Here is a 60948-nt window from a genome sequence, read left to right on the forward strand (position 1 = left end):
ATATATATATATATATATATATATATATATATATATATATATATGTGTGTGTGTGTGTGTGTGTGTGTGTGTGTGTGTGTGTGTGTATATATATATATACACACAGAGAGAGAACGAGAGAGGGAGAGAGGGAGAGAAAGAGAGCATGCACAGGTGTGAGTAAATTGTGAAGAGATTACATATCTTTTTTAAAAAATCATATTAATGGGGGAGAGCAGAATGTACTGGGAGAAAGGGAAAGGGAGAGATAAAATAAATTATCTTACATAAATAGGTTTAAAAAAACCCAATCATTTACCAATTGATAAATGATTAAAAGTTATGAATAGTTTTCAAATGAAGTCATCAAAGGTACCTAAAACCATATAAAAAATGCTCTCACTACTGAATGGGAAAATGCAAATTTTTAAAATTCTGAGGTACAATCTCATACCTATCATATTGACTACTAGGATAGAAACAGAAAATCACAAATGCTGGAGGGAATGTGAGGAAGATGAGATAATAATGCATTGTTATTGGAGTTGTGAACTGATTTAACCAGTCTGTAGAGCAATTTGGAACTATGTCCAAAGGGTTACAAAATCATGTGTGCCCTTTGACCTAGCAATATGATTACTAGGTCTATATCCCAAAAGAGATTTTTTTTTAAAGGAAAAGGCCATATATCTGTGAAAACATTTATAGCAATTCTTTTCTGGGTACAAATAATTGAAAATTGGAAGGATGTCCAACAATTGGGGAATGGATGAACAAATTTAGTGTTTAATTATGAATGAATACTATTGTGCTATAAGAAATCATGAAAATGCTCTTAGAAAAACCTGGAAAGACTTACATGAGGTGATATGTAGTAAAATGTATTATGTTCAAAATAACAGTAATATTGTAAGATGGTCAGTTGTAAATGACTATTTTCAGCAATATAATGATTCAATACAACTCTGAAGGACTTGTGATCAAGAATGCTATCTGTCCCTAAAGAACTGATGGTGTCTGAATCCAGATTGAAGCATTTTTCTTTTTAGATTTTATTTTTCTTGAGGGTTTTTGGTCTCTGTTTTTTTTTTTTTTTTTACAACATGATTATTATGAAAATGTTTTGTGTAACTACATAATGTATAACCTTAAAATGTCAAATTATTAGTTATTATATAATTGCAAATCAAAACAATTCTGAGTTATCACCTCATATCTGTTGGCTAATGCAACAGAAAAGAAAAATAGGAGATGTTGGAGGGATTATGGGAAACTTGGGATACTAAAAGCAGTGTAACTGGAGTTATGAACTGATTCAACCATTCTGGAAAACAATTTGGAATTATGATGAAAAGGTAATTAAACTGCATACTCTTTGATCTGGCAATACCACTACTAAGTCTGTATCCCAAAGAAAAAAAATATAAAAAAGAAAAAGAAAAAGGACCTATATGAACAAAAATATTCATAGCAGTTCTTTTTTGTAGTACAAAGAATTTGAAACTGAATGGATACCCATCAAATGAGGAATGGCTGAAGAAGTTGTGAAATGCAATTATGATGGAATATTATTGTAGCATAAAAAATGATGAGCAAGATGTTATCAAAAAAACCTGGGGACTTCCGGTTAAGATGGCGGAGAGGAGGCTCACAGTTGCATAAGCTCCGCGCTTTCTCTCACTATCCACTTCATTACAAGCCTCTGAATCAATGCTTGACTGAAAAAAACCCACAAATAGTTACCAAGAGAAGCCATCCTTGAGATCCGCCAAGAAAGGTCTGTCTTTACTGGAGGGCTGGGGCGGTTTTAGATCGGGCACAGGCTGAGGGCAGCGGCAGTGAGAACACGGGAGCAGACTGGAGAGGGGGTGGAGAGTGATCGTAGCCGTTTCTGCGGGGAGAGCTTCGCTACAGGTTTGGATAATTTCCTCCGGCAGCAAGTCAGCAGCCCAGCAGAAAAGCTAAAAACACCGGGGCTGAAGAACACAACCGCAAACAGCTGAAGTCTCTCAGGACCTGGCCCCCCCCCCCTTCCCCCCCTTAGTGACTCAGCACGCTCTGGGATCTCAGAGCGCAGGCGCAGCACAGTCCTGCTAGTGCCTCACTGCTGCCACCTGCAGTCTGTAGAGGAAGCTCGATAACACACCCAGCCCCTCCCCCAAAGAAAGACTCCAGTTTTTTTCTGTTTTTCTTTGGTAGTTTATCTCTGATTAATAGACAGAATGAGCAAGAAGCTGAAGAGGACTTTAACCCTTGACAGCTTCTATACAGATAGAGAGCAGACTCTAAATCCTGAGGAGACTAAAAACAGGCAGTCCCCAGGTGATTCCCCAAAGGAGGAGATCGGCTGTTCCTCAGCACAGATGAACCTCATAGAAGTGATTAAAAAGGCTCTCACAAGGGAGCTAGAAGAAAAATGGGAAAAGAGTCTGGAGAAAGTTAAAGAGAGAGTGGATAAAGAAGTAAAATCCTTGAAAAATAGGATTAGTGAACTGGAAACAGAAAACAGCTCTCTAAAAAACAAAATTGGCGAAATGGAAAAAAATTCCACAGAACAAAAGAACTCAATTGGACAATTAGAGAAAGATTTTAAAAAAGTGAGTGAAGAGAATACTTCACTGAAAATCAGAATTGAACAAGTGGAATTGAATGACTCGAGGAGACAAGAAGAATCAGTCAAGCAAATCCAAAAAAATCAAACAATGGAGAAAAATGTGAAATACCTTCTGGGGAAGACAACAGACCTGGAAAACAGATCCAGGAGAGACAATCTGAGAATCATTGGACTCCCAGAAAAACATGATGAAAAAAAGAGCCTGGACACTGTCTTCCAGGAAATTATCAAAGAGAACTGCCCAGAAGTCATAGGAACAGAGGAAAAAATAAACATTGAAAGGATTCATCGATCACCCACTGAAAGGGATCCTAAAATCAAAACACCAAGGAATATAGTGGCCAAATGCCAGAACCCTCAGGTGAAAGAAAAAATATTGCAAGCGGCTAGAAAAACCCAATTCAAGTATCAAGGAGCCACAATAAGGATCACCCAGGATCTGGCAGCATCCACATTAAAAGATCGAAGGGCCTGGAATATGATATTCCGAAAAGCTAAGGAACTTGGTATGCAACCAAAAATAACTTACCCAGCGAGAATGAGCATCTTTTTCCAGGGAAGAAGATGGACATTCAACGAAGTAAGCGAATTTCATCTATTTCTGATGAAAAAACCAGAACTTAACAAAAAGTTTGATCTACAAATATAGAACTCAAGAGAAATCTAAAAAGGTAAAGATTAATCTTGGGAACTATATTTTGACTATATAGATGTATAAAGAATACATGTATACCTTGTTCTAGAAATTGATGTGGAAAGGACATTGTACCAGAAAAAGGGTAAAGTGGGGGTAGTACATCTCATGAAGAGGCATAGGAAACCTATTATATCTGAGAGAAAGAATGGAGGGGGATGAATATAGTGGGTATCTTACTGCCTTCAGAATTGGCTTTAAGTGAAAAATCTTAAGACATATTCAATCTATGGTGAAACTTCTCCCATCTCATTGAAAAGTGAGAAGGGAAAAGTGGAAAGGGAAGGAATAAGCTAAGGGGAAGGGAATACGGGAACTGGGAGGGAAAGGGGTAAGATAGGAGGAGGAACTCTAAGGAGGGGGGAGGGATACTAAAAAGGGAGGGCTGTGAGAAGCAAGGGGTGCTCACAAGCTTAATACCTGGAAGGGGGGGAAAGGGGAAAGAAGGGAGGAAAGCATAAACCGGGGTTAACAAGATGGCAAGTAATACAGAATTGGTCATTCTAACCATAAACGTGAACGGGGTAAACTCCCCCACAAAGAGAAAGCGGTTAGCAGAATGGATTAAAAGCCAGAATCCTACAATATGTTGTTTACAGGAAACACACCTGAAGCGGGGAGATACATGCAGGTTAAAGGTAAAAGGTTGGAGCAAAATCTACTATGCTTCAGGTGAAGTCAAAAAAGCAGGGGTAGCCATCCTGATCTCAGATCAAGCTAAAGCAAAAATTGACCTAATTAAAAGAGATAAGGAAGGACACTATATCTTGCTAAAGGGTAGCATGGATAATGAAGCACTATCTATATTAAACATATATGCACCAAGTGGGGTAGCATCTAAATTCTTAAAAGAGAAACTAAGAGAGCTGCAAGAAGAAATAGACAGTAAAACTATAATAGTGGGAGATCTTAACCTTGCACTCTCAGAATTAGATAAATCAAACCAGAAAATAAATAAGAAAGAAGTCAAAGAGGTAAACAGAATACTAGAAAAGCTAGATATGATAGATCTCTGGAGAAAATGTAATGGAGACAGAAAGGAATACACTTTCTTTTCAGCAGTTCATGGAACCTATACAAAAATTGACCATATATTAGGACATAAAAACCTCAAACTCAAATGTAGTAAGGCAGAAATAGTAAATGCATCCTTTTCAGACCACGATGCAATGAAAATTACATTCAACAAAAAAGCAGGGGAAGTAGACCAAAAAATAATTGGAAACTAAATAATCTCATACTAAAGAATGATTGGGTAAAACAGCAAATCATAGACATAATTAATAACTTCACCCAAGAAAACGATAATAATGAGACATCATACCAAAATGTATGGGATGCAGCCAAAGCGGTAATAAGGGGAAATTTCATATCTCTAGAGGCCTATTTGTATAAAATAGAGAAAGAGAAGGTCAATGAATTGGGTTTGCAATTAAAAATGCTAGAAAAGGAACAAATTAAAAACCCCCAGTCAAACACTAAACTTGAAATTCTAAAAGTAAAAGGTGAGATCAATAAAATTGAAAGTAAAAAAACTATTGAATTGATTAATAAAACTAAGAGTTGGTTCTATGAAAAAACCAACAAAATAGACAAACCCTTAGTAAATCTGATTAAAAAAAGGAAAGAGGAAAATCAAATTGTTAGTCTTAAAAATGAAAAGGGAGAACTCACCACTAACGAAGAGGAAATTAGAGCAATAATTAGGAGTTACTTCGCCCAACTTTATGCCAATAAATTCGACAACTTAAATGAAATAGAAAAATACCTCCAAAAATACAGCTTGCCCAAACTAACAGAGGAAGAAGTAAATATCCTAAACAGTCCCATCTCAGAAAAAGAAATAGAACAAACTATCAATCAACTCCCTAAGAAAAAATCCCCAGGACCAGATGGATTTACATGTGAATTCTACCAAACATTTAAAGAACAATTAACTCCAATGTTATATAAACTATTTGAAAAAATAGGGATTGAAGGAGTCCTACCAAACTCCTTTTATGACACAGATATGGTACTGATACCTAAACCAGGTAGGCTGAAAACAGAGAAAGAAAATTATAGACCAATCTCCCTAATGAATATTGATGCTAAAATCTTAAATAAAATATTAGCAAAAAGATTACAGAAAATTGTCACCAGGATAATACACTATGACCAAGTAGGATTTATACCAGGAATGCAGGGCTGGTTCAATATTAGGAAAACTATTAACATAATTGACTATATCAATAACCAAACAAACAAAAACCACATGATCATCTCAATAGATGCAGAAAAAGCATTTGATAAAATCCAACATCCATTCCTAATAAAAACACTTGAGAGCATAGGAATAAATGGACTTTTCCTTAAAATAGTCAGGAGCATATATTTAAAACCATCAGTAAGCATCATATGCAATGGGGAAAAACTGGAACCTTTCCCAGTAAGATCTGGAGTGAAGCAAGGTTGCCCACTATCACCATTATTATTTAATATCGTATTAGAAACACTAGCCTCGGCAATAAGAGTCGAGAAAGATATAAAAGGAATTAGAGTAGGCAATGAGGAAACCAAACTATCACTCTTTGCAGATGATATGATGGTATACCTAGAGAACCCCAGAGATTCTACCAAAAAGCTATTGGAAATAATTCATAATTTTAGCAAAGTAGCTGGCTACAAAATAAATCCCCATAAATCCTCAGCATTTTTATACATCACCAACAAAACCCAACAGCAAGAGATACAAAGAGAAATTCCATTCAGAATAACTGTTGATACCATAAAATATTTGGGAATCTATCTACCAAAGGAAAGTCAGGAATTATATGAGCAAAATTATAAAAAAGTCTCCACACAAATAAAGTCAGACTTAAATAATTGGAAAAATATTAAGTGCTCTTGGATCGGCCGAGCGAACATAATAAAGATGACAATACTCCCTAAACTAATCTATTTATTTAGTGCTATACCAATCAGACTTCCAAGAAAATATTTTATTGATCTAGAAAAAATAACAACAAAATTCATATGGAACAATAAAAAGTCGAGAATCTCAAGGGAATTAATGAAAAAAAAATCAAATGAAGGTGGCCTAGCTGTACCTGATCTAAAATTATATTATAAAGCAGCAGTCACCAAAACCATTTGGTATTGGCTAAGAAATAGATTAGTGGATCAGTGGAAAAGGCTAGGCTCACAAGACAGAATAGTCAACTATAGCAATCTAGTGTTTGACAAACCCAAAGCCCCTAACTTCTGGAAAAGAATTCATTATTTGATAAAAACTGCTGGGATAATTGGAAATTAGTATGGCAGAAATTAGGCATGGACCCACACTTAACACCATATACCAAGATAAGATCAAAATGGGTCTATGACCTAGGCATAAAGAACGAGACTATAAATAAATTAGAGGAACATAGAATAGTTTATCTCTCAGACTTGTGGAGGAGAAAGAAATTTGTGACCAAAGATGAACTAGAGACCATTACTGATCACAGAATAGAAAATTTCGATTACATCAAATTAAAAAGCCTTTGTACAAATAAAACTAATGCAAACAAGATTAGAAGGGAAGCAACAAACTGGGAAAACATTTTCACAGTTAAAGGTTCTGATAAAGGCCTCATTTCCAAAATATATAGAGAACTGACTCAAATTTATAAGAAATCAAGCCATTCTCCAATTGATAAATGGTCAAAGGATATGAACAGACAATTTTCAGAGGATGAGATTGAAACTATTACCACTCATATGAAAGAGTGTTCCAAATCATTATTGATCAGAGAAATGCAAATTAAGACAACTCTGAGATACCACTACACACCTGTCAGATTGGCTAAGATGACAGGAAAAAATAATGATGAATGTTGGAGGGGATGCGGGAAAACTGGGACACTAATGCATTGTTGGTGGAGTTGTGAACGAATCCAACCATTCTGGAGAGCAATCTGGAATTATGCCCAAAAAATTATCAAAATGTGCATATCCTTTGATCCAGCAGTGTTTCTATTGGGCTTATATCCCAAAGAAATACTAAAGAAGGGAAAGGGACCTGTATGTGCCAAAATGTTTGTAGCAGCCCTGTTTGTAGTGGCTAGAAACTGGAAAATGAATGGATGCCCATCAATTGGAGAATGGCTGGGTAAATTGTGGTATATGAATGTTATGGAATATTATTGTTCTGTAAGAAATGACCAGCAGGATGAATACAGAGAGGCTTGGAGAGACCTACATGAACTGATGCTAAGTGAAATGAGTAGAACCAGGAGATCATTATACACTTCGACAACGATATTGTATGAGGACATATTTTGATGGAAGTGGATTTCTTTGACAAAGAGACCTGAGTTTCAATTGATAAATGACGGACAAAAGCAGCTACACCCAAAGAAAGAACACTGGGAAACGAATGTGAACTATCTGCATTTTTGTTTCTCTTCCCGGATTATTTATACCTTCTGAATCCAATTCTCCCTATGCAACAAGAGAACTGTTCGGTTCTGCAAACATATATTGTATCTAGGATATACTGCAACATATCCAACATATAAAGGACTGCTTGCCATCTAGGGAGGGGGTGGAGGGAGGGAGGGGAAAAAATCGGAACAGAAATGAGTGTAAATATAATGTAATTATTAAATAAAAAAAAAAAAATTAAAAAAAAAAAAAAAAAAAAAAAAAAAAAGAAGGGAAAGGGACCTGTATGTGCAAAAATGTTTGTGACAGCCCTCTTTGTAGTGGCAAGAAATTGGAAATTGAATAATGCCCACCAATTGGAGAATAAGTTGTGGCATATGAATGCTATGGAATATTATTGTTCTGTGAGAAATGACCAGCAGGATGATTTCAGAGAGGTCTCTTCAGAGAGACTTACACGAACTGATGCTGAGTGAAATGAGCAGGACCAAGAGATCATTATACACTTCAACAATACTACATGATGATCAATTCTGATGGATATGGCTCTCTTCAACAATGAGATGAACCAAATCAATTCCATTTGTTCAATAATGAAAAACCAGCTACACCTAATGAAAGAACTCTGGGAAATGAGTGTGAACCACAACATAGCATTTCCAATCCCTCTGTTTTTGTCCACTTGCATTTTTGATTTCCTTCTCAGTTATTTTTACTTTATTTCTAAGTTTGATTTTTCTTGTGCAGCAAAATAACTATATGGATATGTATACATATATTGTATTTAACATATACTTTAACATATTTAAAATGTATTGGTCTACCTGCCATCTAGAGGAGGGAATGGGGGAAAGAGGGGAAAAGTTGGAACAGAAGGTTTTGCAAAGGTCAATGCTGAAAAATTACCCATGCATATATCTTGTAAATAAAAAGTTAAAATAAAAAAAAAAAAAAAAAACCTGGAAATATTTATATGATTTGATGCAAAGTAAAATTATCAAAACCAGAAGATTGTACATAATAACAGCAAATTATTTGATGATCAACTGTGAATATCTTAGCTATTCTCAGCAATACAGTGATCCAAGATAATTCGGAAAGACTTAGAATGAAAAATGTTTTCCACCATAGAAAGAACTGACAGACTCAGAATGCAAATCAAATAATATGTTTTTATTTTATTTTTCTTGGAGGTTTTTTTTAGTCTGTATTTTTCACAGCGTGACTAATATGGGAATGTTTTGCATTATTTTAACATATAACCTTTATCAAATTACTTGCCTTCTCAGTTAGGGGAAAGGAAAGGGAAGGAGGGAGGAAAATTGGAACTCAAAAATGTTTTAAATGAATGATAATTGCTTTTACATGTAATTGGGAAAAATTCAAGTCAGCTAATTAACCCCCCCCAAAAAAAATCATAAATATCAGAGGATCAATGGGGAGAAGGAGGGGAAATTTAGAACACAAAGCTATGCAAGGGTCAATGTTGAAAAACTATCTATGCTTATGTTTGAAAATAAAAAGCTTAAAAATTTTTTTTTAAGCCAAAAAAAAAAAAAAAGAATTTAAATGAGGCAGAGTTACACAAAGTTGTCAACCTGACTCTCTCTTCTAGAATCATCAAAGTCCAGGGGCAAGACAAAATTCAGGACAATTGGTCATGGCAATGACATCTGTGGATGAAATTTAGCATCTTGTGTTAAGGATTATGCCTAAGTATAAAGGGGTGGGTCAGTTCTCCAAAACCTCCCACAACTGTGATTCATAATACACTTGAAGAAATTGCAAATCAATCTTTATTGATGTAGATGTTGCTTGTGAATTGGGAATAAAATAAGTAAGAGGGAAGAGGAGAGAGATCAGTGAATGCAACTGCCTCTTAGTCTCCTTATATTGTTATCATCTCTCACATGAAGGGATCTGTTCTGCTGACAGAATTAGATCCCCAGCAGCTACTAGCAGGTGGCTCCTGTAACAAATGCCCAACATGGGGCACAAAAAAACACAAGAAACAAAGAAGTAGCAGTGTTGGAGAGCTGTTCGTGAGTAGGATCCTCCTAGGAGAGTTCTTTTGGTAACACACAGGGAAGGAAAGGGAGAAGAAACCAAATAAGACTTTTTCATAGTAATTAAAATGGACCAACACATCAAAGGACTGAGCCAAGAGATTTATGAGAGATTTATGAAAAATACCTATTCTGACTACAATCCTACTTCTCCATTGGTCAGAAAGTTTACCTCCATGATGATTATGATGTAAATGTAATTTCACAATTATGATGCAATTGTGAAATTACATTCCACAAGATTTAACAGCTGCTATAGTGTCTCACCCTGCAACTATCCAGAAGAATAGGACAGAAAAGACTCTGATAGTGCTGTTTGCATTCCTCAACATGCAGACTCAGATAATTGCTTCACAATATTGGACAAACTTACTGACCATGCTGAGAATTCCCATAAAACAAAAAATAGCAAAATCTTACCAGGTCTACCTCAAGCTTGTCAGTTACCTTTAAAATCTAGTTTAACCTGTCTGCTTAGCCTTTTTAGGAAGACTTACATAGATTAATGCAGAATAAATGACAAAATATGAAAAACAACTTATATAGTAATGACAGTATAAACAAAAACATCTTTGAAAAACTTAAGCGCTCTGATCAATGTAATTATCACTCAAAATTCCAGATTATTGAAGATGGAGTATTCTATCCACTTCCTGACTTAGAAATTATTGACTGGATGACAAATAATAAGATATATATTTCTGAACATGGCTTATGTGAGAATTTATTTTCCTCATTTGCATACTTATTCATAAAGAGTTTTGTTTGTTTTGTTTTAGATTTATAGGTAGAAGGAACTGGGAAGAAGCAGAGAGGCCAGAAAATGTTTGGGGTTGGGGGGAAAGAAATAAATAAAAAAGTCATAAAGCATTTTCCCTTTAATGAATTCTTTCTACACCTCTGTTTTAGGGAGGACCAAGTCAATGTTTTAGGGCCAGAACCAAGTCTACCATTCTTCATTTCCCTATTGGTTGTGTTTCTGATTCTCTAGACTTTGCTTTTAAAGTACTATGTGGATATCTTCTCCCAAGTCCTTAATAAATGTGTGTTATGTGTTCAAAAAAAAAATTTAGGAATGAAGGTAGAGGAGTATTATCAGATCTTAAATTTATAAAGCAACTCCCAATTTGATTAAAAATTGCTAGAAAAAAATGTAAAGGAATTTAGCAGAAATTAGGTTTATATCAGCATCTTATGCCATATTCCACAATAAATTCTAAGTAAATATCTGACCTGAATATTAAAGACCATACCATAAAAAAATTAAAAGAGAAGCAGATGATATACTTTTCACAGCTATGAGTAGAGGGTACATTCTAAACAAAAGATACAATTACAAATGGTAAAAATAGATAATTTTGATAATGTAAAATTGAAAAGCTTCTGTATAAACAAAATTCACATGTCTATGATAATAAAGGAAGTATTTTGGGGGGATTTTTGCATCAAATTTTTTGAATAAAGTTTGGTACCCAAGATCTGTAGACAGATAATAATTATTAAAGCTTAAAACTACACTTGGGCTTTTGGGATATTCTGAATAAAACTAAAAGTCACTGCCTCAGAAAAATGGTCAAAGGCTAAAAACAACTAATTCTCAAAAGAACTGAAAAGAATTAATAATGATATGAAAGTCTTCTAAATCAGTAATAATAAGAGAAATTTAAGTTAAAACAACTCATGTTTTAACTCATACTCAGCAAATCTGTAAAGATAATAAAAGATGAGAATAATCAATATGCAATTCTGGGAAAATAGACATATCAATATATCTATGAGTTTGTGAATTTGTACAACTATTCTGGATGTAATTTTGTAATTATGCAAATCAATTGACAAAAATGTGTACATTATTTGGCCCAGAGATACCACTAATAAGCTTATACTTTTATCATTGATAAAAATTCTTCATAAAACAAAATAGCACTTTCTGAAGTAGCAAAGAACTGGAAAAAAAAATAGGTGCTCATTAAATAGGTCATGGATAAACAAATTATGATAATATTACTGTGCTATGGAAAAAATAAATATGATAAAATACAGAGAGGCATGCAAAATGGAGTAAAGGCAAGAGAACAACATACCCAATGACAAGAATGTAAATGGAAAACACAACAAGCATTTTAAAAGTTTCAAAGTTACAAACAAGAATGATTCCAAAAAAGAGCTAAGAGCTATTTTATGAAATGTCCAGGCTAGTTCTCTGGAGGGCCTCAGGATCAGTCAAAGTTCTTGGTCTTTAGGAGGAGAAGTGAAGGAGGCAGGCAAGCTGCACGCAGCATGTCAAAGATAGATCCTGGACTCTGAAATCTGGAACCTGAAATCTTCCCTGCTGAGCGCATTGCAGGATAGAGACTCTGACTCTCCCTTCAGCTCTCCAATCCTTCTCTACGATTACTTCACCACAATACATTCAGCAAGCAACAACGGTGAGAAGAGCCATCACCTCTTATATCATCTAAGTATATGTTTATAGAACCATTATCTCACATTGAGTAGGTACTTAACCTTAAGTACTCAGCTGTTCTGTATTCAAATATACCTTTTCAGAGTTTCAGTCCTCTACAATTTTACAGATATATGTCTTCAGGGATGGATTATTGCATATATTTCCAAATTTCTTGGATGTATTTGGTCAGCTTTGTTGACTGCTTTTCTCCTTTTTCTTTAAAATATATATTACAAATATATATACTTACATATGTTTATATATGGAAATGCAGGTTTTATTTGGTATTTTTAAAATTTTAAAGTAAAAAAAAATGATTTTAAAGACTATATATAATCCTGTCCTGGGACAGTTAAGTGAATCAATGGATATAGGGCAGGGCCTAGAGTCAGAAAGATATCTTCCTGAATTCAAATTTGACCTCAAACAGTTACAAATTGTGTGATTCTGGGAAAGTCACTCATTCCTATTCACTTCAGTTTTTTATCAGAAAATTCAGATGCAGAAAGAAATGGTAAACAACTTCAGTATCTCTACCAAGAAAATCCAAATGAGCTCACAAAGGGTTGAACTTGATTGAAACTACTGAATTAAAAAACAATAACAACAAAAAGAACCTTTCTAGTATCATAATTTCCCTTATCTACCTATTCTAGTGTTTAATGATTCTAAAGATAAAGAACAATTCATATTTAACTAATTTCAAAGTCTTAGAACAAAAACAAAAACAAAAAAACCCAACCAACCCTGTACATCATACATTGTATCTATATTAAAATGTTGACTAATTATGGTCTGATAAACTAAATCTGGGTAAACACTGGGACTGACCACTTGAGAACTTGGTATTCTTGATTTACAGGATGTGATGATATTTTTTGAAAGTCTATTTTATTTAGCATTTCCATAGCAATGAAAAGTATCAAATTCTTTGATAAGTAGTCATTTGTTATACTTTGACATTCTGGAGTATCAGGCAAAAAATAATTTGTGTTGTTTTCTTACTTGTGATTGGAAAGCTAAAACAATCATTTATCAGAAAATGTCTACAAAATGCTCAGGTTCTCTAGCAGGGTTTTGATAAATACTAAGTACTATAATTATCTATATAAAGATGAATATTTGAGACTATTCTTGAAATCATTCTGTGTTCTTGTTTCCATCATCATCCAATGCACTTTCGTTTCCCATCCTTAACAAGTACAACAAATTATTTCACTCATTAGCAAAGGAAGAAACTGGGAATTTTTTTTTTAAGGAGAAAAGGTTTTTGGTTTTTTTTGATACATGGTAAAATACAGCCAGGTATAAGAGAATGGGATAGATACTATGTGCATACTATGTTCAAAAGACATTCAATATGCTTCTTTAGAGGACAGAGACTATATATAGAACTTAGCATATTAAAGATCAAACAGGATGGATAAGCAAGGATTTAGCCCTTTTAGAGTAACTGTTAATCTAGAAGTTTCACTTTACTGGAACCTAAATCTAGAGTTCTCTATAAATGGTCATAAATATATCTTTGTACTCTTTCTAAGCACAACCCAATGAGAATAGGGAAACTGGTACTGCCTCTTAGCAAAAGTTAATGGAGCAAACTCTTAGAGGAGAAAATGTAAGAAAAACATTCTATCAGGAAGATGAAAATGAAATTGTCTAACTTGTTCTTTCTAAGTTTACATTCACCTTTTTTCTTCTTCAGAATAGAATGTAGGGTGATTATTCTAAGCCAGAACTTTTAGATACCTCACTCCTAATATTAAATTTAGTTTGGGGCTTGAAATGTATTCTATCTTATATATCCAGGCCATATTGCTCCCAACCAAGTTAATCACCTCACTAATTCCCTCTAATCCATACTGATTGATGTTTTTGCACCTTTGCTGGTACACTTTTGCACCATTCTCTCACCCTGAATGCCCTCCCCACATCTTTAAACTTTCTAAATCATAATTCTTAAATCAAAACCTAATTTAAGTTCTACCTTATCTATCAATCTTTCGTCTGTCAACCACTGGATACTTCTCCCTCCTCTCCCTCTCCCTTCCCCCCCACATGAAACTTGTGTAGCCTGGGTTCCCCTTAAACATCCATCTCTGAATGCTACACCCAGATTCAAGAACCACGTTGGGATAGGAACAATTCAAAACTAAAATTCTCAAGCTCCTATCCAGTGCTTCCTTTTTATCAGAACAAATCAGAGGGCACATAAAAACTGAAGAAAAAAAACCATTTCATTTAACAAGAAAGCAAGGTGAATTGCAAAGAATATAATGTTTCTATCCATATAAGGGTATATTCTCCCACAGATTCCCACCTGAGAGAAAAGGAAATGCATGCATGTAGTTCAGACAACTGATCCTCCTAGAATTGCATGCCACATAGAAAACCTGTGTTCTGTACCTTCAAAGCTGCTACTTGCTATTTACATATAGAATTCCTGATATAATTTTCTGTATTGTATCCTCTATTGTTTCCTGTGTGCTACCATTTGCTGATTTTCTGTTAGAATGCATATAGCTACTATGAAGTTACTAAAAAAAGGTTTTGAAAGAATCCAAGGTCTCAGTGCTATTTCAGCCATTTTGTGAGTCATATCCCCAAATGCACCTACAGCCTAATCCCTCAGGCCAATTCAACATTTTCTTCATTGTTAGAACTCTTTTGCTGCAGTTTCAGGACTAGTCCTGATTCTTTTGGACTAGAGTGAGTAAATTCCTTTCTACTTTCATCTTGCCATTAGCAGCTAGCATTAGAACCATGCAGATTACCCTGGAGCTAAAAAGATTATGTTTCCAAGTCCTCTATGTGAACCTGGAAGGGGAAGATTGTTGTGTAGGTGAAGGGTGAGGGGGAGGGGGGAGGGAGAGACAGAACAGACATCTGTAGTCTTTTTTCACCTCCCCTTTCTCCAAGGGAGACTTTAATTGCTGTCAAGAGAGGCAGAAGGAGGTTGGGGCCAGAAGCCACTCTCTTCTCCTTAGAGAGGAGAATTATATCTATTTGCTCCCTTAAATATTGTTTGCCTACGGAATGTAAGTTTTGGGTTCAATCCATTTTAGTCAGTGTTTATTATTGAGGGGAGTACTCCAAGATCTATATATGAGGCTTGATCCCTTTCTCGGCAGATACCAGTTCCATAATGAACATACATATCAATTATCAAAGAAAACTTATTTATCCAAATTGGTAGTAAAATAAAAACCAGAGAAAGTATACATAAGAGAATACATATCAGAAAATACAGAGTAAAGAATTTCTGCCAATGCACGGAGATAACTATTCAACCAAGTCTTAGATCTCACTTAAGGGAGAGTTTCCTAAAGTCTCTGGGATAGCAAATTGAGGATTAGGGACATGATGAATATTATCATTCCTCTCATATCTTCCTAGTTTTTTCCTTCAGCAACTTGAAGTGGCATTGGCCTTTCACATCTTCCCTATGGAAATGAAAAATTTCCAGAAAACACGCAAAGCAATTGCAGAATCCAAAGTAACTTGAAGCTTGAAGAGAACTATAGAGCTCTGTTCATAGTCATATCAACTGTGCTTTACCCCAGATATAGGCTCAGAGTATGACCTCCACCAATAAGGAGAGAGTTCCATACTAATTGGTTTTAAGACTGGCATTACTATTACTACTACTGCTGCTACCAATAAGTCACTTTAAAGCATGCAAAATGCTTTATATATGTTATCACATTTGATCCTCACAACAATCCTGGAAGTGCGAAGTAGGTGCTATTATTACCTCCATTTTGCAGATGAAGCAACTGAGGCACAAAAAAAACCCTATTAAATGACTTGCCAGCCATTCTGCCAAACTGCCTCTCCAAATAAGGACTTTCCTTTTTCTAGGACTGAATATTTTACTTTGTGGTCTTAATAACAAATTTAGCTGAAGAATATAAACAGAGTGGTAAGCTCCAGGCCTCACACTTATTTCCTTTCTTTCACCATGGCCAGGAATCGAACTTAACATTTCTAGTATCCGGTTCCTTTCCAGGAGATCCCAGATCCATGAGGTCACCTCATTGTACTCTGTTTTGACTTGTGTAAAAATTTTGGGTTATCACCCAGTAAAGACATGGAAGACATTTGAAGCGTGGTCTTAATTCTTAAGTGCTCTTTCCCCGTCTCATACTGACTTTCTAATTAGCCTAGGTTATGTTCCTTGTCCTCTAAAAGGCTCTAGTGGAGCCTCAGGTCACCTCTCTTCCCCTTGCCGATTCTCACACAGCACGGCCACCAGGGGAGAGCTCTCAGCCCGGAAGCAGAAGACATGGACTCTCAGTCTCAACTACAACACTAAGTATGTGTGATTCTGGGGCATTCCTTTGCGACCTCCATCTACAACAATGGAAGAATAATCCTTTCTCCGTCCTCCATATAAATGGTTCGAGGTGAAAAAGAGAGAAGGAAAGTATCCTCAACCTACATTTACTCAGGCCTCTAATTAAGCTCCCTAAAGGGCGAGTCCCTAGAGACTTCAGTCTGGGGATCTGTTTTGTCAGAGTGCAGATGTTTATTAACCGCCCTCTCGGAAGTTCCGGGGGATCTTAAGGAACACCCTGAATTAAAGGAACATAAGATGAATCAATGGGATGGTCTGTCAGTCGGAAGTAGAATCCAGGAACTCACAACACTGAGGAAGGGCAGCATACACCGCGGCCTCCTAGGAATGGAAGCGGCTAAGGTGGTCTCCATGGAAACAAAAAAGAAGAGAGGCAAATCGCCGTCTTCCACTCAGGGACCCGCCCTCAAGATAAATTAACCAATGATTCGAAGGGGCTAGCAACAAGAAAGTATCATTGATGGGGATGAGGAAACCCGGGTCTGTCACTGTCCAATCGCTTTTGAGGTTAGGCCCGCGGCTTTTTCCAGTATTAACCAATAGTGAGGGACGATGAAATAATCTCCCCACCGCCACTGGAGGATGTTAGGAAGGAGGAATGAATTTTTGAGTGGCCGCCTCCGATTAGTGGATTTGGAACGCTATGGCTGAAAGCCCACTTGTGATTCGCTGTCTCTAGAACGAGGCCCCAGTGGGGAAGGGTTTAGACCGGAGTTGGAGGTTGTGTGGAAAAGAGGCGGCCTCAGGATCAGTTCTTGGGGAGAGGGCTAGCCAGGTGAGGGGATTGGGAGGGGAAGTGCTGGGACAGAGGGGAGGAGCAGTGAATTTGAGAAGAGCGGTTCCGAGAAGAAGCGGTTGATGGCGAAGGAAAAGGGGAGATTACAGGAGGTGGGGCCCCGATCCTGCGGCCTTTCCTCACAGCTCCCCTGGTAACTGGTGTCCCCTACAGAAGTGAAACATTTCTTTGGAGCCAGTAAAAGGCTGGGCATTGTAGACAGGCTAGCCTCGGAACCAGGAAGACTCGCCCCTTCGAATCATTGGTTAATTTATCTTGAGGGCGGGTCCCTGAGTGGAAGACGGTTAATAAATATCTGACTCTGACAGAAACATCCCCAGACTGGAGTCTCTAGGGACTCGCCCTTTAGGGAGCTTAATTAGAGGCCTGAGTAAATGTAGGTTGAGGATACTTTCCTTCTCTCTACCCATGCAAGCCAACACTCGGTCTAATAAAGTTGCCTCGAAAATCTAGAGGTTCATTGAAACCCAGTCTTCCTGGTTCCGAGGCTAGCCTGTCTACAATGCCCAGCCTTTTACTGGCTCCAAAGAAATGTTTCAGTTTTGTCCAATACGCACTTGGGAAGAGTGGTATCTTCTAGCCTAGTCCAATGCGTTGTAGGTTTTGTCAAGTGACCTTAAGAAAAGGCTCAATATCCCTTCCCCAAGTGGGCCGGTAACAAATAGAGGGGGTGGTTTTTTTGGTCTCAAAATATATTAGCAACAGAGCTGAAAATAGAAGCTAGGCGTAGTCCAGTCAGCTGTGCTCCTGGTGAGCTAGTGAGTGTAAGCAATGGAGCTGGACAGCTCCTGCTGCAGATTCAAATAAGAATTCGACCTCAAGAGCAGGAAAAGTAGGAAAGGACATGAGACATTACATGACCACCGGTCTGAATCCATAGACCAGAAACAATCCCCTAGACCTTTCCCTTCTGCCTTTTTGTGTACTCAGAGGATTGTCATTTGTGCAGCCTTCCAAAGTTATTTTCTAAAGAAATAATTAAAAAGGAAGTTGGAAGCGAGACTCAACCCCCCAAAGTGTGATCCAGACTAATGGCATGAATATCCTCTTCCTCTTATGCATACTTCATTAAACATTAAATGCCAGGTATAGATACAAAAATAAAACAGCCCCTGATATCATGGTCCTTTAATTGTATTAGGGAAAAAACACTTCCTCAGATAACCCAATGGAAAATATTTATATATTTTTATCTATAATTGATTTCATTAATGGAATTTCACTAATTTTCAGGTTTCAGGGTGAGGAAACTCCCTTTATCAATGCAGATTTGCAACTGTTCTCAATTTATAATCTTAAAATTGCTTAGAGAAATCACAAGTTAAATTACTTGCTCAGTTATACTTAGTATATGTCTAGGGCTGAAATTGAACCCTTGTCTTCCTGACTCTAGACTTCTATCTGTGTACTACACCATTCTGTGTAGTTACAAAGTAAATACAAATACAAGTTTGGGTAAGTGGGGAAAGGAAAGTCAAGAGTAACTGAAGAGATAGGCTTCTTATAAAAGGGGACAGGAAGTAGAGAAATACATAGTAGAATGGGAGACAACCCATTACAAAAGAGACTCAAATTTAAAGTTGTCACCAAAGAAATGTATGAAGAAAAAGATTGACCTTTCCAAGTGATGAGAACAGGAGAAAATAATTGATGGTTGGGCCTACTATTCCATCATGATATTACAGAAAAATGAGGAAAGTCTCCAGGATGCAAGGTGGCAAACTTTAGGAACATCAACAAAAGACAGGTGGGAATGAGTGAGTTATGATCTACATCATTGGACAGAATCCCATCAGTAGGATACATAGATCTACTGGAGTATGAGTTTGTAATTTATTGTTGTATAAAATGATCCAAATTGCTTGGTAAATATCACCTTCTGTGAGTTTTTCCTGATTATACCAGTTACTAATTCTTCTACTCCCAAATTACTAATATATTTCCTTTACATGGAATTTTGTTTTCCTATGTATGTTTTTTTCTCTAGTAGAATATTAGTTCTTTGAAGAATGGACTGTTTGGGTTCTGGTTTTGTATATTCAGTGCCTGGCACATAGCAGGTACTTAATATATACTTATTCAGTTGGATCTACTTAAGGTACTACATTCTAAACATGAGACAGCATGTGAGAAAGCAAAGATAGATGAATTATAATGTGTGAGGATCAGTATATAAGTCAATTTGACTGGTATATAGAGTGGGCATAGGCAAGAAATGAGTAGCCTGGAAAGGCAAGCTGAAACCAGATTTTGAAGGATTTCAAATACTTACAGACAAAGGTGAACCACTGAAATTTCTTGAGCAGGGAACTATGTCAAGGATGAAAGAGGAAAAAGACAATGCACATGTGCTTGCATGTAACGTAATCTATAGCTAAATAGTGCTGCTTCTTGAGTTATGGTTCAGTTTGGAGAATTAGTAGGAAGACAGTCCTAAGATTTGGGCTCCAAAGTTGGAAGGGAACCTAGAAGTCATCTGATCCAACCCCCTCATTTTATAGATAAGGAAATTGGGGCCCAAAGAAAGGCACTATGTTCCAGATCACAGGTGGGAATTAAACCCAGGTTCTGACTCCAAATTCAGTAATCTCTCCATTGGGCATCCCCACCACTTACTACCATATTCTCATATTTATTATTCCCTGTGGCATCATTTGATTTTTTTGGGAAGTTAATTTTTATGTCATCACATAGAATTCCCTGCAAATTTAATCCATCCAGTGAGGTGGTAACATAGCAGCAGTATAAGGTTTATTAGTATTTCTTCACAAAATGCTTTTATACTACTTTGTGTTTCTATGAAGAAAATACTTCATGCTTTCCCACTTAGTAAGGTGAGGCTTAGATAAGTCAAGAAACTTGCCTGTAGTTGCATAGCTAATAATTTTCAAAGTCAGAGTTTGATGCTAGATCTCCTTTCCAAGTATACCACATTGTGGAGTATAGTTAATAACAGACTAATGATGACAACAAACTAATATACATGTGCCAGACTCCAAGTAATAAACATAGAGCAGAAAAAAGTCTTGTGTCCTGAATTTCCAGTGTCTATTAAGACTAGACATTTTTTTTGGAAATTCATAACCTGCTGTGGTTAATTTTCTTCAAATATTAATAAGAAAACTCCCTCTCTCTACCACCACATCCTCCCCCAGTCAATTGGTGCTCAAATTTGGGCTTTCTGTACAAAAATGAATAGCTTAATAAAAACTGGAAATATGAGGAAGGAAGAAGGCAAATGGAGCACACAGGACATTTAATCACGTTCTTGTGGCAGAGCAGTGATGCTGAGCCAAAGCAGCAATGCTGATGTTTTCTTTCTTCTTTAGAATGCCCAGCACTATACTTGGAGTGGGTGCAGAAGTATTCATCTTAGCGCTGCTCTGGGTGTTGATATTGCTGCTGTGTGTGCTGTTATCCAGAGCCTCCAGTCTAGCTAGGTAAGATGTTCTTTCCAGCTGGGAGTCCTAGGTAAAAGCAATTAGAGGTGAAATCGCTGACACTCATTAAACATTTAGAATTCAGGAGATCATTTTTGTAATTACTGGCAGTTTGAATGAGTTGCATTTTAGCCTATCATAAACACTAACTATGTTATTTATGGTCTAAAGGAAAGATTTATTTTTTTAGTTTTTCACTGTGAGGTAGAAAAATATGCCAGAAATATAGAGAAATATTCTTTCTTGCTTTTCACAAAAAAAGTATTTTCAATCATATTTGATTAATTCTTTCTCTGAAATTCTAGGTCTAGGCCCAAAAAAAGTGAAACAGTAATGGATACCCTAAACCAGCAATGATTGTGAAGTTAAGGCCATATATTAACTTCTGAAAAATAGTAATTAAATGTGCTAGCCTATAGATATTCTGCCTGTACTACCAGAGTGAGGAGAAAGGTTATACAAAAAAGCCTGTTTTGACTTGCATTGTTATGGTTATTACAATGTGCCCCTATGGTCAGAGGCAAAAACAAAGACCCCAAACTTGCAACATCAGAAATTTGGGTTCTGTTAGGAATACTTCTGGCTAGTATCTATCTAAAACAGGACCAAGAGACTTTAGAAAAATTTCCGAAATTGATTGAGCCAGGTTGACAATAGGACTTCTGAGCATTGTTTTGGGACTAGACTATAATACTGACTCTGGGCAGCAGTCTAAGCCCACACTTTGGTGGAAAATGTGAATGGTGTTCTTAATACTTGTGTGTTGGTCTTTCAGGTTCTCTTTCAGGTTCTCTGTCATTTTTGTTTTCTTTGCCGCTTCTGATCATCACATTAGTTCTATTGTTTTTCCCTGGGCCACTGAGGTTCCAACCCCAGAGGTAGAAATGAAGGTAAAATTCTGTTTCTTTTTGCCTTTCTAATTATGATTCTTATGTGTTTCCCAAATCTAATGGGATGTTTCCTGATATAGGGTTGATTTGTTATATGATATTAGAAAAGCTATGGTGGCAGAAAAATGAAGGAGAAAGCACAAAGAGAGTTTTTAATTCCCATTCTGCCCATTTTCTAAGAAAAATAATCTACTTCTGAATCTTTGCTGGAACATTATCAGACATTTATGTGCCTGTTACAATATTTTCTCAGACCTCCATCATATCAAATCAACAGTACAGCTTTCAAAGCCAGTTCAGACTTTGTAGTGACTGAAGCTTGCTGAGTGAGATACTTTTCCTCCTCAGTATAAATTTTTCCATCTGTGAAGTAGGGAGAATATTCCTTATTAAGAAAAATTATCAGCAAAAAAGAACATCACTGTTGAAAGGTAAAATGGAGAGAAACTCTTTGGTACAATAGAGGGCCCAACTAGAAGTCAGAAGTCCTAGCTCTAAGAGATTTTAGCTGTCTACAAGATGCTTAACTTGTCTAAACAACACTTTACTCATCAATAAAAAAGGACTGGCTAACTTTATAGGTTTGTGTGAGGAAAATACTTTATAACAAGTAATGTAAATTATAAAAGAATTCCCTAAATGTAATCTTAAGAGCCTTCTTTTCCCTCATTTTCTGCTTGTCTGCCAATAGTTTGTTGTCACTGCCCCAAGATCCTTTTCATTATCATATAAGATTATAGCTATACCACAGAATGATATATCTGGTCTCAGATCCTTGGGCTGTGTTCCTGTACTTTGTCTTCCTCTCTGCTATCAGCCCTTGGTGCTCAAATACTTGTACAAAGTGGTTAGGCTTTTAATTTTGTTGCAAAATTGGTACCTACCTTTATCAGAGGGTGGTTCAACTTCCTGAAATACTCTAAAAATTCTTTACTCTGTACTTCCTTACTAGAACTCCCCTAGACCCCACTCTTCTCAAAGTAGCAGTTAGTTTCTTTATTCCATGCCAGGCCAAGATGAAGAAATCTTAGCCTTTCCCTCTAAGGATTAAGAGCTGTTTCTTTTTAGTCATATCCTAAATTACGATTTCTTTTTTCTTTTTAAATGTTTTATTGATGCTTTTATTTTTTTTTTTACTTCACTGTTACTTCCCATTGACTTTCTTACCCTCCCCAATAAAATAACTTACCCAGCAAATTAGTACAGTAAAGCAAAATCACTCATTGAAGATGTATTAAAATGTAGTCTTCCGCTAAAAGCCCAGCACCTTTCTAACAAGAGAGGAGGAAAGCCAAGTTAAGTTTTTTCTCCTCTGCCTGTAATCCAGTAGAAGTAGCAGGAACTTTCACTGTTGCACAGAATCCCTATAGAAAACTATTCATGGGCTGAAATGGAACTTCTGTGATCTTTGCAACTCATTGGTTATGAAAATTTATGAGAATGTTCTCTATTAACATTTGGACAATTATATCTTTAAATGCCAGAATTTCTGTTAATCTTTCAGAAAATTACTTTGCTGTTACAAGTACCATCTATCTATATGTGAACTGGGGCAAATTTCTACCTCAATTTCCCCATCTCTGAAATGGAGAGAATGTTGGCTGCCTTCCTTTTTGAGCGATTGCAGATATAAATTCTAGAGGGAAAACTTCAGAAAAAGAAGATACTATAAAATCAATCACCCTTTGTCACAGGAGTCTCAGACTCAAGAGAAAAGTGGGGTTTGGACAAAATCTGCTTGTCAGCATGGCCAGCAAAATTGGAGTTCTCATTTGCAGGATTTCCAGAACTGGCCCCAGTAGCAGCCTGGCTCAATACTGTATCAATAATACATGACCTGGGCCTTCTGCAACCAAGGCCTGCTAATTGGCTAATTAAAAAGTGAAACGTGTCGAACGAGCAAACATGTAGCCCGCAAGAGACTTGTTCTGTACTAGAGCCAAGGTCAAACTTATGTTTAAGCTGTTTCATCAAACTGACCTTTGTTGTAAGCTGAGCAATCCCTTGAGTAGCCAGGGTTGTTGCAGCCCTTTTCTTCTTAGGGTCTTTGGATCCCAAGCACACTAGTGCTTGGATTTGACAGGTGCTCTGTGTCTGGATCTCTACTTAAGACATTTGGGATTATATTCCAGGTGTTGTGTTCCAAAACCTTGGAAGCTATGATGTTACTGTTTGGACTTTATTGCTGCCTAGCTATATTGGTAGATTATCACTATGTGAATTTAGGAAGAGTAGAGGTCTGAGACCATTTAATGTGATAAAGGAGCTGAGGGTAAAATCATTATTAACTTTAGGTTTCAATTAGTGCCCAAACCAGAATCTTCTTGTGTGACTGATTGATAGGTATTAATTTCTTTCAGGGATCAGTATATAACTTTGGAGATGGTACTGAAACAAATATTTTAGGAGATGTCACATTTGTTCAAGAAATGTTGGATGTGTGAATATTTATAAAGTATTCACATATCTTTAGATGAATGTTAGAGTATTATTTTAAGGCTTATTTTATCAGGGATTTTCCTGGATTCCCCTGGATTCAGGCTGTGTTGGAATAGAAAAATATCACCCAGGGAATGTAGAATTAATGAGCCTTCTAGAACTCTTCTAGGTGTTTCTAAATCCTTAGCCTGTTAGTTCATTAAAATTCTAATTCATCTCAGCTCTAAGGAGAAATATCTTATCTATAAAGGAAAGCCAGAGTAGAATAGTATCTTAAAGTTATAAACAGGAATTAGTTATCTTTGCTAACTAGAGGTTTTTTACTTTTTATAACAAAAATGTTAAAATGAAAAAACAGCCCCTGTGGGTATCACTTATGATATTGTTTTCCTATATTCTCTAGGTCCTTAACAAGTTCTTCATTGGTCATTATGTTCTACTGGTTTTTTTCAATTTTTTTTTCCTTGGAAGTCTCTTCCTGGTTCTAATTCACTTCAGTCTTGGTAAGGACTATTCAAAGAAATACCAAAAACTACTAATTGAACAGAGCTGCTGTGTGAATTCTATGAATATTGAAACTCATTGAAGGAGCTTATTATTTTGGAATTATTTTGGTGAGTATATATTCTCCTTGAGAAATGGTGTTATCTTCATAATCACTTAATTATTTTGGAGTAGGACTTAAATTAAGCAGGATAAAATGGAATGAATTATACGAAGAAAATATTTCCCAACAGCTGACAGAGGTCAAAAACATATACTTTATGATTATTGGTGATATTACATTGCTTGGAAATGGCACTTAGATCTAAAATGTTACTTTCATGTAGTGGTTAGATATTAACCACTTATGCTAGAGCGGGGTTTCCTTTTTTCTTAATTTTTATTTATTATTTAATTTTTTTCATTTAATAATTTTTTTTTCCAATTACACATAGAAATAGTTTATAACATTATTTTTTGTAAGATAGAGTTCCAAATTTTTCTCCCTCCCTAACCTCTGCCCAAGACAGAAATCTAATATAAATTATAGATGATTTCACATTAAACATAATCATATTAAACATAATTCTACATTAGCCATGATGTGGAAAAAAATCAGAAAAGGGAAATGCCATGAGAAAGAAAAAAAAAGGTGAAAATAATATGCCTCAATCTGCATTCAAATCTCCATTTCTGGATGTGGATGGCATTTTCTATTCCAAGTCTATTGAAATTGACTTGGATCACTATATTGCTAAGAGTTAAGTCTATCATAGTTGATCATCATACAGTGTTGTTAATTGATCATCACATAACGTTGCTGTTACTGTATACAGTTTTTATTCTGCTCACTTCACTCAGCATCAGTTTATGTAAAACTTGCCAGATTTTTCTGAAATCACCTGTAGAACAGGATTTCTTAAACTTTTTCTATTCACAACCCTTTTCTGCCCAAGAAATTTTTACACAATCCCAGTCATATAAATATATAAAATTGGTATACAAATCAAACATTTACTGATAATAAATAATGAAGTTATTTTCATACAATTCTTTGTATATAACTTTATCCATAGCCATAACTTATATACATATAAATATAACTATCATTTATTAAACATGAAAGCCAATTTGCATACTGAGATGAATGTACTTATTTATTTTTACATAAAGAATTAAATTTTGATGGAATATTTGATATCTTTTACTTGCAGCCAAATTTTTCAGAACCCCATAGTTTAAGAAGCTTTGTGCTAGAGAACTCTAACATAGACATTGGTCTCATTTCCTATCTAAGAAAACAGTTAACCCTGTCTTTTGTGTATTCCAAGTTCAATAAAAAGTGACAAAAGAGATAATAGTAGAAGTAATAGTAAATAGTAATAGAATTCTTCATTTTGGTAGTGAATAAATTGAAATGCATTGCATCTTGTACCCTCATTTTCTCTTTCTTGAGCTTTTCTTCAATTATTATTACATGAATTCCAATTTGAAACAATCTTGTATTCTCTTGGTACTATATAATTCCTTTACCAGAACTGTACATTTTTAACTGTAACCAGAACTGTACATCATTAGCTATTCATCATTAGTGTCTGATATGTCCTTTTACCTGTTTGGAATCCCAGATCGAGTGATGTTAATCATGAAATGGGCAAGGACTCTAAATTTTATCAGTTTTCAAAATCACAACAAGACTATTTAATGCTTTTTCTTTTAGCTTGAAATAAGAAACCTGAAAATGAAGGCTACAAGTCAAATAAGCTGAAGTTTCTGAAAATTCGAGATTTTGGTCACTTGGATTGTGAACAGAGAGAAGCCATAATTCCTGTTCAGAAGTATAGGAACTAAATTTTGACAGGGACAAAGCTTAGGGAATAATCAGGCATGGGGATAGGTTGAATCTTCCCCAATTTGTCTTGGGTCCTATTTTATCATCTTCAATTAAGATAGACCCTACAGAATAATATAGTTAGGGCTGAAGCTTTACTACAAAAATAGAGAATGCTTCAGAAAAACTTTTTGTAAGGAGCCTGTTTTGGCACAGACCATATGTAAGGAAACAAAAGGGATAACTGGGACATCATCTAAACAGATTGGAAGGCAAGAGCAGACTAACAGATTTTATATTATTGTACTGTACTCTGGTTCAGAGCAGTTGCATCTGCTGCTCCCAAGGACCCCAGGTGCCTATGAGCTGCAGCACAAAGATGCTGGGCCAATCCAAGCAGAACAATGATTCCTAACAAGCACAGGCTTTTGCTTGTCAGCTTCTCCTGGGAGAGTCCCTGCTGAAAGCAAGTCTGGGAAGATTCCTATGGATAGGTGGGCCGGTCATATATCCATACCCCCCTTTCTACTTTCTCAATAGATGTCTACCTGTCAGATCACTATATTAACAGGAATGAGGCTGTCAATAGTTATTAAAATAGAATTCAAAGGCAAACCAAGTTGGGAACTTTTCATTTTTCCCCAATACCACCATTCATAAACAGCTATTTCAAAAATAGTAGTTACAATCCTGTGGTTGGTAGGGATGGCCTTAAACAAAATTGGCCTGGGAAAAGTATACTTTTACTGTCTTCTAAACTGCTACTTGCTAGACTTAAAGTCAAAATTATGGGCTGAGTCAAAAGAATTTTCTTATTTTGTAGCTTTCTGTCCTAAGCTCTTAGAACCCAGATAGGAAAGACTGGTACTATTATCAGATCTGAATTTTTCTCACAGACATAGTAGGAGAAACTCAAAACAGGTTCACTTTGTCAACTATTACTCATTTTAGCCTTAGAAGTCTTCAAAATGTATTGGATGGTATGGAAAACATGTATTTAGGATGGAGTCTGCCAGCAGAAAACTGACAAGGTAAATGGAGCACATATCATACATTATGAAACATGTATCATAGACTCCCTACCACTTTTAACTTTTGACATTTTGATTTGTTTTATTTCGTTCATATTCAATTAGTATCCTGGTAAATACTCATACTCATAACATGAAGATTGTTTCCCCTTACTACTTTCCTTCTTTTCTGTCAGAGATGTACCTTTCAACTTTGACCATTGGCTATCTCTCAAAGCCAATATCAGCAACTTTGGCAAGGCCATCACGTTAGACTTAACCTGTCCCTTCCCCCACTTCTCTGTCTCAGGGCCAACCATATTTGTCTCCTAACAGTGCTGAGTTCTCAACCACTGCTTCCTTCTTTCCTCTTATTACTATCTTCCTCCCCCCCACTCTCCAAGCCTCCCAATGGGTCTCTAAAAAGGAGAAATGCAAAGAGTTATTGCTTTTTAATTACAAGTGCTATTGTAGCATCTATAAGGAGGAACACTTTAGGCTTAATTGAGACCAAATGTGAAGTTAAATTAAATGAATAACTAATTAACGTAATGTTCTGGCATTAGCCCCGTGTGTGTGCTGAGGCCCAGAGAGAAGGCTTGACTCCAGGCCTCTTGTGAACATACAGTGCCCAAGGCAGAAGTGGGACAGGAATCTTGGGGACTGGGGGAAATAATTGTAGAAAAGCTAATCCCAATTCTGGGCTCCTCAAGTCCCATAGAAATATGTTTATATATTTCTCTTTCAATTGGACACCTCCCATGGTGGGATGAAAAAGTATCACAGAGTTAAGAATTAATGAACTTCATAGTCAAACACATGGAAAAGTATCTCTGGTTCAGCCCACATATGACAATTTTCTAGGTTTGCCCAATTTATGAGTTGCAGAGAACCTCAATCTGGTCAGACTCTTAATCTGAATCTGGAATACTAAAAAAAATTTGAACAAGATTCTTAGCAAATCAGGATGTATAAGACAAGACTAGAAGGGGGAAAGTTTTTAGACTAATCCAGATAAAGTAATTAGGGCACAATAATTGAATTTGTTGAGTCATTTTTCAGTTGTGTCCAATTCTTCATGACCCTAGTAGGGTTTTCTTGGCAAAAATGCTGGAATTTGCCATTTCTTTCTCTGGCTCACTTTGCAGATGAAGAAACTGAGGCAAACAGTGTTAAGTGAATTATTCAAGACTGCCCAGCTAGAGTAAGTGTCTAAAATCATATTTGAACTTAGGAAGATGAGTCTTCCTGACTCCAGGCCTAACATCCTATCGACTGCACCAATCAGATGTCCCCAGTAGTAGGATTGTGTTTGTGGAAATCAAAAGGAAAGAGCAAAAATGTTTCAAAGAAATGAATCTATACAACTGAAAACAAATAATATAGGATACATATTGTCCAGTTTTCTTCCTGACTGATCATTCTTACCTACTTTAAAAGTAGTTTTCTTCCTGTTTCTTAACTTGGACAGGTAAAATTTAGTTCTCATCTCTCTAACACTATATTCTCTCTCTGGGAAATCTCATTTATTTTTAGTCTTCAGCTATCATGTCTATACTAGTGATTCCCAAATCTGTATTTTTACCTTTGTCTTCTGAGCTCTAGAAACATCTCCAGGTTCTTAGAACACGGTCTATTTGAATGATTTATTGTCTTCTCAAATTCAACTTGCCTAAGATCAAACTTACAATTTTCTCCTACTTCTCCATCCCCAAGTAAAACTAAATTCTTCATGTCTACAAATGGACTATTTTCCTATAGTCAAAATCACTATTACCAGATCAAGTGAATTTTTCTTTATTGTCTCTTATGTAGTGACTTTTTTACATTGCCACCATACCTCTCCTCCTATCTGTGATCCTACACACCATCACCAGACAAATCTCTCATTTCCTTTATTCAATAGTCTTTGATGACACCTAATGTTTATAGAATAAAGTTCACATTCCTTTACCTGACATTCGCAATCTAATCCCATACATTCCAGATCTAATCACCACTTCCATGAACAATCTAATCTATTCGGTTGCCCTTAAGCACATCCCCTTGGACAGCTAGATGGTACAGTATATATAGTGCTAGGCCTGAAGTCAAATCAGGTCTCAAGAGACTTACTAGCTGTGTGATTGTGGGTAAGTCACTTAATCCTGTTTTATCAATTTCTCATCTGTAAAATGATCCAGAGAAGGAAATGGTAAACCACTCCAATATCTTTATAAAGAAAGCTTCAAGGGGGTCATAAAGAGTCAAATACAATTAAACAACAAGAAAATACATCATGTGGTTTTCCTAAAAAACATGGCATTTTTCTTTTGCTTTTCTTAAAATATAAATGCTTTTCAGTTGCTTTCAACCTTTTATCAAAATATCTTTCGGCCTAGTCAAATACTAACATATCGTTCAAAGCCTTGCTTACCTTCCACTACTTCCATGAAGCCCCTCCTAAACAGTTCAATTATGTTCACTTCATGCTCCAAACCTGATTATTTTTGTTATTATCAGCCATTAAGCAGTAAGAGCATTCTAACAATGCTGGTATTATTGTTATTTAACTCTTTGTATATGTTTGGTCTCGTGAACCAAAATGTGAAGTCAGTAAGAGCAAGGAACACACTCTAATACATTGTCATATCTTCTAGTTACTAATAAACAACAAGCAATAAATTGTCTTGATAGCCTAGATACTTAGGAAATAGCTCAGCTTAGGGAATTTTTATTTCCTGGTGGAGATAATCCATTTTAGAATAACTTTCAGATCTCTAAATAAGTGCCACTTGCAACCATGAGAGCCAATTCATTCTCCAGAAGCTTGAATAGAGAGAAAAAAAAAAACAAACAAAAAAAAAAAAACTACATTTTGCATTGGAAGTCAATGCAAATTGTTAAAATTTAAGAGCAATAAGAAGAAAAAATAAATAATGAAAAAACTGTCAACAGTGGGAGATACCGCATAGTATTTCTGAATTCTCAAGTCTCTTCTCTGAAGTTTGAGAAAAGTCTTTTCCTCTTAGTATTGACAAGCTCTAGGAAGTCTCTATTTAGCCAAGTCCCATGGTGTTCTACCATGAGGTAGTATCACCATCTAGCGGCCAAAGGGGATATTGAAATTGCTAAATTGAACTTCCTATCAGTGGGCTTTTGGGTATAAAGTCTACTATGGATAGGAAGCACCAAATGTAATTGTGAATAAATTCTCCTTATGTCGTTTCTGTTAACCCTTATTTTCTTCTTTTGTCCTTATGCCCAGAGTAAGATTTCATAAATGCTCATCTTTTTTAACAACTTTCTAAAATGTTGAATGGAGAACACAGGATAAAAGGAAAGAGATGAGGTATCAACTCACTTTCCAAACAATTTATGCCTAGTCAGACTATCATAATGAGACATTGCTGAACTAATAGATTATATAACTATAATAATAATAATAATATGAAACCAATTTGTAACAGATGCCATATACCAGAAGACGGGTTTCTTAAAAGAGGCATAAAAAAATTGAATTTAAATGCAGAATAGACAGTATAATAGCAGAAACCCAAATCCTAGATGCTGAAGTAGTTCTCAAAGCGTGGTTTAGTGAATCTTAGGGAATCCCTGAAGCCCTTTCAGAGAGTATATAAATTCAAAATTAGTTTTTATTTCTAATATGGTAAATATCTATAAATATAACCCACATAATAATATGAGGATATTGAGAACTAAAATGTAAAAACCATTGCTATAGAGAACTGAAGAGCAATGATTATTTAAAAAAAAAAAGCAGAGGGCTATATAGATGATGAAACTGCCTTTAAAGTATTGTTACAAATAGGAGACTATAGTAGTCACCAGGCCAGGCTGACAGAAAACAACAGTAAAATGTGAGTGTAATTATTTATAGAAGAATTGAGTTCTCTAAGTAAAATCGGGCATATTAAGGCAAAGAGTCAATCACAAATAGCACTTCATAATTTCACATCTATATAAACAAGAACCATAGAGAAGTAAATGAGACTTCATTTGTACCCATGGTTATTGGCATTGCAAAATGATCAGTGTGTCTTCCCAACTATATTTTAAGGGGTTTTTTAAAATAACTTTTTATTGATAGAACCCATGCCAGGGTAATTTTTTACAGCATTATTCCTTGCACTCACTTCTGTTCCGGTTTTTCCCCTCCCTCCCTCCACCCTCTCCCCCAGATGGCAAGCAGTCCTATATATGTTGAATAGGTTACAGTATATTCTAGATACAATGTATGTGTGTAGAACTGAACAGTTTTCTTGTTGCACAGGGAGAATTGGATTCAGAAGGTATTTTTTTTTTTGAAAGACTGACTTTTATACCTTTGTACCTTGAACAGTACTCACTTCATGCAATTAGGTTAAGAAGACACATCATACATGCACTCACATACATATATACACAACACATACAAATAGGTTTTTCAATCACATTCACAAAAGGTGACAAAAATCCATGATTATCGATATAAGCATTATATTAAAATTTTAATCAAAGATACAGAAGATAAGGTATCATTTACAAACCGAGTTAAAGTTGGCAGGGAGGGTGGGGAGGAGGGAATATTAAATTTGGGAATACAGAGATAAGGTCATAGAGCAGAGAAAAAGAATGGACTCCAAACTCTGCAGCTATTCACCTTAACATGTTAAGTTATCTCTGTTACAAAGGGGAACAAATGATTACAAAATCAGTTTAAAATTAATGGTAATGGGGAGAAGAGAGGAATAGTATGGCCTATTATTGTGTTTTGTCCCCACAGAATCCTTCCCTTTTATCTTGGCACCTAAAATTTAGGTCACTCAATTCAGCAAAGAAACTAGATGTAGTCTAGGCAAAAGGCTATGCCTTTCTTTTCTTATTGATTGGGATGCCACCTTAGTTCCAGCCCTACTATTGTACTACTTAGAACACACTTCCTGCTCAAAATGTGTCTTTTTTCTTTAATCTATGATTCCCTGAGGCTGTTCAGCCTCTTTCCCCTGAAAATTCTATCAAGACCTCTAGCAGGTCCCTGGGCTGGCCTGGGGCTAGGCAGCTCTGGGTGCCCAGAATGTCTCTTTATATCTGTAGGTGTCTCCATTGGGGAGTTTTCTGGGGATCCAACGAAGATCCTTGGCTCCTCTACTTCAGATGGGGACCTCATATCTCTTTATATCTAGGAAGAAGATAGAAATTCAGGTTAAAGAGATAAGACAGGGATGAGAGGATCAGATTGACTCTTATATCTCCTTAGAAGAACACTATTTGACACACTCAAATTCTGCCTTATACTCTTCATAAATAAAGTTGTGAGGATAGGAACTATAAATCTTCCTTCTATTCTAAATAAAATAGAAAAAGGACTGGAAATAAGTTTCTACAGGGAGTCAATTAGGTTCCCAGGAATAACCTGATTCCTCCTCTTTTCATTCTTCTGAATGTCCTTCTCACCCATAATCCCAATTTGTGTCAAAATGGTATTCTTAAATGCTTCCTGGATCCCTCTTTAAAGAGGGCAGCATGAATTTTATGTAGTCCTCAACCTTTGACCCCCTCCCCCAATCTTTCATATCCACATGGGAAACAGATTCCCTGAAGGGAAAGCGCTCTCATTTCCTTTCCCCAGATAAGCATCACTAGAACAGAGCTCCCCAGGCTTCCCATGGAATACAAAAGAAACTCCCTCCCAGCCCTTCACTCTTCTAGTCTGGACTCAAAGCATCAACCAGATCCCTGCAAGCAAGAAAACCAGGCCCAAGAGAGGAGCTCAGGAGGCCACAGAAAAGGTTATACATACCACCACCAATACAGCCCAACTTCTGACCAAACTTTTTCTTTTCCCATCTCCTTCCCATGCCATCCCATTTCCTCCCTCCTTTCTTCTCCCCCAAACCCCCATTGCCCATCAATAAAAGAGCAGAGGGAGAACCAGGTCAGTAACTCCATTGGACTTGATTAGAATTCACTTTCATTGTTTTCTTCACCCCTCAAGCAGAGTACCAGATAATTTTGGATTGTGAACCTCATAGCAGTGGCATTACAACTGCAAAGAGGAAAGTCTTTATTCTAAACCTTCCCCTTCCTCCCCAAATAAAAATATCCCTAAAGTCTGGTCCTCCCCAAAGAAGGCAGAGGCCCTTGTCCAGGTTCTGCACTTCATAAGGAAAACCCCATGTACATTACATTGTTTAAATCACAAGTCCTTGGAGCTGACCCCTTTAGAAGCAAGCAAGAGAAATCACACTGGTGAAGAGAGTTGGCATGCAGTCCTGGTTCCGATTGCAAATCAGTCATGGGACTAATACTCACAATACAAACCACAGCCCACCGGACACTACCTTGGGTGGGTTAGGGCCAGACAAGAGCTATGAAGACATATGGAAGACAATGGATGTTAGTAAAGATTAGCAACATGTTGGGAGGGAGGGATGGGGGGGGGGAAGAAAGAAGGGAAGCAGGGAGGTAAGGAGGAAGGGAGGGAGGGAAAAAGCATGGAAGCTGGAGACTTTAAGCTAGGGTCCCTGGAGTCCAGGTTAAGAATTTTCAGGGAGTCAGGGCTCAAGCAAGACTCAGGGTTATTTTAGAAAAGTCAGAGATTAGCCTCTGGTTCTCCAGCAGGATTCAGGGGTATATTATGGTTATCACAAAATGTAGGGTTTGGGAAATCCCCTAAAATTGAATGCCCAAACAAACCCTCCAGTTCAAGGACCTTAGATCTCAGGAGAACTCACCCTCTGTTTCTGTTTTCATATCCCCTCCAGGCCTGGATTTCTTTGAACACCAAGCGAGAGAGGAACTGTAGGGGAGAGGAAAATAGAAGGGAAACTATGGAGCTAGGCAGAGACCAACCATTTTTAGAGGTCTGGGGTAAAGAGATAGGATAGGGTCTAGTGGTGCTTTCCGCATAGTACACATTCCATAAATATTTGTTAATTATAGGTGGAAGGATAGTAATCTTGAGTGGTACATTATTTAAAGAACGTGATACCATTCTGAGCTATCCAGAAAAGAAGCAAAAACTTCCAAAATACAGCCACTCCTATACTGTACCAATTTTCCTAGTGCCAATTCCTTCCCTGTGGAAACCTTGCTGAACAGCCAGGCCAGGGTGCCATAACATTGGGACCCCACACCCACTCAAGGCAAAAAAAAGTCATTTACCAGGCAAGCCAAGATATCTGCAGAAATCAGCATATAGAAGACATTGTTCCAGCCTGTAGGGGAGATGAGTCCAGCTAGCAGAGGCCCTAAAGCAGCACCTAGAGGAATAACAAACAGATGTGTAAGGAGCAAAGCAAGATGGTCCAGACCTCAAGTGGTCAAATCTCCTCTGCTGTAACATTCTCCCCACAACCCAGCCCATGCTCAGGGTGCCAATCTCTGCAGTGGAAGAGATTAGGGCCCAACTGCCTAGAATAAGGAGTGAGAAAGACAAGAACCCAGCCAGACCACACTGACCTACTGAGCCAGTCCCATCAATAATGGCTGCCACAGTGGAAAGTGCCTTTGCATTGCCCCTCAGACTCTTGTGTGTGCCCTGGGGAGACAAGAGAGTAAAATCAGAGGTCTACCATGAGCAACTTGCATCACTGCTATTTAGCCCCGCCCAGAGTATATCCAAATTCACCAAGGAGAGCATCAGTCTCTAGCTGAGGCATAACTCAATAATGGCAAAAGGACACAATTCATAAGTTTGATGATGGTATTGGGAAGATGCCTAACTTGGGAGAGAGAAAAGGAACATAGTTTATTCAGAAGGGAAAATGTTTCACAGACAACATGCTAACTATCTAACATTGAGTAAAGGGAAAGGGAATGGACATGAGACCAGAAGAGAAATACCTACTCAAATCTTGCAAATAATTCTCTCCTCTAATCATATAGGCCTTGTGGGGAACTGGGACCCTCCATGGAGTGGGACACCATGAGTTGTACTAAGTGGAAGTATAATGCCAATTCTTAGATGGGCTGAGCTTACCAGGTCGGCTGACACAGCAGTGGTGATGAGAGCGTAGGGTCCATTGACCAAAGCCCCACAGATAATCAACATCACTAGGAAGGTAGAGAAAAAGATAGTCATCTCCACCAAAGGGTAAAGGTGGAAAGTTCTCCCAGTCTTAAACTGTTTCCCACCAGACCTGGATTCCTAGTCCCTTCTTTCCACCCCCAATGAATTCCTGTGAACTGAATTGTTTCCTAGTTCCTCCTTCCATCCCCAACCCCAGTCTACTAGGCATTTCAAACATTCAGAGCACCAAACTTCTCCCTCCCTTTGTCCTTTTCTGTGCACATCCATGGAAATCCAGAAGAACCCAAGTTGCAGTCTCACCTACAGAACTGCCAATTCCACTCTGGCCTACAGAATTGTACAGGAACAGCTAGAAGAAGAAGAAAAAAGAAAAAAGGGCATGGGATAAAAAGATTATTTTCAAGGGATGTTTAAAGGGACTGTGGTCCATAGATCTTACATTACCCTTTTCCATCCTGGAATCCCTAGTCATCTTGTCTTCCCTCCTAAAACTTATAAGGATCTCTGTCCCCAACAATAAATTCTAAGACCTCCCTTAAGAAGCTGACTTAGCTTTGAAATCTATAGTTTCCCTATTTGAAAATTCTTATCTAACCCAAATTTCCCATTGCAATGTAAACCAAAATTCCTTTGCTTTGTCTGTTAGGCAAGAAAATATAACAGCTGGCCTTCCTCTTTTTCACAATCTATTCCCATTCTCTACCACCACCACCACACACACCCCTCTTTTCCCTAAGCTAAATAGTTCTCTAAGCTCTCATTTCCTTCCTACTATGCCATCTTGTATATAACCATTTATTCCCTGTAATCATCCCCCAAAAAGACAGCCAACCATCCCCTCCCAAATGATAGAAACTAACCATAGGGGCAGCTACAATCAGCATGACACAGCAGGTAGTGGCCCTGCCATTGGTATAGTCAGAGATGATCCCTGCAAGGATGCCACCTGTAACACATACCCCACCTTACCTCCCTCTGCAATCACTGATGAAAACCAGAGCTCTTCCCATCATCCCACTATCTTTGACCCCTTCACATTATTACCACAGCTTCCAAACTAAGGTGTGGACAAAGAATTCTTTCCACTCCACCCTTCCCTACATACTCCCTTATAAATGAAAAAACAAGGATGAGGAGGAACAGCTTTTTCCAAAGGCTGCCTGGCCAGGCAGGAATCCTTGGAAATATATGTCCTCTCCTCTGATTTTGCTTGATTAGGTCAAGCCTTATTGATCATGTACTTCCCTCCCCTCCCTACTACTCTACTTTCAATTCAAGGGGAAAGACTCAGCCCTCTGGAAAAAACAAGCACAGAGAACCTGACCTATTATGCCACCAACATCAAAGAGGGTAGAAAGATCCCCAGCTTCCTTGGGTCCAAAATGAGCTGTGGAAAAAACAAAAGAACTGAGAAAAAATCTGGCCACAAGTTTAAAAGTAGGCAGAACTGGCTAACTAAAATGCATAACTTGGAAGCAAAGAATAAAGGGATTGATTCACACAGCATCTGAGGAACAACATCCATGACATTCTGCAGCTATCTTTGAAGAAAGCCCTTTAAATAAGCTTTGGGATAAACTGAACTCAACATTTATCATGACTAAGTCCCATATGCAATGCTCAAAGCTGCTAAAATGTATAAAAAAGGAAGTTTTATAGGAACCAGAGAAAACAGGGAATGTTTATGATAGAAGAGACAGGTAAGGAAGAGCATGGATGCTAGGGTGAGTAGTTGATTTTAATGGTTTAAGGGGGACCTGAGGGAATTTGACTTCTCATCCCTAAAGTGATCAGAAGGAGTAGAGAGAGAAATGTGGTGGAAGATATTGGGACTCCAAAGTGAATGAAGGATGCTGAAGGGTATACCTTGCTGTGGTTTAAAGATTGGGGGGGGGGAATTTTCCCCAATGACATATAGCTCCTGGATATAAACAGCTATTGAATACCAGATCTTGAGTCCAGCCAGTCAACAGAGAGAAGTGTCTACTTAATGCCCAAATTAGGGACAATATGTGCTGCCAGAGCCAGCACAACCACAATGATCCTCACAATGTTGATGAATTCTCTCTTTACCAGAGATAGCTATAAACTTCTCTGGTAGTTGGTTATAAAGCCTTGCCCCAAAAGCCTCCATTTCAGCACCCAATATGGAATCAGGTAGCCTTCAAGTAGGTTCTTGTTAGGTAATGAAAATAGAAAGTTAAGAAGTCATAATAGAGAACAACAGAAAGAAAGGAATACTCAGGACATGGTTCATTATATAATCTTCAATTTTGTCTAAAACATGAAATATGACATGATGAAAGATATTTTCATTCTATGGACCTATGGATATAGGGGTGCCTAAAACCCAAGTATCCAATTTTTAAGTCTCTTCCTTTTCTCACAAGACAGATTGCAGAAAATTTGTGTCCCCAGACCTGAAGCACATGCATAGTACCTGGGTGATCCTTTACTCTGCTGAGCCAACCCCTTCATTCCCACCTCAGCCTTCCAAATACTCTTTCACAACTTCTTTCCTTACTTCCCCCCTCCACCCCATTTCCCTACTTTCTCCACCTAGCACATGCACTTACCCACATTAACGATGTAGAGGGGCAACCAAAATAAGAAGGTATAACTGACCAGCTTGGCAAACAACAGACACAAGGAGAACTCCACTACACCCTGGAGGAAAGTAAAGGGATGGAGATAGTGCCAAGGGACTCTCCCATCACTGATCTTAGGGTACCATCTTTAGGGCACTCTGTTCTGCTCAACCCCTCCAGAAAGAAATCTCTGGAGTAACCATTCAAGTACTAGCCCACTCCTTCACCACTCCAACTCTGCCAATCCTCTTACTCACCGGGATTCTGAGTGCCCCTAGGAAACTGATGGCTCCAGGTTTTTCATTTGACTCCTTGGAATATCCAGCACCTTCAGTTCCACAATCCCTCTCAGCACAATGTGTATCCACATTTGTAGCCAGGTCTTCAACAGGTACATTCTGAACACAGTGGGGAAAAGTCCGTTAAAATGGAGGATGAGATTCTGGCAATCCCCCTCCCACAGAATGGAAATCCAAACTTACTCACCATTACCTGAGGGGTATGGGATATCCCTGACTGAAAAGAATAGGCCTTAGGGTCAAAGGCTTAAATTCATGGTTATACACAGGCTTTAAGGGATTCTCCTATAGAACTCACTGCTCGGTTATGGCTGGCCCTATTTCTGATGGAGATTTAGATGATCAAATGTATAGCAAGAAGTGAGAAGCAGAGACTAATCAGGTCCATTAAGTAACTGGCTGATTTCCCAACTTCTTACTAGCCTGATGCTTCTAGTAACTAGTTTCTCTGAAAACCAAAAATGGGGAGGAATGAGGTGAGTAAGGTCACCTTTCACCTTCTGGGAAGGTTCCTACTCACATGGTGCTGAGGAGGAGTACAATCCACATCTTCAGGGTCTAAAAGAAAAGGTGAAGATTAGAATCACAGCAGGCCAAGCCCTATCATTCCAGAGTATCCTCATTTTTTCATTATTACTGAGCTCAAAGCAGTTCAGAATTTGGGGATTCTCAGTACTTTATTAATAAGGAGAAAAAAAGGAAAAGCAGTGGAACTTAAAGGAAAGGAATAGTGTATTGGGAGGCAAGAGTTGTTCTGTCATTTCAGTCATGTCTCTTTGTGATCCCATTTAGGATCTTCTTTGAAAAGATCCTAGAGAGGCTTCCCTTTTCTTCTTCCAGCTCATTTTACAGATAAGGAAGCTGAGGCAAACAGGGTTACCCAAAGTCATACAACAAGTGTCTGAGATTGCATCTGAATTCACTCTTTCTGATTAGGGCCCACATTCTGTCCACTATACCACCTAGCTGCCCAGGAGGCAGGAGGCCTGGATTCCAATCCCTATTATCTCTAGTTGGTTGTATGTCTTTAAGCAAATTATTTCATCTTTTGGTATCAATTTCTTACCTGTAAATAATGATATTATTAACTTCCCTATGTATATCACAAGACTACTTATAAACAAAGAGATAAGTGAAGCATTTCTAATTACTACATCCTGAAATAGTAAGTTTTTGTTTATCTAGCATTTAAATACTTGCAAAGTGCTTTATTTATACACTGCTTCATTTGATCTTCAAAGTAATGATAAATTTAAAGCCAAGAGACATCAATTTCAAATCTTGTTTCTGTCACCTATTTGCTACAGACCAATGACAATTGATTCTTTAAAGTCTTGGTTTTATCACTATAAAAGTGAAATAATGCAAGCACTATGTACCTGATATAGGATGGCTATGAGGAAAACACTATAAACTTAAAAACACAAGCCACATGTGAATTAACATTAGTTATCTCTTTTTCTCAGCCCCTTAAGTACAGAAAAACCTTCTGGTTAGAAAAACAAAAACCTAGGTGCTCATTAGAGAATCCTGGAAAAAGAGAAGACCTGGGAATTAATTCTGCACTCACTCTCAACAAGGAAGAAGAAGCTGATGACACCTGTGACAGCAATGATAATACCAGGTACGATGAAGGACAGGCCCCAAGCTGAATCCACCCAGATACCAGCAATCAGGGAGCCCAGTATGTTGCCAACAGATGTGTGGGAGTTCCAGATACCCATGATAAATCCTCGCCTAGAGATGAAAATAGAGGAGGAGAAAAGAGGTAGAAAGGTTAGCAGCCTTACCTTAGATGAAGGAGATAATTGAGAATTTCATGAGCCTATATCTTATCTGATAAGCTCAAAGCACCTCATCACCAAAGGGCAACTAAGGCTGTAAGCAAAGAAGGAATGTGATCTATGTCACATTAGGATAGGAAGAGAATTGAGGGATCATAAAACCTTTCAGATGAGTTTTCTCCTTATTTAGTCCCACTATCCCGGAGTTCCAATGCAATTATTTCCACCATCCTCACCTGTGATATCTTTTACTAGCGAAATCCATTCACAACTTGGAGTATTCTGTTTCTCTCTGTCTCTCTCTTGCTCTTTGTTTCTGTCTCTGTCTTTCTTTGTCTCTCTCTCTTCCCCCCTTCTCTTTTTAAACACCCACTACTTCCCATTCCTCCCTCCCTTTTACCCCTTTCCCCATGCCTATACTTACTTTCCCTTCCCAAACCAGTTACCAACACAGGTCACTACCGATGGCCAGCCTGTGGTCTGTGCCAATCCATTAAAGAGCTACAGAAAGAGAAGAATTAAGGGAACATGTATAATGGGCACAGATTAACTTAAAAGGTCTGGAGCTGAAAATAAAGACGGGAAGCAAGAAGTTTGGGAATGAAGCCCTTGACTCAAATATCATATAAAAATCCTTCACAAAGCTAAAAACAAACAAAACAAAATAAAATGTTCTATATTCTCCTAACTAATGAATAAAGGGCAGAGAAGATAGGTTGGATTTCAAGGAATGAGAAGAGGGATGGAAGAAGAATTGAGGCAGGAAAATAAATCTACAAAAGGGAAGGGAATCTTTACCTGGACAAGCACATAGTACCACAATTGATGAATGTTCCAATAATAACCCAGGCCAAAGAGCGCAGTAAAAATCCCACTCAGCAGCATCCCAGCAAACAGGTAATAGCGGATGGAAAGTCTCTCCCCAAAAATTCCACTGAAGAAAATTAATCATTAAATCTCAAAAATATTCCAATCACAACCTAGCCCTACCAACCCAAATCACAACTCATACCTGGTCCCTTCCTCAGCTCCACCTACTATTAAAGTAAATGTTTCCTAAGGAATTTGGAGGTCTAGATTATAACAAAGGAAGGGTTCCCCTCAACATTTTTATCCAGATGAAGAATGATTAATCAAAAGCACCCTGTAAAGAGCAATTCAGGTAGCAAAGAGGCAACTCCATTTTTTTGACTAGAGATTAAAAATCATTGATCAAAGGCAGCCTTGAGAAGAAAAACAAGTCATAAATAGGCAGCCAGCTAGGAGAAAGTAGGGAAGAGCCCCAGATCTAGGGGATTTTGTCTGTGGGAAATATTAAAGGTTGATGTGTATGTATTGGTCTCTTCATTAACTGAGCCATCTCTTTCCCCATATTCCTTGCACATCCTTAAATAAATACACGAGTACTGATAAAGATACTGAACTCAAGAAAAATAAATTATCCTGATTTATTCTATGCTATGAAGGACTCTGGCTCTCCCTTAATACCTGATGAACATGCCAACAGCATAGGCAATCAGAAAAGCATCATCCACACCTCCCAGCAGTTCCTTGTAGTTTTCCTGATCTGGAAACAAATGAAAAAGATGCCTCCCCAATCAGATTGCCACAGGATAGACAGCTTCTCCCAACTCTCCCAGCCACATATTTATTAATCAAACATTAAAAGTATATATGCCATGACTAATATGGAAATGTTTAAGATGATTGTACATGTATAATATCACATGTCTTGATATCTTGGGGGGGTAAGAAAGCAGAGGAAAAATTTGGAACTCAAAACCTTACAAAAATTAATGTTGAAAACTATCTTTACATGTAACTAAAAAATAAAATACTATTGAGAAACAATATATATTTATATATATGCCAGATACATACAGATCTAGGCAAAGACAAATCCCTAGCCTCAAAGAACTTAGATTCTAAGAGACAAAGATGCATATAGAGACAAAATGGATATAAAGTGATTTTAAAAAGAAAGCACTAATAGGTAAAAGAAGAGAGGGTCTGGAAAAGTTTCCTGAAGAAAGTGGTGTTTGAGTTGAACCTTGAAGAAAACAATTCTGAGAAATAATGGTGAGTAGGGTATGCACTGCAGTCATGGATAAAGGTACAGAGATGGAAGATGAGTAACAGCTAGAAAGACAACTTAACTACACTACAGTGTTTAGAGTATGGAATATATAAAAAAGCTGTAAAGGTAAATCAGGGCAATGTTGTGAAGGGCTTTAAACGCCAAACAAAGGAATTTACATTTGATCCTGGAGCAAATAAGGAATCATTGGAGTTTATTGAGTAAGGAAATGACATGGTTGTACTTGCCCTTTACCAACATAAGTTTAATAACTATATGAAGGATGGATAGGGCAGAAATAGTACTTGAGGTTGGGAGACTACAAGACTACTGCAGTAGTTCAGTCAAGAGATGATAAAGGCTTAAATAATTGGAGTGAGTTTATGAGCAAGGAGAAATGATCTATGTCAAAGATCTGGTAAATAAATGACTGTGTAGGAGGGAATATAGGATAACACTGAGGTTCCCTTCCCAAGGGTTCGGTTTTTCACTAGTCATAACAACCCCCATCCATTCCTCTTCTTCAAGGCAAAAGTTAAAGGAGTATTCAGGATAGAGAGCAGAAGGAGAAGGGCCAAGCTCTTACCAAATGGAGCCCAGCTACACCATGTGGTGCTATTGGAGTTGTTGTTGGGGTTTTCTAGCCCTGTGCAGTTTCGATGCAGCTGGCTCTGAAGAAGCAAAGGATTAGCCTGAGAATCATCCCCATTGAGAGATTGTTTCTGCAGCAACAGCACCCTGAGCCTCCCTCATCAGATCCCACCTGGTCAGATTCTCCAGTCTGACTCCCACCCAAAACTCACTGTCCCTCCCTGCTCCCAAGGCTCCCTGGTCTCTTGTGCCCTACATCCCTGGCTGGCTCCTCAGGCACAGTATGTGCACACAAAAAGTGGAGCAAGGGGAGCTGTGGACAAGAGGAGCTATGGTGGAGTGGAGGGAGCTACTTCCCTTCCAAAGGAGACTGAGAGGAGAAAACACCTGCCAGATGCCTGGGAATGTGTAAGAACCTGTCCATCAGGATCTGGGAGCACATCCTGCCAGCCAAGCAACAGTATTCCCAGCACAGAACTGCTTCCTCAAGTCACTCTAGACCTCACCCTGGCTTTTGCCTGGCCTCACCTTGACAACACTGATCGGCTTCCTAGACAGGTGGTAACAGGTGTAAATGAGGAAGGTGAGCAGCAGAATAAGGCCTCGGTACCTGTAACAGAATGAAACAGACATCTTAGTCAATAGGAAACAGTTGGAGCTGGCAGTACCAATCCACCAAGATCCACAGGGCCAGGAATCCATTCCCTAGATATAACTAGGGTTTATAACATGGTTCTCCAGAAAGAGCTTAGTAAAGAAAAACTTGATCGAGAAATTCACAGAAGCAAATCAAAAGATCTAGGAATACTGAGCTGGAATTCAAAAAGGCAAGAGGTGAGATAGGGTCACTCCTGTCCCCAGAAATAGAATTCAAGAGTTAGGCATGGGAGAGAAAGAGTATATTAGGCAAGAAAGCTCCCACCTACTGCTCCATCCCCAAACCTCTCAGCAAGGTTGATTCATTATTATCACAATAGACCAAGAACTCTTCCTGCCCATCCCTTACACTACTTTTTTTCTCTTTTTATTTCATTAAAATAGAGGAAAAAATATCTGTGTCCACCTTTCTAGGAGCTGTTTGAAAAGCAGATGGAGGTCATTTTGTAGCTTAGGCCTGGGAATAAAGAAGGAAAACTCCTAGAATGTCAAGGGAAGACTCTCCTCCAGAGGCATGGAGACAGAACTAATTTCTCCTAGCTATAGGACCTACTATACATAGCAGAGCTTAGACTGGTTTGTTTTTTTTTTTGCCATTACTACTCTCCATAGCTTTTTCCTCTTATATCCATTCTTTGAGACTCTTTCTACTATATTTTGTTGTCTCCTTACTCTTCTCTATTCATGCAAAGAATTCTCAGAAAATTGAGGTTTAGAAGGGGAGAGGATCCTCCAGTGGTAAAGTTCAGAAAAGTAGCAAATTCTTGCCTAATTCTAACCCAGCCTATCTTTGCTTTGCTTCAAAAACTTTTCCTCTTTCCATCTGTGGCTCACAGATCTCACATAGCCCTATATTCTCCTAAATTTTTACTCTGGCTGGGGTTGGAAAAAAATATGCCCAAAGTTTCCACTATCACCATTATCATCCTCCTGTCCCATGGTAGCATTTTGGGGAAAGGAATTCAGCTCTCTGGGTCTGAGTCATTAACTGCTTTTCTAATAGGGATAGATCAATGTGGGGGAGGAGGTGAGACAGAAGAGAAAGAGTAAATAGGTTGCTTCTACCTTTTGATGCAATCTGCCCTTCCCCCCAAAAGGAATACTGTACCCAAGAAAAGGAACATTTTTAAGGACAGGAACCATACAAAGGAAGGGGAATGAATAACAAGCTTCTCTGAAATGAGTAAAATATGGAACAAAGAGTTGTCCCCTTAGGGTCCCTTTTATGATTATATGAAAACTAGGAGAGAACCTCTAGGTTTTTACCCCTACCACAGAGAAGACCTTTCAACAAAAGAGAACTCATTTCCCTCAGTGGCTCAGAAATAATGAACTCCCAACTTGAAGGAAGGAAAAAGGTATCTCAAAAAAAAAAAAAAAAAAAAGCCCGAACTACTGCATGAGGTGCCAGGCCTTTATTATTTCACATTAATACTATGTAGACAAAGCATTTATTCAGTACATACTGTGTCAGACACTAATCTAAACTAATCTTCTAAAATAATCTTCTAGCTGGTATTCCAGTCTCCAGCCTCATTCCCTCCAAACCATCTCACACACTATGTAAAAGAATTTATAATACATTACAAATTACAAATTACTACAGATAGCCATCCCCAAAACAAAACAATTTTTCAGTGGTACTTCACTAAGCAATCAATAGCTCAAATTATTTAACATCTCTATATATCAGTTTCCTCATTTATAAAATTGGATCTTGTTCTACCCCAGCTTAGACTTAGGAAGAAAGTACTTTGTAAACTTTAAAGCAATTGCAATAATACTAGAGATGTTATCATCACCATTATTAATATTATTATTGTTGCCATGGGATGAAGTCCAAGGTCCTTAGCTTAGCTAAGTATTCTAAGACCTCCAAATCTGACTCCTACCTACCTCTCCAACCTTATCTTCTACTACTGTACACAACACCCCTTTTCCCCCCTTCCCCAACTAAACTATCCGCTCTTTGTTTTCCAATGAGACTTGTACATTTCTGTCTCTGGGCCACTGCCCTTCTAGACTGCTTTCTCCTCTGCCCTCCCCTCCACCTTATATTACCCTTCTATCAAGACCTAGTTCAAACCCCACCTTTTCCATGAAGTTTTCCTTCAGCAATTATTTGCTCTTCTGAAGTTTTAGCAGCATTAGTGTCAGTTTCATTCATCTGTTACTTCTCAAATACCTACTGGCATCTTTCTTCACTCAATTTTAAGTCCCTCCAGAGCAAGAATATTCTTTTATATTCTGAATAGCCAACCTTTTTGCATCCCTATCTCCCAATACAGTGCCCAGCATATGCAATTAGTATGCATGAAGGACAGGAAGGATGATAGAGCTCAGCTCCAAGAACCACAAATTAGAATAAAAAGAGGGACTAAGGAAAGCAAAGGTCATGACTGCAATTGCTTTAAGATCTAAGGAAGGGAAATCCTTGGAAAACCTTGTGATGTGTGAGAAATTCTTAGGAGTGATTTCCATTTAAATCTTGTTTCCAACCTTCAGTAGTTGTGTGATCATGGGCAAGGAGCACTTTTTTGTGCTACCTACCCCACAGCGTTGTTGTGAAGAAAGCACTTGGTAAACTTTATAGGACTTTGTAAATATGGGTTATTGCCCTCCATCTCTGTCTATATATAGCTCTAACTATTCAGTGGGTCCAAAACTGAACATTTTATCATATTAAGACATGTCAATAGGTACATTTCTTTTACTTGATTGTGCTTATTTGGTAGGACACAGAGGTGTTATTTTGACACAAATGTGAATAAAGACATTAGATATTCATTAGATATTTATCCAGGAAGAAAAGATAGAAATGGGAGTCAAACAACAAACATTTTTAAGTGCCCACTATGCACCAAACAGTGCTTTTAGCTCTGTGGATACAAAGACTAAGCAACTACAATTCTTGTCCTCAAGGAGCTAACACTCTACAGAATCAAACTCCGTATAGGATTAAATGGAAATAAAATTAGAGGGAAAGCATTAACATTAAAGACTGGGAAAGGCTTCCTTCAGAAGGTGGGATTTTAGCTGAAATTTGAAGGAAGTCAAAAGGGAGAGAATTTTTGGGATGGGGAATAGCCAATTAAAAGGCAAAGTGAAGAGACAGATGAAGTATTACCACAATAGCAGGCACATATTAAAAAATACTTGCTAAGTTGAACTGAGGACAATATGTTCTAGGCCCTTACTAAATGGTACCTGGTCAATTACTAGAATGGCAATAGTACCCGCATTCCAGAAGTTCAAGGAAAGGAAAGATTCACTCTGCCTGCTTCACTTTCCTCCAAAGTCCAACCTGGTCTCCCAAAGGGAATTTTAATGGGATATCTGGCTAGATTTTTAGAGGGGACACATAGGCAAAGGAAAATTTTGTCCAATGGTAAAAGTATATAATAGAAGTCAAAAGACGAGAGACTTGATCTCTGTGAACTAGATGTAAGAGCTTAAACATACTTCATAACATCTCAGTGTTATAGCTGATAATGTAAGAATCAAATGAGAGATTATGCTGTAATTTAAATAGCTGGGTATAGTGCTACATGCCTATTATCCCTGCTCCTGGGAGAGACAGGGATGTTAGTAGAACATTTTAACTAAAGAATTCAGAGCTACAATAGGCTGAACTATTGGATGTCTGCACTAAATCTAGCATCAAAATGGTAATGCTCCAAGAGCAGAAATGAGTGTGTGGGGTTGTCCATTAGGCTGCTTAAGAAGAGGCAAGCCAGCCCAAGTTGGAAACAGAGCAAGTCAAAACTTCCAAACAGTGGGATTGGGATGTGAGGGGCCAATGTACCTTCAAGGGAAAAAACCCATCATAATACTATACAAATGCTAAGTGCTTAAAAATGTTCCAGACATTATGCAAAGCACTGGTAATGCAAAGAAAATTAAAGAACCATATCTGCTTTTAAGAAGCTCCCAGTCTAAAGAGAGAGACGAAAGACACCTGCAAAATGTACAAATCCAAGCTATGTGTAGGATAATTGGAAATAACCAACAGAGGGAAGGCTCTGGAATTAAAAGGAAGAAACCCTTTCTGTAGAAGGCAGGACTTTAGCTGGAACTTGAAGGAAGCCAGGGAAGCCAAAAAGTCGAAAGGATGAAGGGAAGCAATCACTAGGGACAACTATAGACCTTGATTCTGGGGTTCATAGCTGGTAGCTCTTATGACAACTACTAGAAATGGTCACAACCAAGTGTTACAGACCATTCAGAGTTAGATCTTCCCCAAAGAGCCACCCCAGGGATAGCATTAGAAAAACATGCTGGTATTATAGAGTATTTTGGTTAAAATCATGATTCTGCCACTTATTCTGTGACCTTGTCAGGTCAAAATGGAGATGACTGTTAAATTTTCAGTGTGACCATTTATACCTTAGAAATAAAAAAGGTTATAAATCAGGAAATTATTTATGTATTTTTTTAATTTTCTAAATTTTAGAAGGCGATAGATAAAATGTTAATAATGCAAATTATGTGTATAGTTTTTTTTTTCCTCCAGGAGAGCTGGTTGTTAAACATTTACCAGTACCCCTCCCCCTAGATCTTAGGCAAGTCACTTTATCTTTTTGGGCATAACTTTTAAGGTCCCTTCCAGCTTTAAATCTATGACCCTATGATCCTATTACCTACTACCCCTGCTACAGAACCTGTCATCCAAGACAACTTGAAATGTGACCTGTTCTTTGTATACATGCTTTGTAACTGGGTCTCCTTCATTCCCTTTTTGTTCTTTACAACTTCCTGTGTGACCTCATGTCTGGTCTCTCCTAGGAATTTAAAAACTCTAAAACTAGAAATAAAAAAAAAACTGGAAATAAAATAATTCAATTCTCTCATTAATGAATATGGAACAAAGTGACTTGCATTAGGTATACACAATAAATTATCTGCAAAGCCAAGTCAAGAATCCAGATCTCTTGCCCATGATGCATTCAGTAGTCTTCCAAATAAAGCATTCTGCTTCTAAAAGCCAGACCATTGGAAGAAAGAGAAGAGGTCAAGAGATTAAGGACTGTCAAGGAAGGAGTTCTTTAGGGGTAGCTAGGTGGCGCAGATAGTGGATAGAGCATCACTCCTGAAGTCAGGAGGACCTGAGTTCAAATATGACCTCAGACACTTAACACTTCCTGGCTGTGTGATCCTGGACAAGTCACTCAACCCCATTGTCTCAGGAAAAAAAAAAAAAAAGGAAGGAGTTCTCAGTCAGGCTGGAGGTAAGGAATAAAAGCTGCATAGGATAAGCCAGATGTTAGACTGGCTTTTTTGCTCACAGGAAGTAAACAGGCTCATTTGCTCTAGCAAACTGAAGCACCCACAGGTTTCACTTCTATTTTGACTCAAAGAAAGCAGGCTCCCCAAAGACCATCAAGGAAAAGAAGAACCCAGAAAAGAGACAATCATGGGTCAAAAGGCTCCTACAGGACTGCCAAGAATTGTGTTTGAAGTTTGTTTAGGACTCGATGAGTTCTACCCTAGAGGAAGACCCAGGCCCTATAGCATATTCCACAGAAGTGCCATGTTAGTAGGCCAAACCATACTCCATGAACCTTAGTGCTTTGTAAGGAGGATTTGTCACTTTATCTCCTTCTTCCACACCTCCAGTAACCCTGGAACTAAGGGTTACTGAATAACCCAATCAGATATAGAGGTAAATTGGCTGTTTATAAATTATAAGCTGACAATCTAACTTCCTAGTTCTAGAAATGGAATAATTTTATCATTTTCCTTAAGACTTTGCACTAGAAATGTTTCCGGAATTGGAACAAGAGGAACAATCTATTTCAAAATAAGAACATAGAGAAGAGACCTTTATCCCAGGAGATTAAGGAGGGTTGAGAATGGGAGGGGAAAACAGACTCAATTGTCCCAGATTCTGGGCAAGTTAAGCTGACTCTCTTTGCTAAGTTCCTTCACCTTCTGACACCTGGTCAGTTTGGCTAGTACCTCATGTCTTTCTCCCTTCCTCCAGGGACATGCTTAATATTCATCTCCTCCCCTTCTTTCCCTCCCAGTCCAGGGAACATAGCAGCCAAGAATCCACACTGCACTGGAGAATGAAGAGACTGGAAACAGCTGCCATTGATGCAGCCCATTCCTATGGTTTCTAGTAGTAGAGGTTGAATAGCCATGTACTGGGCAGGGGTCAATATGGCTGCAGAAGACCTGGACAAGTGCCAGAGAGAAAATTAACTCTGTGATTGGTCTCTATATATGTGGGGGGTGTGTGTGTACATATATATGTGTGTGTACGTATATATATATTTCAGTAGTCAGCAATTCTAGAAACTAGAAAGAAACAGATGCAAGGCTGAGCTCTGATAAAGTTTTGCTTACTAAGCTCCAGGGTCAATCAGAATAGCTTCCTAAAAGGAGGTTCTAGAGGGTGGTAAAAATTATAACACAGCATAGAGCAAACTTTAGAAGACAAGCAGAACTAGTGGCCCAAACTTTAGTTCACCGGTACAATAAAATATAAAGAGAACTGGATTCAGAATCTAAGTCCAGGGCGAGGAACTATATGATGTTGGGCAAGTTTTTCTGCTTGGCTGGGACTCAGTTTCCTCATCTATAAAAGAAAAGGGTTAGACTAGACTATGTCTAAAGTCCTTCCAGTTCAAAATCCTAAGTTCTCTCAATGATTCTTCTAAAGGTAGGCCAGGCCAGAACAGGACTAGAAAAGCAGTACTGGCAAAAGACCTTTCTGCAGCAGACAGATGAGCATATGCTCAGTCACCCTTTCTCTTCCCCTAATCAGAACCCTATGTCCTTTCTATTCCTGTGGCACAAAGAAGCAGGTTACATAGAGAAGGCCACAGGCCTAGCCCTGAACCTAGCCTTTCCCAGGAAGCTGCAATAAACAAAACAAAAGGGAATCCAAGTTCCTCTTAGGGAGATTCAGAGGAAAGCAAGGAAAATCAACAACAATAATAGCTAAAATTTATATAGAACTTTAATTAGTATTAATCTCATGCTGTCAGGGATTAAGTGATTTGCGCAAAGACATGCAATTATTAAGTGTCAAATTTGGGTTTTCCTAAGTTCAAACTCAGCATCACTTATGAGGAAAAAATTTGAAGAACAAGAAATGACTATTTTGTCTAAAGAAGGAAAGGCTGAGCCACAGAGAATATGAATCATGAACTTATCTGTGCCTAACTAAGGACTGTCATAAAGACATGATCAACTATTTCCATGCAGGACAGGATGAAAAAACTTTAGCTGAAGCTTCAGGATAAGGATTCAGTTTAGGCAACTGGGAGAACTGATAGACAATGAGAGTTGGCATAGATAAGAATGACAAGAGAATCAGTCATTGAATCTTCAGGAGGTTGATCCAAGCTAGATGAGACCTAAAAGGCTATCCTGTCCAATTTACTGATTTTCGCAGCCTCTTTAGTGCTTTAAAAAAAATAAGATAAACCTTCATCTTTCTAGAATGAAGGAGGTAGAGAGGACTGTCTTGGGGCCAAGGATATAAGATAACTACTTTTGATCCCTTTTAGAATTCTATGGAAATCCAAGCTCTAAATTCCAAACTGTGTGAGCATTCTCTCCCATCCCACCTTATATACTACACTCAAACCTTCTGAGGCAGTGTAATAGAAAAATTCGAGACTAAAAAGATAGTCAACCAATAAACATTATTAAGCATATTAAACTATGTGCCAGACATTTTATTAAGCACTAGTGATACAATGACAGAAATGAAACAGCTCCAGCACTCAAAGAGGGCATCCTAATGGAGATTACAATGCCCTTTATACAACACACACATATACATGTACACATACAACATATAGAAATATATACCAAATACAAATTAGTTTGAAGAGGAAAAGGACTAAAGCCTACTTTCTGGTTATAGGAAACAAGTATGGCCATGTAAGTCACAGTCTTGGACTTATTGGCCTTATCTAGAAAAAGAATCTTCACTACATTCCTTACAGAATTGCTTAAAGAAAATATTTTGTTAACCTCAAAGCACAATTATTATCGTTCAGTGGTGTCTCAACTCTTTGTGACTCTCTTTGGAGTTTTCTTGGCAAAGATATTAGAGGGGTTTGCTATTTCCTTCCCCAATTCATTTTACAGATGAGGAAACTGAAGCAAACGCAAGGTTAAGTGACTTGCCCAGCTAGATGGTGCAGTGGATAGAACACCAGCCCTGAACTCAACAGGGTCTGTGTTCAAATCCTACCCCCTACAGCTTAACACTTAATGATGCTACCTATGTGATGCTGGGCAAGCTACCTAATCCCAATTGCCTCACCAAATAAATAAGTTACTTGCCCAGGGCCATACAGCAATTATCTAAAGCCAATTTTAACTCACAAAGATGAGGTTTTCCCAACTCCAATCTTAGCACTCTATCCACTGTGCAATCTAGCTGTCATCAAAGCACAACAGGGATGTGTAGTTGTTTTTATCATGATCTTATTGATTTTATCACCATCATCATCATTTTAGGAAAAAGAAAGCTCACAAGGATTCTTCATTTTACTTTGCACCTAGTAAGTGCTCAGTGCCTTGTTGATTTTGAATAAAATCATTATCTGTCCTGAAGAGGACTCGTTATCATTTATTAAAAATCTATACTGGCAAATCTATGAGGCAAAAAATTGGACTACAACAGTTCCCAAGTGCCTTCCCTGACTCTCTCTGGGCCCATCCCAATCCCCTTGGCTCTGGGGCTCCTGATCTTGTTCTTCAGTAATAACAATACCAGCCTGATTCTGCTCAATACTCTTTTAATGTTCATAACCCAAGAGAGAACCATGAACTTTCACACTCAAATAAAGAGCCCTTTTCCCTTATGGCCACTGTAGTTTTGGGCAAGAGTGGAAAAACAAGGTTTGACTGGATAAGGTACAGCACTTGGTGGCTCCCCATCTCCACCCTGGTGTGAGGCCCCAGACATTTATGTGTATGAATCTTTCTGCTGAGTGGAATAGAAAATGGGAAGCTGGTGTAGGGGAGGAGGGGAAGTACAGTAGGCAGCTGATGGAAATGACTTCCTTCAATCACGAGAGTTGGGGTGCTGGAGATGCTGTCATATCCATAAGCCATTAACCCTATCAGTCTTTCCATCTTTTAAATCTGGTCAAAAGAAGTCCTTCTCTTTCCTCTTCAGACCACCACCAATTTTTTTTTTTTTTTAAGTAACACTAACAAGGCCTTCTCACTTAGGCAATGCTGTGTCCTGGAAAAAATGTAAGATTTGGAATCAGCGGACTAAAACTCTAGCCCTACCACTTCTTGTCTCTATGGCAAGTAACCTAATCTCTCTGGGCCTTCCTTACCTCAGGGCCAGAAGACACCCGGGGTCCTTCCCAGCTCTGAATTTAGGCTCCCATTGCAGAGATCAAAGGGAAACCAGAGTGGCTTTTAACTGGGTTCTGTAATATGAAATGAGATTCAGTCTTCATTTACATCAACTGCCTAACCTGGACCTTCTCTGAAGGACAGAGTTAAAACAGGCATTTCCAGCCTCTATCTTTGTCCATCTTCCCTTCTTCCCTTCTCCTCTCTTACTGCTGAACTCAGTGAAACTCTTTCTTTCTCCCTGCCTCTGGTCTCCTATCTAAATCTTTATACCCTCTCCCCTATGGAGGCATATTGGATGAGACATAGGCCAAAAAGACACACAAATATCAACTACATAGATCTTCAGAGGCATTCCAAGCAGCTCATCTTGAGATAGTGGTGTGTCAGACAAGCAGCGACAGGTCTACAATTAATTCATTCATTAATGAATGCCAAAGACTTTTATTCCCCCCAGATAATGACTGAGGTGCCACCGATTACCTGTCTGCGGACTAGGGCTCTCACAGATGAGACTAAATGCCACCTACTATGGAAACCAAAAACATGAATGATAATCCAGATAATCCGAAATTGTTCCTCTCTCCAGGTAAGCGTCATTTACATACAGAGGAAATCATAGTCTCCAGGGAGAGAATAACAGGGGAAACCTTGGAAAGAAGCGTTTGAATATTAACTCTGATCTTAGCTGATTCTAGTTACTCCTGCACAGAGAAGGTCATTCCACAATCAAACTCCAACCACTCTTTCTTTTCAGCTTTCTTTCCAACACTCCTATAAAGTAACTCTACAAACTACACTGAAACTCGACTTCCAGCCCTTCCCTAAACACACCTGGCATTTGCAATCTCAGGGGCTTGGGCCACTCCCTAGACCAGCCAGTTTACTTCCTTCTAGCAGCTTCTTACATCCCACTCCCCTCGAATTTCTCACACTATATTTCTATCTACTAAGACTCTAATCTTCTATAACCCAACTCAAAAGTCAGCAAAGGTCTTTATCTCCTCTGAATTCTCTTCCTGCACAGCACATACATCCCGAAGCTACCAACTACCACCTCCTTTGTATAGCAGTGATTTAAATGTAAATGTCACTTCCCCAACTAGGAGGTAACTTTGAAGGCAGGAATTATGGGCATATGCATTTCTTTAACAACACCCTTTCTTCCCCCAAACCCCCAGTTATAGCACAGATTAGCTGCCATAAACACTTGTTGAATGAATAAATGAATAAAACAAATATAAGAGAGATTGCAAGATTCAAATTTAGTTCTTTCGGATTCCAAGTCCAAAACTACCCACTGTACCACCTAGTAGCCATTGCCTCCATTTAACTCCTAGAGGACATAGGGCCAAGTAAACAGGGACCCCTGGCAAGGCTACCTGTGTTTTTGAATGTGGGAATGGAGGGAAGAGACAAAATGATATTGTACATTTTGCTTGGAGACTTCACTCCATTTATCCCAGTGTTCCTGTGTCTGCTTTCTGCCCAAGAAAAATTATTCCACTGAAACGGTAGAACCAAGCCTTTCTTTACTTTCCCCCCTTCCAACTCCAAACCTTTCCTTTAACTCTTCATTCCTCTTCCAAAAGCAAGTTTTTTCCTTCCCTTATCAGTGAAATCCTGCTCATGCCCTAGAAAAGAGCCATTTTACCTGGCAGCATAAAAAAGAATGTAGAATTTATCTTCTAGAAAAATAATGAAAAGAGAGAGGGAGAAAAGAAGTCTAGCACTTCCAGACTTCAAATTATATTATAAAGCAGCAATCATGAAAAACATTTGATATTAGCTTAAAAATTATAAGTGGATTAAGAAACAAGTCTAGACAAGGGAGAATGAGAAACAATGCAATTCAATTAACCCCATGCTTAATAAAACAATCAAGCAACAAACATTAATGTTAGGAAATAATTCCCTATTTGATTTAAAAAAAAAAACTATTGAAAAAGTAGAAATAGACTTGGAAAAAATTAGGCTTAGACCAAAAACTTAAGCATATTCCAAAATAGATTATAAAGGGATATATAAGGTTAATTTCAAAGATTATACCATAAAAATTTTATAAGATCAAATACCTATTGATAGGACAAGTGTTTTTTTTTTTTTTTTTAATCAAACAAGGGATGAAGGCCAAGATAAATAATAAATTGACAAAGATAAAATAGATAACTGATTATATGATACTAAAAAGTTTTTACACAAAACTTAAAGCACCTAAGATAAGAAGTTAGGAAAATGGGGGGAAAATTATCATATCACATTTCTCAAATAAGGGTTAGATATTCAAGATATAGACAACTAAACCAAAATACTATTTCCCAAAAGAAAAGTGATCAAAGACAATCAACAAACAGTTCTCAAAAGAATTGCAAACTCTTAACAACCAAAGAAAAGAAAGCTCCAAATCACTAATTATAAGAGAAATACACATCAAAACCACCCTGGAGGCTTTATTTCACACTCAGAAAATTAGCAAAGATGACAAAAGAAAGGGATAGTTCAAATCAGAGGGGTTGTAGGAAGACAGGCAGGGAAGTTCGGGATTGATGGAGCTGTGGATCAATAGACACTTTTAGAAAAGCAATTTGGAATTAGTCAAACAAAGGGACTGAAACGTCCATAACCTTTGACCCAAAGATTCTATCACTAGCTTAAACCCCAAGGAGATCACTGATAAGATTAAATTCCCTATACAGGCCAAAATATTTATAGTAGCATTTTTGTGGTAGAAAAGAACTAGAAACAAAGTAGATGATCACTAATGAGGGAATGGATAAACAAATGTTGCTACTTGATGTAATAAAATATTATTCCATGCTGCTGGAGAAAGCTAAGGGGCACAGTAAATAGAGCACTGGATCTAGGGTCAGGAAGACCTGAGTTCAAATTCTATTTTAAACACTTACTAATATGATCTTGGGTAAATTGCTTAATCTGAGTATGTCTCAGTTTCCTTAGTTGTAACATATGGATAATAACAGCACCTACCTCACATGTTGAGAATCATATGAGATAATATTTGCAAAATGCTTAGCACAGTGGGAGTAATATGATTATTCCCACTTCTCTACTGCCCCGCACAACAAAAAAAAAAATGACAAGTACAGAGAAGGGGGAAACGATTTACATCATACAAAGTGAAGCAAGCAGAGCTAAGAAAACAGCAATATGTAATAACCACAAAAAGGTAAATATAAAGAATCATAAATGAATATTGCAAAACTACAAAGAACAAGCTTGATACCAAATTAGAGAAATAATAAGGTTCTACCTATACCCAGTTCTTTTGCAAAGTTGGAGAAATCTTTGAGTTTTGTACATTGCATATATATTCAGACTTTTTTAATGTGTTAGTCAATTTTGCTGATTTCTCCATTATTTTCTTTAAAATGTCATTTGTTATGTGCAATAGCATTTTGGGAGTTTTGCAGAGGGAATAGTTGGTCATAAAAATAAATAAAGATAAGAAATTTTTAAAAGGACATCCATAAAAATCATTAAAAAAAAACTTTTATTACTCCTTTACTATGTTCAGAAGAAGACGAAGCTAGCTTAGCAATAAAGTCCCACAGATGTCTAATCTCTTGACTCATTTCAGGTTCCATTTCTGCTTTCACCCTGACAATTACACCCATACACCATAACACTTATTATAAGAGGACATCATGAGAATTCTGGATTTGGTGGCAATGACTTCTAAACCTCAATTTCCTTACATTGAAAATAAAAACATATATTGCATTGACACAAAAGTTTTATGTAGTTTCAAATAGGACAATGTGTGTACATCATTCCATCACTGTAAAACTTTATGTAAACTTGGTTTTTGATGATATCACTTATTTGGCACAATGCAGAATTACCTCATATTTTTCTCTTTTGTGGTATGTGTACATGATGAAGACTGTGTTTATCTTGTGTGTCTCTCATAACCCCAGTTCTGTCCTGTTCACCGTCAAAGACTTTAAATATGTGTGGATTAATTCTAATCTGACACTCCTCAGAGTTTGATATATCCCTTCACTACTCAGCCTGATCAGATAAAAATCTTTGTGATACCTACAGTTCTCCAGATTGAGATACTATAAGAATCGTATGAGGAAATCTTTCCTTTTCTTCTACCCTACATATTCTGCGCTGCAGATTATCTGTTCTTTTAAAGATCTAGAAGTGTCTATCAGGATAAGTGAATCTGGTGGATAGTTTTCTTTCAATTCCCTTTTCAGTATTCCACCCAAGCCAAGGGAAAAAAAAAAAAAAAAAAAGCACTTTTGGTTTTATTCCCTGCACTGGATTTCAGAGTAGACCACAGAAGTATAATCTGATCTGCCAAAAGTCAAGTTGCCTTTAACACAAAGCTCTGCAAAGATCCAGTTACCCTATCAGAGATTGTCCCCAAGCTCCTTCCAGATATGGAAGAAGGTGGAATAGCTTGCAATTCACTCCCAATAACCATACTGAAACCATGTGGGTAGGTGCCTTTCTCTGATTTCCAGATTATGCTACCAGGATTCCTTTGGGCCATCCTGCTCTAGAGGATGAAAAAACAAACCAAACAACAAACAAAATTCCACCTTCCTCTATAGTATTTTTGAGGTTGTAAGGCTAGAAGAACTAGATAGCAATTCCAGACTCCTAGAGTCACAACACCCAAGCTCCTAAATCTTATTGATTGCTGTTTCCAAAGAGTTTAAGGTGTATATGAAATCAAAATCAGATCTCAATTCAAGTAACATTTAATTCTACAATTATATCTGCATCATTCTAATTTGTATACCTTCCCCAAAGCAAAATGCAGGACTTATTTTACCTGTCTAGTTATGCTTATGGACCGATCCCAAATTCTGAACAAAACAAAAGTGTACCTCAACAAGCCTTGAAAACGGAATCCCTTTATATTACTATCTACTGGAGGCTTGAACCTTTCCCAGTAGCAGGTGCAGAATTAGCTCATTTTTTTATCTTTTGGGATGAGCACTGTGTTTATCTCTCATATCTCTCATAGCCCCAATTCTATCCTGACCATAGTCAAAGGAGACTTTAAATATCTATGGTTTGATTCTAATCTGATATTCTTCAGAATTTGATATATCCCTCCACTATCCAGCCTGATCAGATGAAAATTCTGGGAAAAAAAGATTCAGATACCTAAAAGTCTTCAGAAAGAGAAAGTGCAAAACAAGAATCTTAGGAGAAAATCCTTCCTTTTCTTCTTCTACCCTAAATCTTCTCCATTGCAGATTATCTGTTCCTTTAAAGATGTAGAAGTATCTATCAGGATAAGTGAATCTGGCGAATAGGCTTTCTTTCAACTCTTCAATATTCCACCTCCAACTCACTTTAACCACCTAAAGACTGACTAACCCTGAAGAACTCTTCCAGAGGTGAAGATGTATTCAGTGTGGATGAGAAATACTGGAAGACTAGGAGTCCTGGAAAGATAGCAATGTGTGCATATGTGTTGGCAGGAAAGTCTAGTTGAACATTTTGTCTTACTACTTCCTTGAGGAACAAATGTGGGGTAGTAGAAATGTGCTGAACAGCTAACTGAAGCAATGGATTAGAATGTCCAGCCTGGAAGCAGGAAGACTCATCTCTTTGGCCTCAGACATTTACTACTTGTGTGACCCTGGACAAGTCACATAACCCTGTTTACTTCAGTTTTCTTAGCTGTAAAATGAGCTGGAGAAGGAAATGGAATGGCAAACCACTTCAGTGTCTTTGCCAAAAAAAATCCCGAATGGGATCAGGAAGAGTCAGACAGGGCTGAAAACACCTGAACAACAAAGAAAGGTGCTGAACTTTGGAATGAGGAGGCTTGAGCCAAAATTTAGATCTTTGCTACCTATGCTATCTTGAACAAGTCATTCTCTGAATTTCATCTGTAAAGGAAAGATAATATACTATTGGCTTTAAAGACTTGTTTTGAAGAAAGCACTTTTTTGTAAACTTTAAAACACTATTTAAATGTGGACTGCTGCTGCTGTTTGCCTCACCAGTCAAGGGGACGACAATTTTTTTTTTCTCCGACAAAGAGATTTGAAATTCCTATTCCCCAGTCTCTCGTGGCTAGAGGAGCCAAATAAATTTAATTAGCCAAATACTGGCAATTAATTGGTAAGGACCAAGCCGAGAAGCGGGAGCGACATTCCAGGTGACAAATCTGAGCTCTTTTGGGATGTTCCAGCTTTCTAATCAATGGACACGAGGCTCCAAGGCGAGTCAATTCACATCAAATCAGCATTGACTCTTCACCTCCGTTTTACCCCTCCTCCTACCTTTGACAGTTTTATTCAGAGGCCAAGAGGGACATCAAAGAACTGGCCAAGCAGAACTCCAGAGAGCCATCTTAAGCACCTACACTACAGCTTGTTTCCCTACTAGCAGGTTAGGAGGTGCTTGGAAATCAATAAACAGAAGGGTGCCTAGATTGCCAAAACCCTCACTCTCTGGGTTTCCACTATCCTCTCCCAAAGTGCGCTGCACACACACAATGTCCCATCCCAGCAATTATAAGGCTCCGGAACCCCGCTGTTTTCTCGGGATGGGGGGCTCGATATCTATCAGAGAGGATCAAACAAGGCCACATCTCCAGAGATCTCTCCAGCCAAGGGAGGTCATATCTGGAAGAAAGCGGGCGAGGATCGACGTTTGCAAACTCTTTAATTTACCGGGGCCCATAGACTACCCCCCACCCCCTCCCTAGAAATCCCACTCACCAGCTGTCCCTGGAAAAGGCGCGGAGGAGCCAGATGCCGGGAGCTAGGGAGGACCGCATAGTGCCCAGTCAGGAGGCAGACCACCAGCCTGAAGTTGAAGAAGTAATAGATGCCGGGAAGCCCGGAAAGTTTGCTGAAGTGAGGCTGCTGAGCTGGATTTAAATACACTATCCGCTCGGCCCGCCCCGAACCCCAAGGCAAAAAGTTAGCAGTCCCGGCCCCCTTGCTTAGTCCCTCCCCTTGACGGTTCCCCCAGGGGCTGGGTCAAGGCCCATCTGCCCCGCCTCAGCCTCAGCCTTCTCCGCTCCCATTACCCTCCCCGGCACCCAAACTTCTCTCGTAACTTGCGTTAAGTTGGTCTTTACTTTCGCCTCCTTGGTTCTGGGGCTGAAAGACGTCTGATATCTGCCGGGCTTCAACCCTAACTCACTCTGATCTTTCCCTTTTCATCCCAGAGCCCCTTCGCTCCTAAGTGTACCAACATTATCTTTCCCATAAAATGCCTGCCCTGCATCCAGATAAATGGTCCTCTTCCTTTCTAAACCCTTCTCAGAAAAGCAAGACACAGGATATTGCCCGAGTGGAACAGGGGAAAGTAAGGCACAGAAACCGGGGTTTGGGAACGCTGAATCAAGCCAGATTAAAGTGGGATCAGAATGCCCAGCTCTGCTCTAATAAAATCATAGAACTAGAGCTGAAAGGAGCACAAAGGCCACCCAGCAGTCCCCCCTCCCATTTTACATATGAGGAAACTGAGACCCCAAAACTTAGTGTATGTACCTCCTTGTGGCTGGTAGGTCATTCCTCTTGACTCTAAAACTCTGTGAATGAAAGGATTCTGGGACACCAAAAGAGAAAAAAAGGGGGACCTCTAAATAATCTGTGGGTTTCTGGTGTGAAGCATTTAGGCCAGTGATTTGAGTCCCGCATAGGAGAAGTAATGGTAGAATTCACACATAAATAGAGACTGTCTACATAAATATGGGGTGAAGAGGAGAGAAACAATTTGCTATTTTCTTCCTCCTTTTCCTTTCCCCCTTCTACCCTTCCCTCCTAGAAATGCTGGAGGAAAGTACATTGTAGTTAAAAGCAATAAACCCAATGAAAGAACTTCAACTATCAAGCTTAAAGACCTTAAAGGATGAGTTTGGTTGGCACTAGCCCCTTAGGACCAAACAGAAAAAGAATATAGAATTATAAAACTCAATGGGTAAATACCAGACTGGTAAAAAGTATGGGCACAGGGAAAGAAACAAAGAAGGCACTCCAGGAACAGAAGCTAGTGGGATTCTTAGGAAACAGTGGACAGATCTGGGACAGAGGGCATTGAAGAAAGGAGGAATCAACTATAAAATAGGGAGGATCAGGGGAGAAAGGGAGAAAAACGAAGATTGCTTAATTTGGGGTCAGTAGCACCTAATACAGCAA

At 38.0% G+C, this 60948-nt stretch overlaps 1 protein-coding gene and 1 long non-coding RNA gene across 4 annotated transcripts; one reads left to right on the forward strand and one right to left on the reverse strand.

Annotated features, from left to right (window-relative positions):
• The first annotated feature begins 24536 nt into the window (after positions 1-24536).
• Positions 24537-33372, forward strand: LOC127554856 (uncharacterized). The gene is made up of 2 exons (XR_007952092.1): positions 24537-24745; positions 33067-33372. It is a non-coding gene; the product is annotated as an uncharacterized LOC127554856 (long non-coding RNA).
• SLC37A2 (solute carrier family 37 member 2) lies at positions 31918-59757 on the reverse strand. 3 transcript variants are annotated; one of them, XM_051986761.1, is made up of 19 exons: positions 59521-59753; positions 43337-43418; positions 42804-42888; positions 41629-41707; positions 40939-41074; positions 40565-40641; positions 39927-40093; positions 38877-38914; positions 38315-38455; positions 38046-38136; positions 36794-36856; positions 36330-36415; positions 35770-35818; positions 35419-35492; positions 34899-34977; positions 34602-34699; positions 34172-34236; positions 33750-33805; positions 31918-32616 (listed from the first exon to the last, which is right to left on the reverse strand). In XM_051986761.1, exons 1-18 carry the CDS (start codon positions 59577-59579, stop codon positions 33775-33777), a joined length of 1500 nt encoding a protein of 499 aa, XP_051842721.1. In that variant the 5' UTR covers positions 59580-59753; the 3' UTR covers positions 31918-32616; positions 33750-33774. The 3 variants fall into 3 exon arrangements, with proteins under 3 accessions (XP_051842721.1, XP_051842722.1, XP_051842723.1); XM_051986762.1 differs by lacking the exon at positions 33750-33805 and having other exon boundaries at positions 59521-59750; XM_051986763.1 differs by lacking the exons at positions 31918-32616; positions 33750-33805; positions 34172-34236; positions 36330-36415 and having other exon boundaries at positions 34603-34699; positions 59521-59757.
• Positions 59758-60948: the final 1191 nt, after the last annotated feature.

Source organism: Antechinus flavipes, chromosome 3, assembly GCF_016432865.1.
Source record: "Antechinus flavipes isolate AdamAnt ecotype Samford, QLD, Australia chromosome 3, AdamAnt_v2, whole genome shotgun sequence".
NCBI classification, from domain to species: domain Eukaryota; kingdom Metazoa; phylum Chordata; class Mammalia; order Dasyuromorphia; family Dasyuridae; genus Antechinus; species Antechinus flavipes.

Bases quoted from the DNA above. Each gene is read 5' to 3' on its own strand.
- SLC37A2 (XM_051986761.1), bottom strand. From the start codon at position 59,579: ATGCGGTCCTCCCTAGCTCCCGGCATCTGGCTCCTCCGCGCCTTTTCC. The intron at 38,137-38,314 runs GTGAGTAAGAGG...ACTTTCCTCCAG, and splicing joins TAGGGGCACTCAGAATCCCG to GGTGTAGTGGAGTTCTCCTT. The intron at 35,819-36,329 runs GTTAGTTTCTAT...TTCTTCTTCTAG, and splicing joins TGATTGTAGCTGCCCCTATG to CTGTTCCTGTACAATTCTGT.